Source organism: Nyctereutes procyonoides, unplaced genomic scaffold (genome assembly GCF_905146905.1).
Source record: "Nyctereutes procyonoides isolate TBG_1078 unplaced genomic scaffold, NYPRO_anot_genome, whole genome shotgun sequence".
Classification (NCBI taxonomy): domain Eukaryota; kingdom Metazoa; phylum Chordata; class Mammalia; order Carnivora; family Canidae; genus Nyctereutes; species Nyctereutes procyonoides.
The window spans coordinates 92,456,974-92,529,062 of record NW_026575125.1 but is presented as its reverse complement, the minus strand read 5'-3'; the positions used below and the strand labels follow the sequence as shown (position 1 = coordinate 92,529,062).

Sequence of the window (72,089 nt, the reverse complement as noted above, 5' to 3'; positions counted from 1 at the left end):
CACTGAGGGGGGCACTTGATAGGATGAGCACTGGGTGTTATGCTATATGTTGTCAAATTGAACTCCAATAAAAACATTTAAAAATAATAGTATATAGAAAAAAAAAGAAACTCAGATTCTCCATCTGTAAAGTTGGGATTTTGAAATAGTACCTCCCACAGGGCATTTGGGAGATTTAAATAAGTCAATACACATGTAGTGTTTGGAACAGTTTGGCAAATAGTAAGCCCACTAGAACTTACTGTTTTAAGATAGAATATAATAAGGTACTAATAAGACCTACTATGGTAATTTTTCATATACAATATTCCCCATTCACTGTGTTTAATAAAGGCCTCATAGGTATGAGAGCTCATAGTTCAAGTGTCTTGGCAAACGGTAACTATAAATGAATGAATCTGACTATTCTGATCCATGCCATCCCTCTGTAAAAGCCATTCTCATAAACCTAAGCAGTGTTCAGGCCGGAATTTAGGGAAGCTCATGAATCACTTGATAAACCTAGCCCCTGCCAACACTCTCAGCAAGAAGCACTCAACAATAACCCGCTGTGTTGAGTTAGAAAGGCCCCATCAGATTGAAAAGAAGAAACACAAGAAAACATTATTTGAATTTACCCCACAAACAAGTGCCCTCTGGCCTTTGGGACAAATATATACATTAGTCCTTAATCCTCCTTTGCAACTGCCATCATCAAAGTTCTGGAATCAGAAACAAAAGCTGAGGGTAAAAGGGTGAATGCAAATAAGGCGGAGATAGGAACAAAACCAGTAATTCATAGAAATGAGGGAGAGAGAGTTCACTTGGTTTATAGATGTAAAAAATTATAGCAGATCATTTAAGGGTAAAAAGGACATAAAATGTTCAATCAATGAAGATGGTTATTAGGTTAATGTGTCCTTCTATATAAAAATGGAGAAACATATCAGGTGGCATATGAATGACAAGAAGGAAGAAAAAAGCTCCAGGCGGCAGAGTAGTGTTTAATGCTTTAATGCTGTGAGGGACTCCGTGCTTCTGTTGCATTTTGGCACTGACTGAGAGACAGATTGGTAGCAGTCTAGCAGGTATTTTATATCTCTAATTTCCTTATGGTGCGCCCATTGGATTACTAAACTTGGAGAAAACTCCAACATCTTTGAAATAAACAATTGTTCATTAGGACCTGGCAGGTAGATTTCTGTGAATATACTTTTAAATGCTCTTTATCATGAGTGAAGATAAAATTGTGGCATTGGTAAAAATGTTGGATGTTTTTGTTTGCCTTTGCAATTGGGTGGCATTGGTTAGAGCAGCACTTTGCTAACAATATAAGCCAGAGTGCTGGGCCAATCATTCCGTCAAGTTAAGCCCTTGGCTCTACTTTGACATTACTGATTCAGATATTTCAGACTGACACTTTCCGGGGCATGAATTATGCAGGTAAATATCCTGTGCTCCGTGTCACTTTGCATGTTTAGACTTGACTGAAATGTTTATTAGATTGTATTTTGTATAGCGACTTTTCCCAAACTAGACTGCGGGCATCACGAGAACAGGAACTGATCTGTCCTTTTTACTATTACATTCCTAGTGTTGAGATAGTGCCTAGTAAATGCTAGGCCCTCCAGGATTATTTGTTGGATGAATGAATGAATGTTTCTAGTGACTTGTAGACATTTCTGCATGTGCTACTGAAAAACAACATGAAAAATCTGCCAGACATTTTCAAGGATATCGTTTGTCTCAAGAAGTTGGCAAATATTATATTACTAGTAGGAGGCTGACTTTAGAGAGCCCTGATTTTTTAGATCATATTTGTTGTATGACAAATGTCCAACTAGTACTTCTTGGCCAGTGTCACTATGTCAATGGCTATTTCCTCAAGTTTTCTTGAATGAAACTTCTCGCTTCATCATTCTTAATAGACAAATTGAATCAAGAGTTAGGCAATAGGATCTACCACTTAGCACTTTACCACATATGCACTTTGAAATTGTCAGTTAACAAATTGGGAGTTGTGGTTCATGCCTTTTGGAGGCTGATGAAATTCTATCTTGGTATAGTGTAGTTTTCCAAAGTGTGTCACAAAGAGCACTAGTTCCACAACATATTTTGTAAAAGGAAGAGAAATGTTCAATAGTCAAATAATTGCATGACGCTGTATGGTATAGTTCCATTTTGTAAATTTATGATATACATTAACATAGTAAAAGCTCTGAGAAGTTATACAGTTAAAGAAACCTATTTCTTCCTAACTCTGAAATTCCTCAAATTGAGTTAATTTGAGAAATTTTGTAAAGCTTTTCCCCCCATTAACATTCCTACAAGATTATTATTCCATTGAACAGACATTAGAAAAGTTTAGTAGAATAAAAAGAAGACTGACCTCTCTATTAAAAGAATCAACTTCCTCTCTGGATCTCCTACTTAATAGCTATGTGACATGGTGTTAATCTTCCAGGCCCCATTTTTCCCAATTTCAAAAAGGGGGATCATACTACATATCCTAAGGTCTAAGATGAAAGTTTTGTTTTCAGGACTGCCTGGCTGTCTTAGTTGTAGAGCACGTAACCCTTGATCTCCTGGTCATGAGTTTGAGCCCCATGTTGGGTATGAGCCTATTTTGTAAAAAAAGTTTTTTCATAGTTTAACTTTTTTGAAATCAGAATAAGTCTTATGATCCACTGAATAAGACATTTATTTTTTTCTGAGAAAAAACTAAATTGATAGTTTGTCTTATCATTTATGGCATCTTGGAGACAAAGAAATATAGTAGAACCTCCCTGCTAACTTCTCAGGGTTATTGTAAAAATTGAATGACTCAATGGATGAGAAAGCAGCATGTACAAATTCATAATAATGGATTATTTTTATTATGTCTTGTTTGTCTGGCTTAAATGGGAAGGATAAGCTACCAGGCTTCTTTTTAATACCATTTCCTCAGGTGGACAGGAACACACCAAAGTCCAGATACCAGAACTGATTTATTTCCATTTTCATTTGGTTTCTTGACTTGACTTGATAGTTTTGGTTTGTGTACATAGTCATGACCTCAATTGCAAAAACAAATATAAAACAATTTTTAATATTTGGTAATGATTTCTGGCAAAAGAAATAATTTGAAAATGTGTGATGACTTTATTTGTTGTTAAAAGGAATTTGGAATGAAGTGGGTGCTCCTGGACCCATCAGGGAATATTGTTCATAGCATTACTGAATCTGTGCCTACTTCTGCATTAACAGCTGTGAAAAATACAGTTAGTAGGCACTAAGTGGATTTTTTGGTAGAATGACTTTTGGTTTGGCTCTTGATAGGTACTGGCTATAATATGGATGAATGAAGGAAGATCACTACCTGGTGCAATTCATAGACTAATGAGGAATACGAACTGGTAACCCATCAAGTGCCATGATATAAGTATTTACAAAGCATGGTGGAAGGGCCAAATAAAGGGTTACTATGAACTAACTCAGTTTTGTGGGGTTTGAATGGGACCTGAATGGGCTTCACAATATAAGGGAATATGGATTGGGCATTGAAGGATCAGTAAGAGCTGAAGAGAAAGCATGGGAAAGCAGTGAAGCCATAAAAACATCACACGTGTAGAAACTCAGATGAAATTGCATGTATGCCGCCATGATATTTGCAAAATGCTAAGTTTATTAGTGTGAACATTTCATGGGGTCATAGTGAAAGATGAGCCTGGAAATGATCTTGGTGACTATGAAGGACCATTGCATGCCATGGTGACAGTTTTGGTCTATATGATGGAAGTGACTCCAGCCATTCGAGAGTTTTGAGGTGGCGAGTAATACAATCAGTTTTGCATTAAAAAAAAAAACTCTGGTAGCAGCCTGGAGCACAGATTAAAAAGTAGAAAGACTGTTTAGGAGACTGTTTCATAATTTGATCAAGAGATGATGATAGTGGGGATGGGAAGTTAACAATAGATTTTGAGAGATGATAATTCTAAGGTAGAAGCTGCAGAATTTAGAGATTAGCAGACATGGGTGAGGTGGAAGGAGAGGGAAGAATCAGAGAGTAAAGTCTGTGCTTTTGAGTTTGAGATATTGAGTAAATTGTGATGTCATCGTTTATAATAGGGAATTTGGAAGGAGGAATCTGCTTAGAGAAAAGATAATCACTTTAGTGGCAGTGTTATTTTCAACAGCCAATAGGATGTATGGAAAAAAGATAATATTTCTGCCTTTCTAGAACCTGTTGTTTGTTTAGCATGACAGAATTACACATATCCTTCTAGTGGCTTCTGTATTCATGAAGTCTGCTCTGAGCCCAAGGACAGAATTCCAGCAAGACTCTCCAGCATTTGTGTGTGTGTGTGTGTGTGTGTGTGTGTATGTGTGTGTGTGTCAGAGAAGGTTGAATAAAAGAGGTGACATTTAAGGTGGATCTGGAAGAATGAATAAGAATTCATAAGATTCATAAAAAAGACTCATAAGTAAGCCATTCTATGCAGGGGAAACAGCATGAACAAAAAGCAGGGAGCTCTGAAAGATCATAGAATGTCTGGAAATTGTAAGGAGCTCAAAATAGCTAAAACATGTGTGGTAAAATTGGTGGGAGAGGAGATCTAAAATTAAATTTTCACCAGTACCAAAGTCAAGGACTTTACACTTTACTCTGTATGAACCAATGGGAATTTAAAGCAGAAGAGTAGCATCTACAGATCTGTATATATAATTGGTGATGAAGCATTGAGTTCAAAAGAGATCAGAAAAGAAGTCTACAATTCCCTTTGTAGTACCAGGTTGAGCCATGAACCTTAATGACTCTCTTTAGGGGCTGCCATTAATCCTGCAACCCAAGAGCTTTGGCTCCATTTGGGATCTTCCTGCTATTATTTGAGGTTGCCAGCCATTTCTCTTTTATACAGAAACAACTTCTGCCACTGAAATATGGCATCTAGCAGCCTTAAATTGATTCTGCTTAGCTCAGCATGCCACACATTGAGATTTCCCTTGGAAAAATTATCACTAAGAGTCCCAGATTATGTCTGATAGTGCTTTAATTTTATTAAAGGAAATGGTTCTAATAAACACCAGTGAGTACCTGGTAGATATTAAATATTTGGTTAAAAAGCCAATTGGGAATCTATCCAGCCTATCTGGTAATTTCAAGGTAGAAAAATTCTGTTTGGGGTGTGTGTGTGTGTGTGTGTGTGTGTGTGTGTGTACAGAGTAATAGACTATTTTTTTCTATATAGAGTTGTATTTTGAAGACTATTTCTCCTAATTCAGCATGTCTTCAGCTATGATCCTTGTTCAAAATGTGGATGCATGATCTCCATCCCAAGCTTACTGAATCAGAATGTGTAGGTTTAGAGCCTGATGATATGAATTTTAAAAAGGTCTCCACCTAATTCTGATGCCATTTAAAGTTTGAGAATCACCAAAACATGGATTCTACAGATTAATAATATCACAAGGATATATTTAATTTATAGGTATCCCTGACTCCACACTGAATGATGTTGCCTTTTAAATACAACAGATAGGCTTCCTTCAAAATAACCCCTGGCATTCTCAGGCAGGAGAACAGGGCAGTGGTTTAGAAAGAGAACTCCAGCTGCCAGATGTCAGGGTGGTCAATTAGGACAAACTGAAAGTAATAATCAAGCCTTTATTTACTTACTGTGATACTGAAAACAAGAGGCAAAATTGGCATCAACTCTCTAGTGTTCCGTTTCCCCCCTTGGAATGGCACTGGACAAGGGTCAGATGGATGCAGTGCACAAGCAGATAAATCATGTTGCTACTGAGGAGCCCCTAACTAAAAGCTCCTTCCTCTTTATGGGCACATGGGCTGGAGATAAGGAGAGAGGGAAGGGATAGTAGTGGAAAGCAACTGAGACAAAGCAGAGAAAAGCACTTCTGCCAAGATCCCTTATAAGGAGATCACAGTGGAGAAGTGGGGAAAATGCCTCAGCTGAAGCTCCTGATAAGAAGGTCTCCAAATGGGGGTGCTTAGGCCAGGAATGTAAATATGTGTCTGAGAATGGTTAGCCTGGAGTGGGCAGCCTGAGCCGTGACAGTAACTCCCTTCAGAAAGTTTCAATGCAACAGCCATGCACCAAGTCTAGTATGAGGAGGGCAACCTCCACTCATGAGGCTTGCCAACCAAAGCCTTGTAATTGCCTGTGGCCAGGCCTGAAAGACCAACATAGGATTTTAGTCCGGAGCTGGACTCCTCAAGAACTTGACTGGGAACCAGGAGATCAGAGTTCTAGGCCCAATTTTGCAAGTGATTCACTGGGTGAAGTCAACTTTTTTCTTCGGGCTTCTGTTTCTTCGTTTATCAAAATGAAGAAGCCCTAGTTTAATATCTTCATGTTCAGCCTATAAGGGTTCTTTCATCTCTTATATTTTGTAGTTTCATTTCTGAAAGAAGGTGTTTTGTGTCCAAAGGTGACAGCGCCTGAACCACACCTTCTGCCACAAGAGCAGCTCTCACGTCAACTGGAAAATAGTTGATGACCACTAGGCAGCTCCTTTGTGCTCAGCCTGAGTACAGTAGCATCTTCCCCAGCTTAGGAAACTGAAGAGGCTTTTGAGCAGCTTTTTGCTTTCTGAGGATTCTCTTTAGCAAATACTAGGTAAAGGTCAAAGATAGTAGCAGCTCTATTAAAGGTGACTCTTGGCAAGAGGCTTCTCTCTCCCATCTGGCATACTGAGTGCTGCCATTCATGATCTGAAGGCATAAGGCCAATTTTTCATGGTGGAAGGGACCAGTAGAACACAACCACACCATCTATAGATGAAGGCTTATATTCAACATGTCTCAGCAGGAAGTTTCAGATGGTTTTAGCAATATGAAGTGTGAGCATATAGAAGATTAACTGCTCCAGAGGAGGTCTGTGGCTTATATTACCTTAAAGCTCCAGCCTAGAGAATGTAGAGTGTAAGAAAATATCTTGTTATAATTGATATCATCATTATTGATAGCCAGTGATTATTGAGGGCTTATTCCATTTTGGGCCCTTTAAATATATGCTTTTGTTTAAATGAATCCTTACAAGCCACCCTATGAGGTGACCACTAGTATGGTTATCCCCATTTTACAAGGGAGAAAATTGACCTCAGAGAGACTACATAGCCTACTTAGGGTTTTATAGCTAGGAAGTAGCTGAGCCAGGATTTGAATCTAAGTGTACCTGATTTTGGAAACTATATTCCTAGCCACTATCTTATGCTACCTCTTTTTTTGTTAGGTTAATTCAACCAGGGTTAGCCACATCCTTGGGCAAAGCAGATAATTACCTACTTGGTATGATTTGAGGACTGCTAAAATATTCAGAAGTCAGCCATTAGTGTTCCTTTCTAAGTTGGACTTGACAGGTGAATTCATATATACTTTGACAAAAACATGTAATTTTCCAGAGAAATGAATCACCAAGGCCAATATGCCTTTTTACTTCCTATACTTTTGCTTTAATGTACCTTTTCCCCAGCAAAGATCTATGCTACCAGATGCTCCAGACTCAATGAGACAACCTTTATATGTCTAGAATGTAAGATTCAAGGAGGAAGTTGAAATCTGACCTTGAAATACCTTAATAAAACAATACTCTAGTACAATACTAGAGGAGCTGATGGTAATTTGTCATACAAATGAATGGGATTGTCAGGATCAGGAATCTATATTCCTGGCTATTGAGTGTTATTGAGGCAGAACAGCCATCTGTGGGTATGTGTGCACATGGTACAGGAGAAGGCCAGATGAACTTGTACTTCTTCCAATCTGTGTCTTTGTTGGTATCTGTTCTCAATCACAAGAGGGGAAGCTATGTCAGCTTAGAAAATTCTCCATCTTTAGGCCAAGATATGATATCTTTGGAAATGTATTATTAAAATATAAGTATCATTTGGGAGAAGCATTAGATGCCACCATCAGTTCCTTAGCTGTAATTTATCCACTAATGTGAAGTCTGAAGAAGCCCTGGGTAACTTAATTTTATTCAAGGGTTGGATCTGAAACATGAGCCAGGAGAGTGAAAGACTCTTTGAAATATCTGCTTTGGACAGTGATGAGATGGCAGAGATGGTAGGCGAAGTTAAGACTTGGGCTCTGGGCAACTGGGGCAGATGGCACCTCCAGTTCCTGGGAGAAAGGCAGAGGCAGGCTAGAGGGTCAAAGACTGGCATCACTTGCTTTTACCTCCCTTTGATCCCTGGCTATGCTCTGAGTACCTCCACCTTAACAAGGGCAGAATTTCTGAGCATGTAACTGGTGTTGTTTCTTTAGCATTGATTATTTGTATCCTGAACTCACTGATGCTTGCACCCTAAACAGTGAGACAGGGGGCCACAACTGAAAAATGCTCAGCAGCCTGAAAGAAATCCAAAGAAAGTTCATTGAACAAATCGAAGACATTGTGAAAAGAGAAAATACTCTGGAGTGTCTTTCTCACATCAGAAACCCAGAATAGCATTTTGCTCACACTGGAATTAATTGGTTGATGCATTCAGTTTACAAAATATTCCATCCAGGTGTTCTTAAATAAGAACTCTGGCGATGCAAAAAGATGAATTCTTCCAGAAAATTGAAAGACACTGTGGTTGCCGTGGAAAGAGCATGGGCTTTGGAAGCAGGCAGACTTGGGCAAGATCCTTAATCTCTCTGTGCCTCCATTTCAGTTTTCTCATCTGTAAAATGGAGAGGAATTCAGTACTCAGAGTTATTGTGGGGCTTCAGTGTGATGCCATACATAAGTACCTAATAAGTTCCTGGTGTATAGTAGATACTGGAAAAGGCTAGCTCTACCCCTTCCCTTCAGTGGAAGAGCTCTGTTGAGGTAGAAAAGAAAGACTAAAATGAAGAAGGACAGGAGCCACAGCTCATGAAAATCAATCCTAATGAAGATATAAAGCAGCATTGAAAGCATGATGCAAGTCTATAGACGAAGATAATACAATCCCTAAAAATGGTTTGTGCATGGTGTCTCAGGGAGCAAGCTTACCGCCGTGCCTGGACGAAAGAGATGGTCACCAAAAGATGATGGCAGCATGGGACACCTAATTCAGTTGGTACTGATACCCTTGTCACTAGCAAATATGGCAAGAGGTCCCTCAGCACATGTCTACTGTACCAGAGCCATCCCTGTGTACCAAGAAAAGGAATTGCTTACTTGGGCAAGATTTTCACTGTGGGTTGTCATGCAATCAGGGAAAAATTCCCATTCAAATACCACCATCTCATCGTAGCTATTCAAACAGACAAAAATAAACAGTCTTTAGTGTGGGGAGGATGTGGGGGAAATGCACTCATATATGCTGCTGGTGGGAACAAAAATAGGCACAACCCTTTGGAAGATGGTTTGGTAGTTTCTATAAAATATTAAAACGGGCCTTTACATCAGCCCAGCAATTCCACTTCTATGTATATATCCCAGAGAATTACCCCCATGTGCATTTGCAGACATATACAAAGGACAGTTATTGTAGCTTTAGTTGTAATAGCCTGACTGCTCATTAGTTGGAGTGGTTAAACATTAGAGCACATTCATGTGATGAAATATTATGCAGCCATTTAAAAATGATATATATTAGATGCAGGGACATGGAAGTATTCCTACGATTCATTGTTGGGATTTAAAAGTGAGTCTCACACCTAACTCTGGGAAACGAACAAGGGGTAGTGGAAAGGGAGGTGGGCAGGGGGTTGAGGTGACTGAGTGATGGGCACTGAGGGGGCACTTGGTGGGATGAGCACTGGGTGTTATGCTACATGTGGGCAAATCGAACTCCAATAAAAATAAATAAATAAAAGTGAGTTTCAGCACAGTGTTTGTAGCATGATATCCAATTTATTTTGTAACATTTTCAAGAAACAGCATACACTTATGTTTGCATAGAAAACAGTCTAAAAGGATAAAAGTTACCCCTCAGGAACAAGGATGGGAGTGCTGCTGGTGTGGGGGGCAGTCCTGAAAAGACACTTTCCCTGTTTACTTTTTAGATATCTGCATTATTTGTAATTCTTCAGATGAACATGTTCTACTGTTCCAATCTGTAAATAAATCATAAAGTAATGAAAGAAATGTATGTGATAGATTGGCTCAGTCACTGAGGCTCATGCTTGGTCTGCATTTTCTCTGTTTTCGGGTAATCATCATCATCATCATCATCAGCGTCATCATCATCATGACAGTAGCCAACATTTATTAAGTGTTTACTATGTGACGGGTGATGTTCCAAATGCTTTATATATATTAGCTCATATAATCTTTGCAAGATCCTTATAAGGTTGTCTTAGTCCATTCAGCCTGCTATAACAAAAATACCATATATGGGGTGGCTTATAAATGACAGAAATTTATTTCTCACAGTTCTGGAGACTAAGAAGTCCAAGAGGCACCAGCAGATCTGGTGTCTAGCAAGGGCCTGCTTCCTGGCTCACAGGCTACTGTTTTCTCTCTGTCCTTTCACAGTGCAAAGGGTGAGGAAGTTCTCTAGGGTCTCTTTTATAAGGACACTAATCTTATTCATGCAAGTTTCACTCTCATGGCCTAATCTCCTCCCAAAGGTCCCTACTTCCAAATATCATCAAATTGGAGATTAATATTTTAACATATGAATTTCAGAGGGAAGGGCACAAACATTCAGTCTATAGCAGAGGTTGAAACTATTATCATCCCCATTTTACAGATCAGAATACTGAGGCTCAGAGAGTTTAGAATACTTGTTAAATTTCATACATCTGTAAGTGATGAAGCTGGGATTTGAAGCCAGAGAACTGTGCTCTCAAAGAGTTTAGAAACTGGGAGGATGAGTGCTCACTGTAGGCTCAAAGACTCAGAGACCAATGCTTAGAATTGGACACACAGCCCACCTTCTCACCTGATTCTTCTGTGGCCAAGAATATGCTTATTGGGGTATCTGGTAGAGAATATGCTTATTAGCTTGTATCTAAAGAATAAAACAAAGCCTAGAAACCCAGCCAGACCTCTGCATATGCATTAGTCTGAGTTGTCCCTGGGCATCGCAGCATTGCTGAAGCCAGCTGTGGTAATGAACATAGTTCTATGCCTTGGCTTCATGTCAGGAATATGTACTAACTCCAATCTGAGGTCATATGAAACCACAGCTGGAAGGGCCTTTTGATGCTCACTCTTCACTCTTTTTATGGATGAAGAAACTGGAACCCAGAAAATGGAATTAACTTGATCAAGGGCACACTGCTATTTTGGTGGCCAAAATACTGCATATATCGCAGAATGTCAGGATGTCACTTTCCTTAGAAGTAAAATACATCACCTGGCTAAAGGAGTCCCTCTGCCTTGTGATTTAGGTAAAAGATTTAGGGGTTTTCATATAGGGTTTGCTTTTTCCCTCCCACTCTCTCTCCTTCTCTCTCCACACACACACACACACACACACACACACACACACACACATTTGACAATTTCATTTCCTGATGCTTTTGTTCATGTCTTTCTCCATTGATTATCACTTACCCTCCATATAAAGTATTGGTGGAATTTGGTCAGCTTTTTTCCTCCCTGAACATCGGTGGAGAGGGAAAAATGTTTGATCTGTCCAGACATGATTTTTCATAGGGCATCATTATCATGGCCAGAGGATGTATGATGGGCCTCCTAAGAGAATCTTGTGAACAGGCCTCAGTTTTCAGGGATGGCATTTCATGTGCTTGCTTGGAGGACAATGAGTTAGTACCTCTGTGACATGATCAATTATATAGGGCCAGGGTTAGAGTTACATAACAGGCCTGCCTGCAGGAAAATCTTATAAAACAGAGGGGTGGAAAAAATGTGCTGTGCAATTGCATAATAATCTTGTGAAAAACAAAATGCCTTACTCATTTTAATAAAAACACTGGGAAAAAATGATGAGTCCTCACTCTGTCTAATCAATTGCAGGGCTTCATAAAAGAAGCGAGGCTGATTTTTCCCCACAAATAAGCACAAAATCAATCTTCAAAAGCAATATATTTTATTGTACCTATTCTTGGCTCTTCAACTCCTCAATTTATAAATGGTTATTTTCCCCTTAAGTTGGGTGGAGATGGGTGGGGAAGGACAGAGCAGGACTCAAAGATGTCTCTAGTTTTCTGAACTATGTGTCATGGGGCCGTTTTCCAAGTCCTTGGCAGTGAAATACCAGCAATCAGTTAACTTGAGGGTTAATTTAGGGGTTGGTCATGTAAGAATAGAAGCACCCAAAAAGGTGTGTCAGAGAAGAGCCTTGATTCAACTCTGCTCTAGATAAGGTCTGGCACTAGACAAGACATCTAGATCCATAGCTGTTTCTAGGCCCAACCAGACCCATTAATCCTTAATCCTCTTCTAGGTTATTTCGTAATAAACTCTGGTGCTTCAACTCTCTTTCTCATCCATATCCAAACATCCAAACAATACCTTGTCTCTTCTTTTCCTTTTAGACTGAAATGGGCTCCTGCCTCTAGCCTAGTTCGTCTGATTCAAAAGATTTTATTTTTTTAAGATTTATTTATTTATCAGAGAGAGAGAGAGAGAGAGAGAGAGAGAGAGAGAGAGGCAGAGACACAGGAGGAGGGAGAAGCAAGCTCCATGCCAGGAGCCTGACGTGGGACTCGATCCCGGGACTCCAGGATCGCACCCTGGACCAAAGGCAGGCGCTAAACCGCTGAGCCACCCAGGGATCCCCTGATTCAAAAGATTTTAAAAGGTGATTACTCCCAGGAAGCATTTTTTAGCTCTCTCCCATACTCTCTACCTTCCAGTGTAGAGTTAGATACTTCTCTTCAGTGTTACCTTAATACACCTTGCTTTATCTATCATTGTCTATGTGGCTTTCTTGCCCCATTCATAGAATGCTCAAGGAGAGGAATCAGGTATGTTTTAGGTCTGTGTCTGTATCGGGCAGCACTGTGCTTGGCTCAGCCTGTATTTCTGGAATCGAACTAAATGCTGGGGTTAACTTGATATCAGGAGATGAGAGGGGGGACTAACGGGTTTATCATATATATGTTCCCCATTAGAGTGGATTTTGTAGACTAACAGTATTTAAAGAGCCTAAAAGCAGGAAATATGGAGGCTGAGAGCTGTTAGCAGCACTGCAAATGGGGACACAGAGCTTGAATTTGTGGCCTGGACACGTTTGCCTTCAATTTGTGTCCTTGGAGCTACCAACTGCCAGGATGAGTTCCTTGGAGAGGTTTCTTTATTGAATCGTATTTATAATCTATTTCCCGAAGTTGAATTGGATTTCATGGTGGTTTACCTAGTCCAGGGACTCTCAGTACCATTCAGGGAACACTCTGTGCCCATGATGAGCACTAGGGTGCACCTGTCTCGATTGATACAGCTGCTCATTTGCGAGCAGGGAGGCAGGTGGTTTCGGGCCAGCACATGCTGGTGTTATTATGGTGAAATAAATAGTTTTGTTTTGGTAGAAACTCCACTAGTCAAAGCAATGTTAAAAAATGAGGGCATTTCCAAGATAAAGAATGCCAGTGCAAATGGAGAAGAGGGATAGGAATGTGTACGTGTGTGTGAGAGAGATAGGCACACACACAGAAGAGAGGAACTACTTGATTTCTTTAATTTAGACTCATGTCTGAAAATGAGAGCAAACATTTACAGTGTTTACTCTATGCCAAGCATTGGCCTCAATACCTTACAATGGGCATCTTACTGCATTCTTACAATCTTCCTAATGAACCCTATTTTATATATGAAAATAATAAGGCTTGGACAAGTGAGATAACTTGCCAAATGTCACAGAATTGATAAATGGCAGAACTGGGAATTTAAACTTCATTTGTTTGATTCTTTCCTCTAAATAAAGGGGTATTTTACATGCTGTAAATGATACAAACCTGAAAGATACAACTGAATATTTTTCACATGTAATACCTACATGATCACCACCCAGGTCAAGATGTAGAACATGTCCATCATCCTAGAAAGTGCTTTTGTGTCCATTTCCAGTCAACACCAACCCCCAAACCCAAGGCAATCACACTTCTGACTTTTAGCACCATGTATCAGTTGTTCTCAAAGTGTGGACCTGGAACCAACAGCTTCAGCATCACCTGGGAACTTGTTAGAGATGCAAATTCTCAGCCCCCACCCCAAACCAACTGAATTAGAAACCCTGAGAATGAGGCCTAGAAAACTGTTTTAACAAGCTCTCCAGGTGATTCTGTTGTACAACCAAGTTAACTGCTACACAGAGCAGTTTTGTGTGCTTTAGAAATTCATACACATATATATAGAGAAAGAAAGAATCATATAGTATATATTCTTTTGTTTCTGGCCCTGTTTTTCTCAGCAAAATATCTGTGAAATTTATTCATATTGTTGCATGTATCAGTAATTCCTTCATTTTAAATTGCTGATTAGTATTCCATTGTATAAATATACAATGTTATCTCTTTAATAGGTTGTTAGTAGAGCTTTTATTAAGGAATATTTATTAAGGGAAATCTTACATTTGTCTACGGCAAATAAATTTGTGGAATGACAAAATCTAAGGAGCAATTTAAGCAAGAGTGAAGCCGGTTGTTGTATCATACGACACAATTTCCAGAAAGGCAGTGCTGTCCTCCCAACTAGTCTCCCTATCATGTGCTTGCCAATGCTGGAAGTTTATTTCATAGGAAGCTAAGACTTTTATTCTACAATACATACTAAAACTTAAAAGACATAAGTGTACTCCAAAAATTAAAAAAAGGAAAGAAAATAGAGTGAAAGTCATACTGATGTGTTAATGATCTCTCCTTTCTTGCCGTAAAGGGCATGGATGCCAAATATACAGCATGTATGCTATCACTTACTAATCCAAACCCTTAACAGGCATTACTAAGCAATTGTACTACTTTTATTTTTTTTTTCAATTGTACTACTTTTAAATGTTGATTCCCAATGCAATCTTAGGGTCTTTCTCAACAAATTCAGGTCATGACAACCCTGGCCTAATTGTGTGTGTGTGTGTGTGTGTGTGTGTGTGTGTGTGTGTGTGTGTGTGTGTAATAGTGCTTAGAACTGAAGAGAGGAAGAAGATACCATGGAGGGGATGTATGGCTCAAGAAGAGAACCAATGTCATATTTTGTTTTCTGTGACCCGTTTTCTCTTGTGTTTACACTGAAAAGCCCATTAAGTATGGGTGGCCAGGATACAGTAAATTCTTAGTTAACTGAATTTGTGGGAAATCAGCATAACAGCACCAAGAACAATAATAACAACAACAACCAGCAGTTTCACTGACATACATGTATTGGGCCTTGTGGTAAGCAATTTACGTACACTGTCTCATTTAATTCTCAGAACACTGCTAGGCTAGTATTATTACCTCCATTTTAAACATAAAGGCCTAGAAAGGTGCCCAAATGCATGTGACAGAAATGAGATTCAAATCCAGGCTATTTCACTCCATATACCATGTTCTTTGGAAACCACTATACCATGCTGTATCTGAAATAATTAGATTTATTTAAGACAAGTTAGAAGCCTTTTTCCTCCCAACTCTTGTTAAACGTGTCTGAGTCTACTTCCTTGCCTTAATAAAAATATAGTGATTATCACTGAAGATCTCGGAGTTATCCTTATTTTTTTTGATAGAAAAATCCTTTAATTCAAACAAGTTTACAATGTTTATTATTACCTTTAGTGGTTACATTCATGACTGGTGTGACCAGTGGCACAGGTGTAGATTAGATGAAGTATATGAAATTCACTCCCATCGTGTCTGTTCCCTCTTTTTAGTTCTTTTTTTTAATAAGATTTTATTTATTTATTCATGAAAGACAGAGAGAGGCATAGACATAGACAGATGGAGAAGCAGACAACCTGCAGGGAGCCTGATGCAGGACTCGATCCTAGGATCCAGGGATCACGCCCTGATCCAAAGACAGATGCTCAATCACTGAGCCACCCAGGTGCGCCCCTCTCTTTAGTTCTAAGCACCATTATGATTATACAGACGCACACACAGAAATTAGGGAATTGCTTAGGAATTAACTTGGGAAGTATTAACTATATTAATTATTAATATAATTATTAAAATAATAATTATTAACTATAATAAACTTATTTATTGAGGAGGGGCAAGATGGCGGAAGAGCAGGGTCCCCAAATCACCTGTCCCCACCAAATTACCTAGATAACCTTCAAACCATCCTGAAAATCTACAAATTCGGCCTGAGATGTAAAGAGAGACCAGCTGGAACGCTACAGTGAGAAGAGTTCGCGCTTCTATCAAGGTAGGAAGACGGGGAAAAAGAAATAAAGAAACAAAAGGCCTCCGAGGGGGAGGGGCCCCGCGAGGAGCCGGGCTGAGGCCGGGGCGAGTGTCCCCAGGACAGGAGAGCCCCGTCCCGGAGGAGCAGGAGCTGCACCAACCTTCCCGGGCGGAAAGGGGCTCGCAGGGAGTTGGAGCAGGACCCAGGAGGGCGGGGATGCCCTCGGGCTCCCGGGGACACTAACAGACACCTGCGCCCGGGAGAGTGCGCCGAGCTCCCTAAGGGCTGCAGCGCGCACGGCGGGGCCGGAGCAGCTCGGAGGGGCTCGGGCGGCGGCTCCGTGGAGGGGGCTGCGGGGCGGGAGCGCGAATCCAACAGCGCAGGCCCCAGAGCACAGGGCGCCGGGACACAGCCCAGGATCCGGCCTCCCCCGGGACAGGCAAGGCCAGGAGGGCCCAGGACAGCAAGGACGCTCCTGCCCCGAGCTGAGCAGATCAGCGGCCCCGCCCCGGAGCCTCCAGGCCCTGCGACGGAGAGCCCCGTAGTTCCTGCGGAGGCTGAATCCAGGCTTCCAGAGTTGCCATAGCAACTGCGGCTGTTCCTCCTGGGGCCTCACGGGGTAAACAACCCCCGCTGAGCCCTGCAGCAGGCAGGGGCAGAGCAGCTCCCCCAAGTGCTAACACCTGAAAATCAGCACAGCAGGCCCCTCCCCCAGAAGACCAGCTGGACGGACCAGTTCCAGGGGAAGTCAAGGGACTTAAAGTCTACAGATTCAGAAGATACTCCCCCGTGTTTGTTTTTGTTTTTGTTGTTGTTTGTTTTTTCTTTTTTCTTTTCTTTTTGATTTCTGATTGCTTCCCCCACCCCCTTTTTTTACCTTTCTTTTTCTTCTCCTTTTTCTTCTTTTTTTCCTTTTTTTTCTTCTTTTTCTTTTTTCTTTTTCTCTTTCTTTCCTCTCTCTCTTTCTCTCCTTTTCCCAATTACAACTTGTTTTTGGCCACTCTGCACTGAGCAAAATGACTAGAAGGAAAACCTCACCTCAAAAGAAAGAATCAGAAACAGCCCTCTCTCCCACAGAGTTACAAAACCTGGATTACAATTCAATGTCAGAAAGCCAATTCAGAAGCACTATTATACAGCTACTGGTGGCTCTAGAAAAAAGCATTAAGGACTCACGAGACTTCATGACTGCAGAATTTAGATCCAATCAGGCAGAAATTAAAAATCAATTGAATGAGATGCAATCCAAACTAGAAGTCCTAACGACGAGGGTTAACGAGGTGGAAGAACGAGTGAGTGACATAGAAGACAAGTTAATGGCAAAGAGGGAAACTGAGGAAAAAAGAGACAGACAATTAAAAGACCATGAAGACAGATTAAGGGAAATAAATGACAGCCTAAGGAAGAAAAACCTACATTTAATTGGGGTTCCCGAGGGCGCCGAAAGGGACAGAGGGCCAGAATATGTATTTGAACAAATCCTAGCTGAAAACTTTCCCAATCTGGGAAGGGAAACAGGCATTCAGATCCAGGAAATAGAGAGATCCCCCCCTAAAATCAATAAAAACCGTTCAACACCTCGACATCTAATAGTGAAGCTTGCAAATTCCAAAGATAAAGAGAAGATCCTTAAAGCAGCAAGAGACAAGAAGTCCCTGACTTTCATGGGGAGGAATATTAGGGTAACAGCAGACCTCTCCACAGAGACCTGGCAGGCCAGAAAGGGCTGGCAGGATATATTCAGGGTCCTAAATGAGAAGAACATGCAACCAAGAATACTTTATCCAGCAAGGCTCTCATTCAAAATGGAAGGAGAGATAAAGAGCTTCCAAGACAGGCAGGAACTGAAAGAATATGTGACCTCCAAACCAGCTCTGCAAGAAATTTTAAGGGGGACTCTTAAAATTCCCCTTTAAGAAGAAGTTCAGTGGAACAATCCACAAAAACAAGGACTAAATAGATATCATGATGACACTAAACTCATATCTGTCAATAGTAACTCTGAACGTGAACGGGCTCAATGACCCCATCAAAAGGCGCAGGGTTTCAGACTGGATAAAAAAGCAGGACCCATCTATTTGCTGTCTACAAGAGACTCATTTTAGACAGAAGGACACCTACAACCTGAAAATAAAAGGTTGGAGAACCATTTACCATTCAAATGGTTCTCAAAAGAAAGCAGGGGTAGCCATCCTTATATCAGATAAACTAAAATTTACCCCGAAGACTGTAGTGAGAGACGAAGAGGGACACTATCTCATACTTAAAGGATCTATCCAGCAAGAGGACTTAACAATCCTCAATATATATGCCCCGAATGTGGGAGCTGCCAAATACTTAAACGAATTATTAACCAAAGTGAAGAAATACTTAGATAATAATACACTTATACTTGGTGACTTCAATCTAGCTCTTTCTACCCTCGATAGGTCTTCTAAGCACAACATCTCCAAAGAAACGAGAGCTTTAAATGATACACTGGACCAGATGGATTTCACAGATATCTACAGAACTTTACATCCAAACTCAACTGAATACACATTCTTCTCAAGTGCACATGGAACTTTCTCCAGAATAGACCACATACTGGGTCACAAATCGGGTCTGAACCGATACCAAAAGATTGGGATCGTCCCCTGCATATTCTCAGACCATAACGCCTTGAAATTAGAACTCAATCACAAGAAGAAGTTTGGAAGGACCTCAAACACGTGGAGGTTAAGGACCATCCTGCTAAAAGATAAAAGGGTCAACCAGGAAATTAAGGAAGAATTAAAAAGATTCATGGAAACTAATGAGAATGAAGATACAACTGTTCAAAATCTTTGGGATGCAGCAAAAGCAGTCCTGAGGGGGAAATACATCGCAATACAAGCATCCATTCAAAAACTGGAAAGAACTCAAATACAAAAGCTAACCTTACACATAAAGGAGCTAGAGAAGAAGCAGCAAATCGACCCTACACCCAGCAGAAGAAGAGAGTTAATTAAAATTCGAGCAGAACTCAACGAAATTGAGACCAGAAGAACTGTGGAACAGATCAATAGAACCAGGAGTTGGTTCTTTGAAAGAATTAATAAGATAGATAAACCATTAGCCAACCTTATTAAAAAGAAGAGAGAGAAGACTCAAATTAATAAAATCATGAATGAGAAAGGAGAGATCACTACCAACACCAAGGAAATACAAACGATTTTAAAAACATATTATGAACAGCTCTACGCCAATAAATTAGGCAATCTAGAAGAAATGGACGCATTCCTGGAAAGCCACAAACTACCAAAACTGGAACAGGAAGAAATAGAAAACCTGAACAGGCCAATAACCAGGGAGGAAATTGAAGAAGTCATCAAAAACCTCCCAAGACACAAGAGTCCAGGGCCAGATGGCTTCCCAGGGGAATTCTATCAAACGTTTAAAGAAGAAATCATACCTATTCTACTAAAGCTGTTTGGAAAGATAGAAAGAGATGGAGTACTTCCAAATTCATTCTATGAGGCCAGCATCACCTTAATTCCAAAACCAGACAAAGACCCCACCAAAAAGGAGAATTACAGACCAATATCCCTGATGAACATGGATGCAAAAATTCTCAACAAGATACTAGCCAATAGGATCCAACAACACATTAAGAAAATTATTCACCATGACCAAGTAGGATTTATCCCCGGGACACAAGGCTGGTTCAACACTCGTAAAACAATCAATGTGATTCATCATATCAGCAAGAGAAAAACCAAGAACCATATGATCCTCTCATTAGATGCAGAGAAAGCATTTGACAAAATACAGCATCCATTCCTGATCAAAACTCTTCAGAGTGTAGGGATAGAGGGAACTTTCCTCGACATCTTAAAAGCCATCTACGAAAAGCCCACAGCAAATATCATTCTCAATGGGGAAGCACTGGGAGCCTTTCCCCTAAGATCAGGAACAAGACAGGGATGTCCACTCTCACCACTGCTATTCAACATAGTATTGGAAGTCCTAGCCTCAGCAATCAGACAACAAAAAGACATTAAAGGCATTCAAATTGGCAAAGAAGAAGTCAAACTCTCCCTCTTCGCCGATGACATGATACTCTACATAGAAAACCCAAAAGCCTCCACCCCAAGATTGCTAGAACTCATACAGCAATTTGGTAGCGTGGCAGGATACAAAATCAATGCCCAGAAATCAATGGCATTTCTATACACTAACAATGAGACTGAAGAAAGAGAAATTAAGGAGTCAATCCCATTTACAATTGCACCCAAAAGCATAAGATACCTAGGAATAAACCTAACCAAAGAGGTAAAGGATCTATACCCTAAAAACTATAGAACACTTCTGAAAGAAATTGAGGAAGACACAAAGAGATGGAAAAATATTCCATGCTCATGGATTGGCAGAATTAATATTGTGAAAATGTCAATGTTACCCAGGGCAATTTACACATTTAATGCAATCCCTATCAAAATACCATGGACTTTCTTCAGAGAGTTAGAACAAATTATTTTAAGATTTGTGTGGAATCAGAAAAGACCCCGAATAGCCAGGGGAATTTTAAAAAAGAAAACCATATCTGGGGGCATCACAATGCCAGATTTCAGGTTGTACTACAAAGCTGTGGTCATCAAGACAGTGTGGTACTGGCACAAAAACAGACACATAGATCAATGGAACAGAATAGAGAACCCAGAAGTGGACCCTGAACTTTATGGTCAACTAATATTCGATAAAGGAGGAAAGACTATCCACTGGAAGAAAGACAGTCTCTTCAATAAATGGTGCTGGGAAAATTGGACATCCACATGCAGAAGAATGAAACTAGACCACTCTCTTGCACCATACACAAAGATAAACTCAAAATGGATGAAAGATCTAAATGTGAGACAAGATTCCATCAAAATCCTAGAGGAGAACACAGGCAACACCCTTTTTGAACTTGGCCACAGTAACTTCTTGCAAGATACATCCACGAAAGCAAAAGAAACAAAAGCAAAATGAACTATTGGGACTTCATCAAGATAAGAAGCTTTTGCACAGCAAAGGATACAGTCAACAAACTCAAAGACAACCTACAGAATGGGAGAAGATATTTGCAAATAACATATCAGATAAAGGGCTAGTTTCCAAAATCTATAAAGAACTTATTAAACTCAACACCAAAGAAACAAACAATCCAATCATGAAATGGGCAAAAGACATGAAGAGAAATCTCACAGAGGAAGACATAGACATGGCCAACATGCACATGAGAAAATGCTCTGCATCACTTGCCATCAGGGAAATACAAATCAAAACCACAATGAGATACCACCTCACACCAGTGAGAATGGGGAAAATTAACAAGGCAGGAAACAACAAATGTTGGAGAGGATGCGGAGAAAAGGGAACCCTCTTACACTGTTGGTGGGAATGTGAACTGGTGCAGCCACTCTGGAAAACTGTGTGGAGGTTCCTCAAAGAGTTAAAAATAGACCTGCCCTACGACCCAGCAATTGCACTGTTAGGGATTTACCCCAAAGATTCAGATGCAATGAAACGCCGGGACACCTGCACCCCGATGTTTCTAGCAGCCATGTCCACAATAGCCAAACTGTGGAAGGAGCCTCGGTGTCCATCGAAAGATGAATGGATAAAGAAGATGTGGTTTATGTATACAATGGAATATTACTCAGCCATTAGAAACGACAAATACCCACCATTTGCTTCAACGTGGATGGAACTGGAGGGTATTATGCTGAGTGAAGTAAGTCAATCGGAGAAGGACAAACAGTGTATGTTCTCATTCATTTGGGGAATATAAATAATAGTGAAAGGGAATATAAGGGAAGGGAGAAGAAATGTGTGGGAAATATCAGAAAGGGAGACAGAACATAAAGACTCCTAACTCTGGGAAACGAACTAGGGGTGGTGGAAGGGGAGAAGGGCGGGGCGTGGGGATGAATGGGTGACGGGCACTGAGGGGGGCTCTTGACGGGATGAGCACTTGGTGTTATTCTGTAAGTTGGGAAATTGAACACCAATAAAATAAATTTATTTAAAAAAACTTATTTATGTATCAAACATGTAACGTGTTTACTATGTACCATTCACTAGACTTTAAGCTCCATGAATAGAAACTGTCTCACTCACTCTTATATTCTATTACCATGTGCCTAGTAAATATTTGTTGAATGAATTAATAATGTGTGTATGAATATGAACTTGATTTCTAATTTTGGTCATTGGTTTCAAAACGGAGGAGTTAGTTCAGGGATCTTATTAGTTGGCTAAACGTTCTGTGCTTCTGACTATTAGATTTCTAGAATTTGTCCATATACAATGTGTATGGAAAATATGTTTGGAAAATACAAAGTTTGGTCTTCTCAGATTATATCTGTGATTTTTCCCCAATAACTTAATGGTCAAGATTTTATTTCTATAAAAAAGGATGAGATCTTGTCATTTGTAACAACATGGATGGACCTAGAGAGTATAATATAAATGAAATAAGTCAGAATGAGAAAGACAAATATGATATAATTTCATTCATATGTGGAATCTAAAAAAACAAAACACATAAATGAACAAACAGAATCATACTTACAAATACAGAGAACAAAATGGTTGCCAGAGGGAAGAGGGGAATGGGCAAAATGGGTAAAGGGGAGAGTGAGATACAGGCCTCCATATGGAATGACTAAGTCATAGAAATACAAGGTACCACATAGGGAATATAGTTGATGATACTGTATGGTGACAGATGGTTCCTATACTTGCAGTGAGCATAGCATAATGTATAAAGATGTTAAATCACTATGTTGTACACCTGGAATTAATGTAACATTGTACGTCAACTCAAATAATAAAAAAAGTTAACTTGAAAAAAATTTTATTTACAGGAGACAGAAGCTTGCCTTTTTAAAAAACAAAACTGAATTTATTGATACTGGCACAAAAATGTAAACATTGTGTTCATAGTGATTTGTACATTGGATGCTACATTTTAAAAAATAATGAAATAATGGAAGGAGGGAGAGAATTCCTCACCATCCTTTTCACAGTTAAAATGCATTACATGGTAAGGTAGTCTTTTTCAAAAATAAGTCAGTGTTGGTTCAGTATTGAGCAAAATGCTTCAGTGGTTTTTGTAAAATTTAAAGTAGCACATTCCTAATCTAGTGGAAGTGAGCATTCCAAAAGGTCTCATTTAAAAAAAAAATATTTACAGGACCTGGAACAATGGCAAGTAACTTAGCCAGGCATATTTCCATGGAAGCTCGGATATCTTGCCTCTCTGTCTCACACCAAAGCAGTACAAATGGCACACTTGCAGAGTTGGAGTGCTGCTCATGTCACCTCAGCATCAAATACAAATGGATTCTGATGAGCAGGAACCGGAAGGCTTGCATTATCCATAAGAACAGTGCCAGTCAGTAACTCAGTTAGTACCATCTCTTAGGCACAGGGAGGTAAAGCAGACCACTTTTCCTTAAAGGGCAAAAAAAAATGAGACCATCTTTCTTGCTACTTTTGCAGCCCCAGAGTAAGAATCATCCATGAGGAGGGTCAAAAATATCAATACAAACTTCTCTTTTGGGCCTATATAGCCATTCTAGGTCCATGTTCAAAGAAATGTTACCAGTGACAACAATCAAGGACTTGTATTCCAGAGTGATACTGTGTGATTTAGAAGAGGAATTCGGGAGACACCTGGGTGGCTCAGCAGTTGAGCGTCTGCCTTTGACTCAGGGCATGATCCTGGAGTCCCAGGATGGAGTCCTGCATCAGGCTCCCTGTGTGGCACCTGCTTCTCCCTCTGCCTATGTCTCTGCCTCTCTCTGTGTCTCTCATGAATAAATAAATAAAAAGTCTTCTTAAAAAAAGAAGAATTAGGGTTTTATTTTTGTTTTTGCCTTTATATGGGCAACAGCTGCTGTAGTGCCAAACTATAGAGATATTTGGTGATACTAGCCCCAAAGCTGATTTTTTGGAGGATAGTGATAATACACTCAATTGTTTTCACCAAATCCAGATTAGTTTCTTATGGCTGCTGTAAAAAATTACCACAAACTCAGTACATTAAAACAACCAGAATGTATTCTGTTATGTTCTGGAGGTAAGAAGTCTTTCTCTCTTTTTTAAGGGTTTGTTTATTTATTAGAGAGGGGGCCGGGCAGAGGGAGAGAATCCCCAAGCAGACTCCCTGCTGAGCACGGAGACCTACTCAGGGCTTGATCTCATGATCCGTAAGATCATGACCTGAGCTGAAACCAAGTGTGGGTAGCTCAACCCACTGAGCCACCCAAGCACCTCTAGAGGTCAAGAAGCCTTAAACTCAAGGCATCTATAGCGCTATGTTCCTTTGGCAGGCTCTAGAGAAAAATCCATTTCTTTGCCTTTTCTAGCTACTAGAGGCCCCTTGCACTCTTTGACCTATGCCACCTTCCCTATCTTCAAAGCACATCACTTCGACCTCAGTTTCCATCATCGCTTCTCCTTTATCTTTGACCTTCTTGTGTCCCTCTTATAGGGACCCCTGTATTTACATTGAGCCCACCACAAAAATGCAGTATAATCTCTCCATCTCAAGACCTTTAATTTAATGACACCTGAAAAACTCTTTTTGCCATGTAAGGTGACATTTTCAACAGTTCTAGGGATGAGGACATGGACGTCCTTGCAGGGGCATTACTCTGTTTACCACATCAGTCCAGCTATAATGATAACAATGCTTTGTTTACATGGTTAGAGTACCTAAGTTCATGAAGCTAATATTGCTTGTCTGATGTTCTTAAGTATCGTATTGATGATTATGGATTACACAATATAATCCCAATAACAACTGTTATGAGGTGAGTGTTATAATCTCATTTTGAAGATGCAGTAGTGGAGCTCATTGAAGTTAATAAACTTGCCTAAGTTCACATAGCTAGGAAACAGTAAAGCCAGAACTGAAGTCCTGATATATCTTACTGTAAAGCCCATGAAATTTCTAGTTCTCCACTGTCCCTCATTAGTTTTGCCAGTTTTATTTACTTCATTTTCTGACTACTGTATGTACCTAAACCGTGACCAGAAATATCACGGCTGGATGCCTTTGCCACATGTATCTAGATAAGGGCAAATTCATCACCACTACTCCAGTGCAATTTGGGTTAACTCCAGAAATATTTATTAAGCATCCGTAAGTGAAGTCCATGCCTCACTGATGGTGATAACTCATTGGGGTTTATATTGATCTTGTCAGAGAATTAGACTGCAGCTATATCGTTTCATACTTCTCTCTCAGGATAAAAAGGAACAGATACCTCTTGAGGAGCTCAGCAAAAAGGCTGAGCCACTGGGAAATTGCCAAGTTTCCTAAGCTCCTTTAACTTGGAAACCCAACCATCTCCAGAAGATAACAGATAAGAGATAGTTTCCTGAAGTTTTTAATTGTTCAAAGATAGTCCCTGAGATAAGCAGTGTCCCTGGGTGAATGTACCTCCATAGAAGGACAATTGTGGACCCGGGAAGGCTTAATGTAGAAGTAGCATGACTATATTTGAAATGTTCCTTTCTACATTTTAATAGTATGTGACTTCATCTTTTCAAGGACAGTGGTAGATCAAACCCAAAGCTGATAGTCACGGTGACATTAATTTGATTGTTTTATTGGCCAATAAATATTTCACTCTTTTAGAGGCCTCTGCATTTTTCAGGTTCCCTGACCCCCCTTTCATACAGATCACCAGATGCTCTGTTTCTATCTATATTCTAATCTCAGACTGTTTGTTCTTGTGTCCCATTCCCCAATGGGGCTCTATTCCTTAACTGTGTACCACGTTATTAAAATATATAGCTTTTTTATTCCTCCTGAGTAGTAAATTTAACTATTGAGGGAGGAAAGGATAGAGGGAAGGAGAGGGAGAGGAAAAGGATGGAGAAGAGGATGGTGGGGGAAGGAGAGAGAGTTTTTCAAAGAAATCCCCCCCCATGTCATCCTCTTCCAAACTCTTTTTATCATATTCTCTTAGACTTCCAAGTGCCAAGCAGCCTCAAGAGCTACTTCTTTCCCCACTCATCAAAAGCTACCTAGTCCTATTGATTCTTTGGTTCAGTTTTACCCTTTTTAAAACTTAAATATGTGCCGGGCACTGTGTTAGGTTCTAGAGAAACAAATTGCATAAACCTCATAACCTGGGGCGCTTGGGTGGCTCAGTCAGATAAGCATCCAACTTTTGGTTTTGGCTCAGCTCATGACCTCAGGGTCATGAGATCAAGCCCTGCATAAAGGCTCCATGCTCAGTGAGGAGCCTGCTTAAGAATTTTTCCCCTCCTCCTCTGCTCCTCCCCCACACTCTCTCTCCCCCGCTCAAATAAATGGCTAAATAAAATCTTTAAATAAAAACTTCATAACCTGGAGGAGTTTTTAGGTTAAGAAGAAACATACATGATAACAGAACATTTTAGTGTATGGATAAATGCATTGGGAAAACAGAATTCTTGAAGAGCAAACTCTTCATTTTGATTGGATGAATACAAAGAACTAAATTAGGCAAAATAATTGAGAGTGTTCATTTCTTTAATAATGTTTTAGGCTTACATCCTTTCCTTTCCAGGTTCATGGCCCCACTTTGATCCAGACCTAGGCAAGCTCAATCTCAGACTGTTTACCAAAATAATCTCCCAGCAAGTCTTTAAGTTTCCTCTCTGGTGTCTTAACTTCCCCACTACCCTCTGGCCCCCATCCATCCTCCACCTTGTAACAGATTAATCCTCATAAAATATTTCTTTGAAGAAATCATCACTTTTTCCTTACCATTGCTCTCAATTCTGAAATCTTCTTTGACTTCCTATTGCTTTCAAGATAAAATCTTGAGCCCTTCCTCTGGCATTCAGTGCTCTCCACAATCCCGTCCTCATCTATGGTGATCTATATATAGCCTCATCACCTATAATTTCTGGCACATAACCTGCTCCCTATTCAAAGTAAATGTGTGGTAATTTCTCAAGCTTTCATTTATGTTCTTGTTCAGAATGACTTCTTCTATCTAATCTCCAGCCAGATCTAAGTCCTACTCTTCTTTCAAGAACTAACTCAAGCTCCATACCCTCTATAAAGCTTACGAGGCCCAGCCCAACCAGCCCATCCCTCTGTGGTCACTGCTTTCTCCAGTAGACTCTGGTCATTTAGCATTTAGGATATGCAATCTTCTATTGCACTACACAATCCCTGTCTCTCTCATTGGACAGTCGTCCCCTTAAGACAGAAACTGTATCTGGTGTCCCTTAGTGTCTCCAGTGCTTAAGGAGTTCAGGAGACTTTTATGATAATGGTAATGAGTTAGTCATGTGTTACACATAGGGGAGATATGTGAAAAAGAACTCTTGGGATCCCTCATTTCACACCCTTAGGGAGGGACACCCAAATTGCTTACATGAAGGGCCAGACTGAGAACTTTCTTGGGGATAAACTTAAGCCAGAGGCACAAGCCCAAATGTTTACAGGGGCTGGGGAGGGAACATAATTAAGCTAGAGGTAAGCAAATACTCTATTTAACAAATCTTTACATAGTACTTACTGTGTGCTGGGCATTATTCTAAATGCTTTATAGATATCAATTCACCTAATTCTCACTACAACCCTATGACTATCCGCATTTTATAGACGAGACAACCAAGGCATAGAGAGGTTAAATCATTTTCCAAAGGTCATTGATTAATAAGTGATAGATCCTGAATTTCGATTCAAGTACTCTATTAGTGTCTCTATTCTTAACCATTAAGAAGTGTTGATTTTTCAAAAGGGACTGGTGGGGGAGGGGCAAGATGGCGGAAGAGCAGGGTCCCCAAATCACCTGTCCCCACCAAAATACCTAGATAACCTTCAAATCATCCTGAAAATCTACGAATTCGGCCTGAGATGTAAAGAGAGACCAGCTGGAATGCTACAGTGAGAAGAGTCCGCGCTTCTATCAAGGTAGGAAGACGGGGAAAAAGAAATAAAGGAACAAAAGGCCTCCGAGGGGGAGGGGCCCCGCGAGGAGCCGGGCTGAGGCCGGGGCGAGTGTCCCCAGGAACAGGAGAGCCCCGTCCCGGAGGAGCAGGAGCTGCACCAACCTTCCCGGGCGGGCGGAAAGGGGCTCGCAGGGAGTTGGAGCAGGACCCAGGAGAGCACGGATGCCCTCGGGCTCCCGGGGACACTAACAGACACCTGCGAGCGCAGGGGAGTGCTCCGAGCTCCCTAAGGGCTGCAGCACGCACGGCGGGACCGACCGGAGCAGCTCGGAGGGGCTCGGGCGGCGGCTCCGCGGAGGGGGCTGCGGGGCGGGAGCGCAAATCCAACAACACAGGCCCCGGAGCACAGGGCGCCGGGACACAGCCCAGGATCCGGCCTCCCCCTGGGACAGGCAGAGGCCGGGAGGGCCCAGGACAGCGAGGACGCTCCTGCCCGGAGCTGAGCAGATCAGCGGCCCCGCCCCGGAGCCTCCAGGCCCTGCAGACGGAGAACCGAGAGCCCCGAGCCCCGTAGTTCCTGCGGAGGCTGAATCCAGGCTTCCAGAGCTGCCATAGCAACTGCTGCTGTTCCTCCTGGGGCCCCACGGGGTAAACAACCCCCGCTGAGCCCTGCAGCAGGCAGGGGCAGAGCAGCTCCCCCAAGTGCTAACACCTGAAAATCAGCACAGCAGGCCCCTCCCCCAGAAGACCAGCTGGACGGACCAGTGATACTCCCCCGTGTTCCAATACAACTTGTTTTTGGCCACTCTGCACTGAGCAAAATGACTAGAAGGAAAACCTCACCTCAAAAGAAAGAAACAGGCCTCTCTCCCACAGAGTTACAAAATCTGGATTACACTTCAATGTCAGAAAGCCAATTCAGAAGCACTATTCTACAGCTACTGGTGGCTCTAGAAAAAAGCATTAAGGCCTCACGAGACTTCATGACTGCAGAATTTAGATCCAATCAGGCAGAAATTAAAAATCAATTGAATGAGATGCAATCCAAACTAGAAGTCCTAACGACGAGGGTTAACGAGGTGGAAGAACGAGTGAGTGACATAGAAGACAAGTTAATGGCAAAGAGGGAAACTGAGGAAAAAAGAGACAATCAATTAAGGGACCATGAAGACAGATTAAGGCAAATAAATGACAGTCTGAGGAAGAAAAACCTACGTTTAATTGGGGTTCCCGAGGGCGCCGAAAGGGACAGAGGGCCAGAATATGTATTTGAACAAATCCTAGCTGAAAACTTTCCCAATCTGGGAAGGGAAACAGGCATTCAGATCCAGGAAATAGAGAGATCCCCCCCTAAAATCAATAAAAACCGTTCAACACCTCGACATCTAATAGTGAAGCTTGCAAATTCCAAAGATAAAGAGAAGATCCTTAAAGCAGCAAGAGACAAGAAGTCCCTGACTTTCATGGGGAGGAATATTAGGGTAACAGCAGACCTCTCCACAGAGACCTGGCAGGCCAGAAAGGGCTGGCAGGATATATTCAGGGTCCTAAATGAGAAGAACATGCAACCAAGAATACTTTATCCAGCAAGGCTCTCATTCAAAATGGAAGGAGAGATAAAGAGCTTCCAAGACAGGCAGGAACTGAAAGAATATGTGACCTCCAAACCAGCTCTGCAAGAAATTTTAAGGGGGACTCTTAAAACTCCCCTTTAAGAAGAAGTTCAAGTAACTCTGAATGTGAATGGGCTTAATGACCCCATCAAAAGGCGCAGAGTTTCAGACTGGATAAAAAAACAGGACACATCTATTTGCTGTCTACAAGAGACTCATTTTAGACAGAAGGACACCTACAACCTGAAAATAAAAGGTTGGAGAACCATTTACCATTCAAATGGTTCTCAAAATATACCCTAAAAACTACAGAACACTTCTGAAAGAAATTGAGGAAGACACAAAGAGATGGAAAAATATTCCATGCTCATGGATTGGCAGAATTAATATTGTGAAAATGTCAATGTTACCCAAGACAATTTACACGTTTAATGCAATCCCTATCAAAATACCATGGACTTTCTTCAGAGAGTTAGAACAAATTATTTTAAGATTTGTGTGGAATCAGAAAAGACCCCGAATAGCCAGGGGAATTTTAAAAAAGAAAACCATATCTGGGGGCATCACAATGCCAGATTTCAGGTTGTACTACAAAGCTGTGGTCATCAAGACAGTGTGGTACTGGCACAAAAACAGACATATAGATCAATGGAACAGAATAGAGAACCCAGAAATGGGCCCTCAACTCTATTGTCAACTAATATTCAACAAAGTAGGAAAGACTATCCACTGGAAAAAGGACAGTCTCTTCAATAAATGGTGCTGGGAAAATTGGACAGCCACGTGCAGAAGAATGAAACTGGACCACTCTCTTGCACCATACACAAAGATAAACTCAAAATAGATGAAAGATCTAAATGTGAGACAAGATTCCATCAAAATCCCAGAGGAGAACTCAGGCAACACCCTTTTTGAACTTGGCCACAGTAACCGGAGAAGGACAAACAGTGTATGTTCTCATTCATTTGGGGAATATGAATAATAGTGAAAGGGAATATAAGGGAAGGGAGGAGAAATGTGTGAGAAATACCAGAAAGGGAGACAGAACATAAAGACTTCTAACTCTGGGAAATGAACTAGGGGTGGTGGAGGGGGAGGAGGGTGGGGGGTGGGGGTGAATGGGTGACGGGCACTGAGGGGTACACTTGACGGGATGAGCACTGGGTGTTATTCTGTATGTTGGTAAATTGAACACCAATAAAAATTAATTTATAAAAAAAAAAACAAAAAAAAAACAAAAAAAAAAAAACAAAAGGGACTGGTGTGTCAGTGGTGACCTGGATAAACCTAAGGACTCTTAAATTTATTTTAAAGAAAATTGTGAGCCAGAATAAACATGTCTGTGGCCCGGGTCAGCCAGGGTGCTAACCCTGGATTGAATCCAAAAAATGACAGGGAAAGTTTATTCTTTGTTACACTACATGTATTCCAGGACAGCAAGAAGCATACTCCATGTCCTCTCTCCCATGATGTCAGTTCACATGACTGTTATGGGGATTTGTCAAAGAAAAGGAAATATCAGTGTTCACTGTCATCACTTTATATGTTTAGGTTTGCAGATTCAGCTTGCAAGAGATTTATGAACCTCTCCAAAGAACTAATGATTCCCTTTCATTTGTTCCCATAGCACTGTGTTTATATCTTTACCAAGTTGTTTATCAAATGTCACTCTTTTCCCTATTTGAAACAAGAACTTTTCACTTTCTCTTAGAACAAAAGATACTCTCTACAGACACTTACCTACAGATTTTAACAACTTCTAATGGTCTTAATGTGTGTTGATTTAAAATATGTTCGTGAGTCCCTATCAGCTTCTAACTTTTGCACTTTGCATGCTGACAATAGGACCCCCTCTTTTACAGTGCTTTTAGATGTGAACTCAGAATTCTAGCAGCCCAGAACTTTTAAAACTAACGTAAGGTAGTCTGCATCTTTGAATAAAAACATTTTCGAATAGCTTTATTTTAATGTTTGTTTTGTTCAGGTTTGAAAGAATCAGTGTAACATTCAGTGCATTTGGAAAGTGCCAGAAAGTTTAAAGAAATATGGAAGTAGAAAATTTCCCAATCACAACTCAACTGTACAAGACTGCAATGTTCTTTATGTCCCTACAACTGAAATTTGCTCAGCTTTTGAGTTGCTTTTCATTTTTCTGCAGTAAACTTAGTTCTACAATTTATCTTAAGTATTTCGGATTTTAAACTCAGTCCTTTATGAAGGACTGAACTATTTCTTCCTTTCTTCTGGGTGTTCTAATTTCCTTTGAGTGTGAGCATCGACAGTCTATCCTGACTGACCTCTGCTGGGGTGTGCAGAGCTTGTTTAGCCGGGGTTTGTGTAGCAGCACCTCTGCGTTCCATGCTCACGTGCTTACTTGTGTACTTCTCTCGGCATGGGCAAAGCACAGTAATGTGTTGGGGGTAGGGAAAGCAGGGGAACTGGAGGCCTGGCAGTAATCTCAGGCTAACTGGACCTCCTTTTCAGCTCATATAGAGAAACTGAATTGCTGAGGCTCAGTCAAGTTCATTAGCTTCAGACTTGGGCTGTCCAGTTGCATCTTCTGCTACTCGGTTGCTTGTCCGTGGGCCACGACATAACTGGCAGACATACTGTTTCTCAATTCTTGGTGATTTTCCTTGCAACTTTCAGACACATGGGAACTTTTCAGATTACGTTCACACACCTTGGAAGCCAAGGGAGATTCTGGAAAAAGTGGCAATGTATCAAGCCCTCTTGTGCCTAGACATGCCACGCTGCCATTTCTACTCCAATACAGCCTGTCACCAGGGGCATTCGTAGAGGCTACTTCCTCCAAAAGATGTAGTTGAGAAATGGGGCACATTTAGAATTCTCTAATAGATCTGATTTTTTTTTTTTTTTTTTTACTTTTCATCCTTATTTCACTGGCTTTTGAACTAAGGAGAGGGTATCTTTAGTCTTTCAAACTTCTCCAAACATTTACCAATACAGAAGGGATTTTTTCTCTTTTTATGATTGGAAAACCCCTCCTATACCATTACAAATTCTTCCCTGCTGAATGGTTTATGATATAAACCCTGGGTCCAACAGTCTTTGTGAACGGCAGGTTTTATAGAATTCCAAAATGTTATTTTTCTCTCTTGGCTGCCTCATTCTAGCAAATCAAAATTTCTTTGGCTTTCAGACTCTCCTCCTAGCTAAGGACTTAACAGTTTTATTTTGAAACTCAAATGTAAAAATTTTGACTCATTGTTTTCCTGAGTTATTTTTTGTCCTCCCTTCCCTGGGGCAATAAGTTTCAATGCTAGTGTCTAATTTTAATTGTGGGAGGTACTGCAAGGCAGAAAGGATTATCAAGAAGGAAAACAAAAATCAATTAATATTTGAAAACCCCGTGCTACATAAGAAAATAAAAATCAATTGTAATTTCAAACCCTGGGAAAACACTAGTATTTTAGTGTCTTGCCTTTAGATCTTTTTCTATGCATATATGTGTGTGTGTGTATACACATATATCTGTATAAAATATATACATACATATGATATGTTTTATATGTATATGGGCTGTATGGTAGGCTTCTTCTTTTTTGGCCCATATGATTTAGCTTTAGATATTCTTAGGGGATTTGGAGATCAAGGGCAAATGTCCTGGCTCAGTTATTGCCTTTTTGGCATATCTCCCCAAAGTCCTGTAGATCATTCTTCGCCCTCCTGTGGAAGTGGGAATGAATACTTCCCTCCCAATAGCAGTGATTATCTTATGACACTCACAAGTGAAGATCACAGAAATTTGCAAAAACAAAGTTCAAGCTACTCTTTCCTCACAGCCTCTGGAGATTAATCCAGAATGTCAGGGTGATCCTCTGCTCTGGCTTGTAGACTGCTATTTGATATTTTTATATTCTTGGGAAGAGCAAAATAAAAAATAATTATAATATTTTTAAAAGATTTTATTTATTTATTTATTTATTTATGAGAGAGAGAGAGAGAGAGAGAGAGAGGGGCAGAGACACAGGCAGAGGGAGAAGCAGGCTCCATGCAGGGAGCCTGACCTGGGACTCGATCCCAGGTCTCTAGGACCAGGCCCTGGGCTAAAGGCGGTGCTAAACCGTTGAGCCACCTGGGCTGCCCATAAAAAATAATTTTAAAAAGTACATCTCACAGAGGGAATTTCTTTCCTGCCCAGATCCTTCATTGGGTCTACCCAGGAGATGAATCACTCCCTTGTCAGCATAAGCATGGTCTTATTATAACAAAAACCGTTTTGTCTCCTTCTCAACTTGGATTACATTTCAAAGCTTTTTTCATTAATTTGACACTGAATGGTATCACTGAGCTATCCTTTCTTTTTTCTTAGTCATATAGTATGCATTTTGCTGTGTGGTAATTTTTAAAAACGTATTTTTAAATGCCAGCATACTACTCCTTTATGTTTCTGCTCCATACTGTATTTAATTATTCCTCTAATGTTTAATATTTAAACTGTGCCTATGTTTTGGTATTATAAAATTTATAAGGATCACTTGGCATATTAAGATTTGTGCACACATCTAATTATTTCCCTAGGATGGCATCTTTAGCAGCAGAATTAGAGGCTAAAAGGTACAATTTGTTTTTTATTGAGATGTTTTAAATTAAAAAGGAATTGTGAGTTTAAATTATAAAAGCAAAATAAACCAGGTACTAAAAAAAAAGAAGTATAGGACATAGCAAATGTAGATCATTTCTGCCATCTCACCTCTCAGAAATCGTAATTTTTATGAAGCTAATGTCTATTTTTAGTATGAACAATTTCAATGCTGTCGTTAGTATTGTCTAGTGCTCTCCCCAAGGATCAGCCATTTTATATATATATATATATTTTTTAAGATTTTATTTGTTTATTCATGAGAGACACAGAGACAGAGGCAGAGACATAGAGGGAGAAACAGGCTCCATGCAGGGAGCCTGATGTGGGATTCGATCCCAGGTCTCCAGGATCAGGCCCTGAGCCAAAGGCAGGTGCTAAACCACTGAGCAACCCAAGCGTCCCATTTTAAATTCCCACAAGCAGTTGATAAAAGTGCTGATCTCACTGCATACTCATCAACGTTAAGTATTCTTATTTATTAAAATTGCTCACATTTGATGAACAAATTGATATTGAGAGTGCTTTTTTACATTAACATTACTGATTTTATATGTGTGTTTATGATTCATATATGCACATATTTTCTTCACTTTTGTAATTAAAATTTTTGAAGTTTTTTTTAAGATTTATTTATTTATTTGAGAGATAGAGTGCAAGTGGGGGGGGCAGGGGCAGAGGTAGAGAATCTCAAGCAGACTTCACGCTAAGTGAGGAGCCCAACATTGGGCTCAATCTCACCACCCCGAGATCATGACCTGAGCTGAAATCAAGACCCAGATGCTTAACTGACAGAGCAACCCAGGCTCCCCTGATTTTTTTTTTTTACTTAGAATTTTTAACTTTTTATGTAGTCACATTTATCAGTCTTTTCCTTTATGATTCATTTTTTCTTTCATATTTAAGTATTTCCCTTCTCCCATGAGCAGATAAATATTTACCCATATTTTCTTATAGTCATTTAATGTTTAAACATTTTTAAATGTTATTTATTTATTTGGTTTTATTTGTTTATTGGAGGAGGGTAGAAAGAGAGGGAGAGAGAATCTCAAGTAGACTCATCACTGAACTTGAAGCCTGTTGAGGGGTTTGATCCCACAACCCTGAGATCATGACCCCAGCCGAAACCAAGAGTCAGATTCTCAACCGACTGAACCACCTAGGTGTTCATTTAATTTAATTTAAGTCATGATATAGTTCAAACATAAGTAAAGTATATGAATTTAATATAACAAATACCCATCAATCAAACACACAGATTTAACAGATGCTAACATTTTACCACATTTACCTAAGGTCTTGTTCATAAATAAATAGTTACGGCTATAGCCAAAGACTAACCTCCATCCCTTTTCCTTCCCTGCCTCTGCTGAAATTTGTATATGTAATTTACTCGCACTTTGTATATTTTCTACATATGTTTACAACCATACACATTATGAAGTGTTTATTTGTGAATTTTAGAATTTTTACCTAAATAGAATCCTTTTTCAACTGACTTTTGTCATTCAAAATTATACTTTCAGGATTTACCCAGATAGATGCCTGTGTCTCTAGGTCACATATAATTATATAAATTTGGAGTTCTCTTTGTGAATTGCCTATTCATATCACTTGTCCACTCTTTATTGCATTGTTGGATTTTTTTGCGTTATGAATTGTTGAGATCTTTTATTCTTGACCCAAATCCTTTGAGTATTATATATGTAGTAAACATCTGTTCCAAATCTGTGACTATCCTTTCAAGTTTATGACACTTTATGATACACACAAGTTTTTAATTTTAATGTAGTATATTTATCAAATATTGCCTTTATGGCTTGTATTATTTTATGTTTTGTTAAAAAATCATATCCTAATTCAATGATGTGAAAATATTTTCCATGCTCTAAAAATTTTTAAGTTTGTATTGTCAAATTTAAGCATTTGAATCACATGGAATTACTTTTCTATGTGATGTGGGCTAGGGTTTTCATGGTCTTTTTCCAAATAAATAGCAAATTATCACATTACTATTTATTGAATAGTACATTTTGTGCACACAGGGTAGTCATGCTATCTCTATCTTATATCAAGTTGCCATGTAAATATCAGTCTTTTTCTAGGTGCTCTATTCTGTTCAATTGTTTTATTTGTTTTTCTCCAATTCAAAAACCACTGTGTTAATTACTTATAGCTTTTTTTAAAAAGATTTTTTACTTATTTATTAGAGAGAGAGAGACAGAGACAGAGGGAGAAGCAGGCTCCATGCAGGGAGCCTGATGTGGGACTCAATTCCGGGTCTCCAGGATCACACCCCGGGCTGAAGGCAGCGCTAAACCGCTAAGCCACCGGGGCTGCCCAATTACTTATAGCTTTATGATGAATCATGATACCTGGTAGGGAAAATTCTCCTTTTTTAAAACCATTCTTTGACACTTTCTTGATTCTTTTTAGGTCTTTGTTGTCTCCAAATGAATTTCAGGGTCAGTTTGTCCATTTCTATGAAATCCCCTTTTAGAATTTAAATTGGAATTCCCTTGAAGTTATTGATTAACTTGGAAACAACTGTGACCTTTAAAATATTTTCTCCCTATTGACAACCATGGTACAACTCTCTGTATTGGTCATCTCTTACAACATTGTCATCTATGAATGATCGCAGTTGTGATTACTCATATTCAATTGTGATTTATTTTCCTTGTCTCTTTGCCCCAGCTAAGATCTCCAGTATATGCTTAATAAAAGCAACAGTATGTCATTCTTGTCACTTTCTCAACTTTAAAAGGAATATTGCATCTTGAATATTTTCCCAGTAAGTAACATGTCTGCTGTTTGAGGGTTGATAGCTCTTATCAGGTTAAGGAAGATCCCATATACTTCTAGTTTGCTAAAAGTTATTTCACTTGAGTGGATTTTCTATTTTCTCTAAAAAATCTGTATCCATATTATGATAAGACTTCCCCCCTTAATCAGTTAAAATTATGATTTTTAGTAATATTATAATGTTAAAAGATCTTTGCATCACTTCTTGTCCTTTTGGCTAAGATCGAGTCTAGTGTCTGTTATCAGTTTAAAAGATCTTTGCACTCCTAGGTTAAGCCACACATTGTCATCATGTGTATTTTTTAAAGATTTATTTACTTATTTTAGAGAGAGAGCACACATGGGGTGAAGAGGGGCAAAGGGAAACAGAGAGAGAGAATCTCAAGCAGACTCCTTGCTGAGCTCAGAGCCCATCGTGGGCCTTGGTCTCATGACCCTGAGACCATGACTTGAGCTGAAATCAAGTCAGATGCTTAACCAACTGAGCTACCCAGGCACCCCCATCATGTGTTTTTAATGCATGTTTGATTTAGTTTTATACTATTTTCTTTAGAATTTTTGCTTCTCTGTATAAATGAGATTGGTCTATGATTTTTTTCTTGTATTGTCCAAGTTGGGATTTTGTATCAAGTTTGTATTTGCCTCAAAAGGTGATTTGGCTAGCTTTACCTATTTATTATTTTGTTCACTAGTTCAGCTATTCCCAGATGCACATTTAGATTGCTTGGGGAGTTTTTGGTTTTTGGTTTTTGTTTGTTTATAAAATTATGTTCAGGATTTTTTTTGGGCCTATACCAAATAAATCAGAATCTCTGGAGATGGATCCAGGCATCATTATTTTAAAATGCTTCCCAGGTGACTATAATGTGAAACCAGGTTTGAGAACCACTGCTCAGGAACAATTTCTATATGATAGAACTCATCTATTCTTCAAGGACGTAAGAAAGAAGATATTTGTTCTGTGAAATTTAGGTAGAATTTGTGAAATTGTCTGGCCTGCTGATTTTGTATGTAGATTATAAAATGTTTATTCAGTTTCTTTATTGGTTATATAGATATATTCAAGTTTTTCCTGTTATTTAAGTCAATTTTAGTAATTATTTCTTAGAAAATTCATTTTTATTTTTGCACATTTATTGGCATAAAGTTGGTCATGATATTTCCATGTGAATTTTTAGTCTCCACTGTATCTCTAATTATATCCCTGCTTTCCATTCCTTATATTTTTAACATGTTTTTTCTTTCTTTTTTTTTATAAGCCTTCACTATGTAGTTTCCATATTTTACTAGTCTTTCCAAAAGACCAGCTTTTGGTTTATTGGTTTATTTTCTATCTGATTTATTTCCTCTGTATTCTGATTTTAGTTTTTCTATTTTCCTTAGGTTTACTCTTCGTTTTCTAACTTTTTGAAATTTTAAATAATATTTTCTAAAGCTTACTTATCAGGCTATAAATTTATTAGTTATGTACTGCTATATCTGTATCCCTTGAGTTATGATTCACAGTGCTTTCATTGTTTTTCAATTTTAATCTTTTTCAAATTTCCATTATATTTTTTTGAACTATTCATATATATGTATAGTTATATACATATAGTATATGTATGCAGTGCATAGGTTGCTTACTATTCATATATGTGTGAATTCATGAATCTCTATCTCTATGCATATAGGCATTCAAATTATAGATGTTAGTAGTCCCGCTCTCCTTTTTTTTAATGCTTTCTATGGGTATTGCATTATGATCATACAAACTATTCTGAGTGATATCTGCTTTTTTGTTTGAGTTTTTCATTTTGTCTTTTGGCATTTATAGAGATGAGATTCAATTTAGTCATATTCACTGTTCATACATTACCAATAAACTTGAAAAGACTATTTTCTGATTGCTTTGTGTGAGGTATTATATATGTCAGTTAGACCAAATTCTTGTTAATTGTGTAGTTCAATTTTTGGTAGCCTAATTATTTTTGTCTCCTTGATCTATCAGTTATTGAGAGAAGAATATTAAAATTTCCAATTATAATTGTGGATTTCTCACTTTTTCTTTCTAATTCCATCATTTTTTTTCATATTTGTTTGAGACTATGTTTTTAGGTTCATGTAATTTAAAGATTATTATATCTTCTAGTGAATTGCTCACTTTATTATTATATAACTAATCCTTTTTATACTGTATAATGCTGTTTACTATTTTGTAAGTTTTTATTTTAATTCCAGTTAGTTAACATACAATGTTATATTAGTTTCAGATGTACAGTTTAGTGATTCAACAATTCCATGCATCACCCAGTGTTCATCACAAGTGTACTCCTTAATCCCCATTACCTATTTAATCCAACTCCCCACTCCCTTCCCCTCTGGTAACCATCAGTTCTCTATAATTAAGAGTCTGTTTCTTAATTTGTCTCTCTCTTTTTCACTTTGCTCATTTTTTAGCTTCTTAAATTCTACACATGAGTGAAATCATATGGTATTTGTCTGTCTGGCTTATTTTGCCTAGTATTGTACTCCCTAGCTCCTGCATATAATTGTAAATGGCAAGACATCATTCTTTATTGTCGCTGAATTATATATATATATATAATATATTATATATAATATAGAGAATATATAAGAAATATAGAGAATATAAAGAATAATTTTTATTCTTTATAAATATATAAAATATATGTATATGTTTATATATATTTATATAAAATATAGAAAATATAAAGAATAAATATATATAAATATATATATGTAAATTTCTTCTTTATCCTTTCATCAGTTAATGGAGACATGGGCTGCTCCCATATCTTGGCTATTGTAAATAATGCTGCTATAAACATAGGGGTGCATGTATCCCTTTGAATTAGTGTTTTTGTATTATTTGAGTAAATACCCAGTAGTGTGATTGCTGGATCAGGGGTAGTCTTATTTTTAACTTTTTGAGGAACCTCCATACTATTTTCCAGCATGGCTGCACCAATTTGCAACCCTGAACAACAATGCACAACTGTTCCTTTTTCTCAACATCCTTGCCAATACTTGTTGTTTCTTGTATTGTTGATTTTAGTCATTCTAACAGGTGTGAGGCACGTTTTTATTTACATGTCCCTAATGGTAAGTATAATGAACGTTTTTTCATGTATCTGTCGGCCAACTAGATGTCTTCTTTGGAAAAACGTCTATGTCTTCTGACCATTTTTAATTGGATTATATGTTATTTGGGTGTTGAGTTTTATAAATTCTTTATATATTTTGTATACTAGCCCTTTATCAGATATGACATTTGCAAAGATCTTCACCCAATCCATAGGTTGCTAACTAGCTTTGTTGATTGTTTACTTCACTGTGCAGAAGACTTTCAATTTGATGTAATCCCAATAGTTTATTTTTGCTTTTGTTTCCCCTGCCTCAGGAGACATATCTAGAAAGATGTTGCTATGGCCAATGTCAGAGAAATTACTGCCTGTCCTCTCTTCTAGGATTTTTTATGGTTTCAGGTCTCATATTTAGGTCTTAAATCCATGTTCAATTTATTTTTGTGTAAGGTATAAGAAACTGGTCCAGTTTCATTCTTTTGCATGCTGCTGTCCAGTTTTCCCAACACCATTTGTTGAAGAGACTTTTTTCCATTGGTTATTCTTTCCTGCTTTGTCAAAGCTTAATTTAGCACATAATTGAGTGTTTATTTCTTGATTTTCTATTCTGTTCTATTGATCTGTATCTATTTTTGTGCCAGTACCAAGCTGTTTTGATTACTATAGCTTTGTAATATAACTTAAAGTCCACAATTGTGATGTCTCCAACTTAGCTTTTTCTTTTTTCAAGATTGTTTTGGCTATTTGGGGTCTTTTGTAGCTCCATACAAATTATGGGATAATTTTTTCTAGTTCTGTGAAAAATTCTGTTGGTATTTTGATAGAGATTGCATTATATGTGCAGATTGCCTTGAGTAGTATAAACATTTGAACAGTATTTTTTCTTCCAGTCCACGAGCATGGAATGTCTTTCCATTTCTTTGTTTCATCTTAAATTTCTTTCAACAGTGCTTTATAACTTTCAGAATATAGGTCTTTTACCTCTTTGGTTAGGTTTATTTCTAGATATCTTATTATTTTTGGTGCAATTGTAAATGGGATTGTTTTCTTAATTTCTCTTTCTGCTGCTTCATTATTGGTGTACAGAGATGCAATAGATTTCTGTACATCAATTTTCTACACTGTGACTTTCTAGAACTGAATTAATCATTTATAGAAGTTTTTTGGTGGAGTTTTCAGATTTTCTATATAGAGTACCATGTCATCCACAAATAGTGAAAGTTTGACTTCTTCCTTACCAATTCGGAAGCCTTCTATTTCTTTCTGTCGTCTGATTGCTATGGCTAGCATTTCCAGCACTACGTTGAATAGAAGTGGTGAGAGTGGACATCTTTGTCTTATTCCAAACCTTAGAAGAAAAGCTTTCATTTTCCCCCCATTGAGGATGATGTTAACTGTGGGTTTTTCATATATGCCCTTTATCATGTTGAGGTATGCTCCCTCCAAACCTACTTTGTTGAAGGTTTTTATCATGAATGTATGTTTTACTTTGTCAAATGCTTTTTCAATGTTTATTGAAATGATCATATGTTCTTATCCTTTCTCTTATTGATGTGATGTATCACGTCGATTGATTTGGGAGTATAGAACCACCCTTGCAGCCCAGAAATAAATCCCACTTAATCATGGTGGCTGATTTTTTAAAAATATATTGTTGAATTAGGTGTGCTAGTATTTCGTTGAGGATTTTTGCATCCTTGTTCGTCAGGAATATTGGCTTGTAGCTCTCTTTTTTAGTGTTGTCTTTTTCCAGTTTTGGTATCTGAATGATGTGGGACTCAAAGAATGAATTTGGAAGTTTTCCTTCCTTTTCTATTTTTTGAAATAGTTTGAGGAGAATAGGCATTAATTCTTCTTTAAATGTTTGGTAGAACTTGCCTGTGAGGCCATATGGTTCTGGACTTTGATTTCTTGGGAGCTTTTCAATTACTGATACAGTTTCTTTGCTAGTTAACAGTCTGTTCAAATTTTCTATTTCTTCCTCTTTCACTTTTGCTAATATATATTTTTTTCTGGGAATTTATCCATTTATTCTAGGCTTTCCAATTTGTTGGCATATAGTTTTTCATAATATTTTCTCATAATCCTTTGTATTTCTGTGGTGTTGGTTGTTATTTTTACTCTCTTATTTGTGACTTTATTTAATTCTTTCTCTTTTTCTTGATAAATCTGGCTAAAAGTTTATCAATTTTATTGATTTTTTTTTCAAAGAACCAGCTCCTGGTTTCATTGTTCTATTCTATTGCTTTTTAGTTTCTATATTGTTTATTTCTGCTCTGATCTTTAATATTTCTTTCTTTCAGATTATTTTAGGCTTTATTTGTTGTTCTTTTACTAGTGCCTTTAGGTGTAAGGTTACACCTTACTGCTTACTTGCTTCTTGAAGTAGAGTTGTATTGCTATTCATTTTCCTTTCATGACCACTTTTGCTGCTTCCCAAAGGTTTTGGGTGATTATGTTTTCACTTACACTTGTTTCCATGTACTTTTTTATTTCTTTTATTTCCTGGTTGACTCATTCATTGTTTAGTAGCATGTTATTTAACCTCCATGTATTTGTGCTCTTTCCAGGTTTTATCTTGTGGCTAACTTGTAGTTTCATAGTGTTGTAGTTAGAAAAGATACATGATATGACTTTGATATTCCTGAATTTGTTGAGGATGGTTTTGTGGGCTAATATGTGACCCATTCTGGAGAGAGTTCTCCATGCATAGGAAAACAATATGTATTCTGCTGTCTTACGATGGAATCTTCTGGATATATTTGTTAAATCCATTTATCTCAGTGTGTCACTCAACGCCACTGTTTTCTTGTTGATTTTCAGTTTGAATGATGTGTCCATTGATGTAAGTGGGGTGCTAAAGTCCCCTACTACAGGACTATTATTGTATTATTATAAATTAGTTCCTTTATGTTTGTTATTAACTGTTTTATATATTTGGGTGCTCCCATCTTGGGTGTATAAGCATTTACAATTGTTTTATCTTCTTGTTGGATTGTCCCCTTTATTTATTTATTTTTCACAAGGCAAAAATGTTTATTAACTTTTGTGTTGCACAAGTGTAAAAACTACATAATCTGGATTGACTTTAAGTAACAATAATTTAAAAGATAGCCTCTATTAGAGAAATTTTTAAATTGACTATTTGACAATTTATACAATAAATGAAGAAAACTGAAATAGAACAGGTCAGTGATCAGCCAACACAGCACAACATGTTAACAAATGTGGCCAAAGGATCAGTGCATATTATCCACCACCATCCATGTAACATCCTGGTTGGATTTTGGAGGTTCGGGGGGAAGGAGAAGGCAGTGGTAACACAAAAGCAAGTTGATTGAAACTAGTCCTATTAAGTATATTATGTTATACTTCATTCTAAAACTACTATGTGAATAGGACATGTATTTATATAGCTCATGAAACTAGTTTTCAACTGAAGGTCAGGAATCCAAAAAAGTAATTCTCAGATTAAGGCAAACGCCGGAAGTCACTGCTCTGAAAGCTATCTGCTTCGGTCATGAACTGCACTACTGGGCAATTATTTCAAAATATGAACCACACATATAAAAGGACAGGTACAGTAAAAAAGTTTTCTAATTTTAAAAAAATGTAGTAAATATAAGAGGATTAGGTCAAGAGTACCTACTTACAAATTAAACCAAACTGGAATAAATGCTCAACTTTTTGGGGAGCCAACTTCAGTTCTGGTTGTGCCTCTTAATTGGAGCAAGATCCTAAGTAGGTCATTTCGTGCAAGGATGATTTAAAAATCAATTTACAATATTATCTCAGATCCCATGGCTAAGGATCTAAGGATCTTTTGTAAGAACTCAAAGTTGGGGAAAATAGGATCTGAAAAATAAAAAGATGTTGCTTCTCACACACCCCCAGGTGACAGCAGACAGCCTGCATCACACTTCAAGATCCAATGATTTAAATTAGAAGCTCCTTTCCCCTCTCTCTTATTCCACAATACTCAACCTGACCTACAAAATATAAAACACAACTTCTTTGTCTTCTTTGTGGCACCAACTGGCTAATACGTAGGTATGTGCTGGACTGACTCTAAAGTTGATTAAGGAGCACATCAATTCATTATAGAAAATTAAAAAATGGAAATAACATGCTTGATTTGCAAAGGTTTGACTGACTTTGGTCACCTAGTAAATTCTGTACTGGCTCCCATTATTGGTCAAAAGAATGCTTTGAGAAAAAAAAAAGAATGCTTTGCATTTGGGCTAGAAACCAAATTAGGTTAAATCAGGCCTTTATTTCAACAGTACAAACTATGTTTATTTGTGTCTAAAGTGCCAGTTGTATATACAAAGCAGTAAGCAAACTTTAAAATCTGTTTTGAAGCACTGAGACTGACACCTTCCAAGGGCCTTATAGTAACTGACTGGATCAGACTCATTCCAGAGTCCCCACACTTTGAGACCAAACTGCCTCTAAGAGCCATGGTGAAGTCATGGACAGCCAGCCTGTCTGAAAAAGCCAAACATGGCCAAGATCTTTCCTGCAAATTTGAGTAGCTTTAGTCTATGCTTTTTTCTAGGTGAGATGACTAGCATCACCAATCAATAGGCTTGCTTATGAGGTAGCTACACAGTTTTAACAATACTATTCATGAACATTATTGATAATTCATGGTGTAACTGGTTTGATACACTTCAAGTAGCTGATTTTTTTATGGAAAAGGAAAAAAAATCAGCAAAATAAGAGCACATTCATTCACTTAGAAGTCAGCATCCAAGGTAAAAGAATTCTCTGTTGGACTTGACATCACTCTCATCCTGATACTTGCCTATTCTCTTCTCAAAGAAGTCTTCCCTTCCAGTGAAATATTCTCCATAAAGTCAAATGGATTTTCTGCTCTGAAAACCTTGCTAAAACCAAGCTCCAGCATAAGTTGGTCTGCCACAAATTCAATATACTGCTTCCTTAAAGTGCAATTCATCCCAATGAGCTTCACTGGCAAGGCCTCCATGAGGAATTCCTGTTCAATCATAATGGCATTAATTATTTCCTTCATTCTCTGCTCTGAAGGTTTGTGGACCAGGTCTTTGAACATCAGGCAGTCAAAGTCACAGTGTAAACCCTTAGCTCTGCTAATAAGTTCATTGGAAAATTGCTTCCATGGCAGCAAAGGCTATAATCCATTCTCCATAGGTGGCCTCTTTGTTCCCAATCCAATGCAAGGTCCGATCTGCCTTCTTCTTTGTACAAAACATTGTCTCAATGGCATTGAAGAGAAATTCCCTTTCTTTAGAATCTTTAATATAAGTGACAATGAGGAGGCTATACATCTCAGAATTGATGTTTTCCATGACAGTTTGGAAGCCATAGAAACAGAGGGCTTCTATAATCTGAACTTCTTGGATAAACCACTCCACCAAGTTATCTTTTTACCATGCCATCACTTGCCACAAAGAAAACCAAAATATGGGGTATAAAATATCTCTCCTCAGGCTTCGGGGATTCCCAATGCTGAATGTCCTTGGAAAGATCCACCTCTTCAGCTGTCCAAAAGGAAGCCTCAGCTTTCTTATACATCTGCCAAATACCATGGAACTCGATAAAGAGGATGACAACATGACGAGGGTTTTCTCTGAGTAGTGACTCATTCTCCATGCTAGGGGCAAATACCTCAGTTTTTGCTTGGCGGGCTGCTGGAAGATCCTCCTAGCAGTCCTACTGGCCAGCAGGCTGTCCTTCTGAGGGCAAGGGACATGTTCTCCTCGTCTGCCAGGCTGAGCCTCTTGAGGGGTGAGAGCTGGAGCTGCTGCTGCTGCGGGGCCACAATTGTGGGAAGCAGTAGGCAGATGGAGACGGTGGTCGCATAGAGGAGGCAGGGCAGGTTGAGACATCATACAGGTCCTAGATTGTCCCTTTTATTATTACAGAGTGTCCTTCTTTGTGTCTTGTTACAGTCTTTGTTTTAAGGTCTATTTCGTCCAATATAAATACTGCTACTCCAGCTTTCTTTTGACATCCATCCCCTCACTTTCAATTTGCAGGCATCTTTAGGTCTAAGATGAATCTCTTGTAGGAAGCATACAGATAGGTTTTTTTTTTAATCCATTCTGTTGCCCTGTGTTTTTAGATCAAAGCATTTAGCCCCTTTACATTCAAAATAATTATTGATAGATATGTATTTATTGTCATTTTGTTTTTTTGTGATTGTTTCTGAAGATTATCTCTGCTCTTTTCTTGCATTTCTCTCTTTCATGGTTTGCTCCTTTTCTTTAATGATATATTTGGAGTTTTTTCTCTTCATTCTTTGTATATATATTAGTGGTTTTTAATATATGATTATCATTAAGTTTGTGTATAGCTTTTTCTGTATATAGCAGTCTATGTTAAGTTGATGGTCATTTTTGTTTGAACCCATTCTTCTCTCCTTCCCACATTTTAGGTCTACATTGTCATATTTGACATCCTTTTATGTTGTGAGTTCCTTAACTGATTTTTTACAGATATTCCTTTTTCCTGATTTTATGTTTCCTACCTTCATACTGTCACTTTTGGTCTCTTCTTTCAATTCAAAGAGTCTCCTCTAACATTTCTTGCAGGGCTGATTTAGTGGTCATGAACTCCTTTAGTTTTTGTTTGTATGGTAAACTCTTTATCCCTTCTTCTATTCTGAATGACAGCCTTGCTGGATAGAATATTCTTGGCTTCAGATTTTTCCCATTCAGCACTTTGAATATATCAAGCCACTCTCTTCTGGCTTCCCAAGTTTCTGTTGAAAATTCTGCTAGCCTTATGGGTTTTCTCTTGTAAGTTACAGACTTCTTTTATCTTACTGCTTTTAAGATTTTTTCTTTATCATTATATTTTGCAAATTTAATTATAATACATCTTGGTGTTATCTACTTTTGATTTTGATGAGAGTTCTCTGTGCAGCTTGGATCTAGGTGTTTGTTTCCTTCCCCAGATCAAAGGCATTTTCAGCTTTTACTTCTTCAAATAAATATCCTGCTCCTTCTTGTCTCTCTCTTCTTCTTCTGGGACTCCTATTATATGAATGTTATTACATTTGATGGAGTCACTGAGCTCCCTAAGTATTATTATTCTGTGAAATTAGTTTTTCTCTCTTTTCTCAGCTTGATTACTTTCCATTACTCTGTCTTCTAGGCCACTGATTTGTTCTTCTGCTTCTTCCAGCTTTCTATTCATTCCATCAAACTTTTTCTTACTTTGTTTATTGAGCCCTTTATCTCTGCTATGTTATTCTTTATCTCTGTGTTAAGAGCATCACTCATGTCTTCCACTCTTTTCTCAAGTCTAGTGAGTACCCTTATGATCATTGCTTTAAATTCTCTATCAGGTATGTTACTTATATCCATTTTGCTTAACTCTCTGGCTATGGCCCTGTCCTTTTCTGTCATTTAGGATCCATTTTTTTTCTCCCCATTTTGTCGGCCTTTCTGTGTATTTAGAAAGTTAGCTATGTCTTCTGCTCTTGAAAGTAATGACTTTATGAAGAGGAGGTCCTGGAGTGACCTAGTACGCAATGTCCCCTGTTCACCAGAACCTGGCACTTCAGGAGAATGTCCTATGTGTGTTCCATAGGCCCTACTATTGTATCTGAGTCACTTTTGCTTTCAGTATAGTCGTCTTCACTGACTCTCTGCCTGTTGTGGGCTGTGCTTTTTCTCTGTGGTGTTCATGGAACCCAGGTAGGCCATCTATGAGTTTGCATGCCCACCAGGGAACTTGGGAGTAGAGCAACAGTGTTAGCACAATTTGTGCTGGGCCACTAGTTCCTATACCAGATCCTTGAAAGTGCTACAGTATCTGGGGGTCTGCACAGGGGTCGCTGGGGGCATGAGGCTGGGCCTGGTGTGTGGTGGCGGCTGGGTAGGATATGAGTAAGGCTTTAACAGGATTTGTCCTGAGCCCAGGGTTGAGCCTAACAGACTTTGAGTGGTGAATTCTCAGAAATTTGGCCTGGTGCACTGCTGGTGGGTTAGGTAGCAAGTGTCTGTGCAGAGCTGCCTCCTGCAGGCGGCTCTGTGTTTATGCTGGGGAGTGGGGGGGGGGGTTGAAATGGCAACTGACAGCTCCCTTATTTTCAAAGTGCTTCAGTATGCTCCGAAATCAGTATAAACAGCTCTCTTTCCCGTTTGCCCCAGTGTTGTGTAAATTGCCCTTTTAATGTTGCTTCTGTGTGCAGACTGCATCTTTAGGGTAGTGATCCAGCTATCACTCATCCCCCTGCCTCACTCAGTGCTGAGTCAATTGATTTTTAAAAGCTCTAGGCTCCAAGTACCACTGGTGTTACAAACTCATGGAATTCAGGCATTCTGGTTTTTAAAGCCAAACTTTGTAGGAATAAGTCTTCCCTGTGTGAGGATCCTGATATGAAGGCTTATTTCTCTGCCTTCTGTGCATGCAGCTCTCTGCCTCCTGTGGGCAACCTTCCTCTACCTTTCTGACCTTTTGGATATAGCTTTTGGATATAGCTTTTTGGATATAGCTTCTTCTCTATATTTAGTTGTGGAATTTGTTTTGCTAGTCTTTGGATTGCTCTCCAGTTTGTTGACTTGGATGTGGATGATATCTAGTTGTAAATGTGAATGGAGTGAGCTCATGGTCCTCTTATTCCATCATCTTCCCAAGCCCCTCCAATGCTGTTTGCTTTAAAGTTAACTTTTCTGATATATACATAGGTGACCCACCTTCGATTTTGTGAATCATCCATTTTTATCCATCCTTGACATTTAGTCATCATATTGCTAAAGGTGTTAGGCAGGTCTCTTGTAAATAGCATCTAGCTGGCTTTAAATAATTCCTTTTTATGAGTATCCATCTTTCAACCTGAAGTTTAGTCAATTTATATTTATTGTGATTACTGGTATGCTTGAATTTATGTTTGCTATCTTATTTTATTTTTTATATTTACCATGCTTTTTAAATTTGCTCTTTTCACCTTCATGCACTCTATTGGATTGCTTAAATGTTTCTTATTCTCAACGATTTCGGATAGTTAGCTTGTGAACCTATTGCATTCTTCTTGCTTCTGTCACCCATTTCTTTCTCTTTCTCTGAGAGTAGAACCATGAACTTTTAAAAATTCCTGTTTCATTTTATCATTGAAATTAGCAAACCATTTTGCTAGAAGTAGAAGTTTGTAATTAATATTTTGATCCCATCTGTAATTATTCTTGGTGGATGATACAAACTAAGAAACCTATTTTTAAAAAATTTTCCAAATTGCCAACCAATTTTTTTAACATCACCATTAAAGAATTCCTTCCTTTCTCATTGATTTGAGATGGTGTTTTTCAGATACTCCATTCTCTAGATTAAGATCTGAGACCTTTAAAATGTCATATAGATATGTATGTTTATTCTGTTTATTCTTGTATTTTTATCTTATTATTCTAATGATTAGAGTTTTGGAACATACATTAATAGCAGGTAATTTAACAGTCTCTTCATTATCTATCCTTTGCAAAATTTTGTTGACTATTATTATGTTTATTTTTCCAGCTGGATTGACAATTTCAAAGAAAAATATGTTTCAAGTTTTGTTGTGGGATAATAATTTCATTTTAAGTTATCATGTGTGAATATATTCCCATATGTACTTCAGTAAGGTCACACATGTGTGTTATATATATTCTGAATTCTTGTTTATTGCTAAGCATTTTTATTATTATTTTCTAGATTAAAACTAACTTAAGCAAAATAATATTTATGCATTTATTTTTATTTTAAAATTTTATTTAAATTCAATTAACTAACATATAATGTATTATTGGTTTCAGAGGAAGAGGTCAGTGATTCATCAGTTGCATATAACACTCAGTGCTCATTACATCACATGCCTTCCTTAATGTTCATCACCCAGTTACCCCATCCCTCCACCCTTCTCCCCTCAGCAACCCTGTTTGTTTCCTATGATTAAGAGTCTCTTATGGTTTGTCTCCCTCTCTGATTTCATCTTGTTTTAGCCCTATGATCTTCTGTTTTGTTTCTTGAATTCAAATAAAATTTAAAAAGTGGAGTTTTGCTAGTAAGAAATAGAGAATAGATATTAATAGGCAACTAGCAGTGCTTGCTTCCTCCTATCATCTGTCACTGTTAACAGTTTCTGGGTTTTGTTTTGTCTTTCGTCTTTTTCTTTACTGATTTTTTTCTATATGTATATAAGTATATACCTTTGTGTGTTCTATAATTTTAAACATCGTTTAACACTTGTTCTATATTTAGCTGAATTAATGCTCACGATCAGTCTTCTTACATTGTTATTTTCCCCCCATGGTTTTCTAGTTTGCCTTGATTTTTTTAAATCTTTTTTTTCTTTATTTATGATAGTCACAGAGAAAGAGAGAGAGAGAGAGAGAGAGAGAGAGAGAGAGAGAGAGAGAAGCAGGCTCCATGCACCGGGAGCCTGACGTGGGATTCGATCCCGGGTCTCCAGGATCGCGCCCTGGGCCAAAGGCAGGCGCCAAACTGCTGCGCCACCCAGGGATCCCTAGTTTGCCTTGATTTTGACTTCAAGTGTTTTTCATAATTGCTCATGTCTACTCTATTTCTTGTGTTTCTACATGTTAGAAATGGTTCGCAGTTACCTTTATGTTTGAAAGATAGCTTGCATGGGCATAACGTTCTTAAGTCATTATCTTTCCCTGAAGATTTTTTAAAATATTATTCTACTATATTTTAGCAGGAAGCTTGAGACCTTATTTCCACTTATAAGCTCTTATTTCAATTTATAAGGAATTATTTTGTGTAAGTGTCAAAAGAATTCTTGGTTTGATTTTGAAGTTAGGTAATTTTACAAAGATTTGCCTTGTTAATAAATATTTCTATATCAGTCTTTCTTTGGAACACCATGGACCCATTCAATCTGTATACTCAGGTCTTGTTTTTATATCTAAATTATCAAGTGGGCTGGACTTAATGAATATAATAACCAATTTTATTTATCTTTCACCACTGTCTTCAAGCATACTTTATTGGACATTTCTTTCTTGCACCCTAGTGACATATTGAGCAGATAGTGTAGCTTTTTGGCCATTTTCAGGCATTAATAAAAACATATAATTTTTAATGTATCAAAAGATAATTAAGAGTCTCTTATGGTTTGTATCCTTCTCTGATTTTGAAAGGACTCAATCTAATCTAAATAAAAGTTCTATTTTACATCCAACTTAAAACTTACTCCCTTTCTTCAGCTCAGGCCCTGACCAAGCTTGGAAATTTGGATTAGGAAAGGGATCGTTCTACTGCTTCTGGATGGGGCAGAGAGAACGAATGAAAGGTTAAAATGTCTATATTCATACTCACTGAATGCCAGCAACACTCCCACCCCAGTCATTGTGACACTCTAAAACACCCCCACACATTTATAAATGTCCTCTGGCAGTGAGTATTTTCAATCCAAATGGTTTTGTTCTCTGAGTGACATTTGGCAATATCTAGAGACATTTTTGACTGTCCCAAATGGAGAGGCCAAGAATACTGCTATACATCCTCCGGTGCACAGGATAGCCCCCACAACAAGGAATTAATGTGGTACAAAAATATCAGTAGTGTTGAGATTGAGAATCTCTGCCGTAAGTGAGTAGAAGGTTATACTATACCCAGTTGAGAATCCCTAGAATACTGACTGGCTAGCAAGGAAGCCTGTGTGTTACAGGTCTCTGTGTAATTATATTGTAGAGCTAGCTGACTGCCAATGACCTTTTACCCCATCCCCCATTCCCTCATTCAGCCCTTATTCCTCTGCCATTCCACAGGCTTAACAGAGCTCAGGGACACAGTGTCTATATTTAAGAAACTATTGGTTTGGACTGTAAGGAGGTGCATCCCTTTTTACAGAACCTTTCAAGTTACCAAAGATGTGCTGAGACTTGTGTTCTACTCTTGGTTTTCTCATTCAACCAGTTCAAATTTTCTCTGCATTGGATAACTTTATTCATAGATTATGATTTGAAGTTTGCATGTATTTTACTTTTATTGAGAATGTAATTTTTTTCTACCTTTCACTTTTCTCATTGTTTTCAGCTGGTTTCAGAGAAAAGCATCTGAGCAAATTACCTTTGCCTTGACATCTGTAACCTCAAGTTATTTATATGTGATTAATAAATATTTTTCTTACTATTTGAAATAAATCTTTTCCATAGTCTACTTTATAACTGGTTATTTCTGGTAGAAAAATATTTATTCAGTGTGAAACTAGTTACCTTATTAAATCATTTAAGGGTTCTATTAATTTTCCACTGGAAACCCACTGTTTTTCTAGGTTGGCAGTGATCCAATACTGAGAATTTTATCAGCTCTTTTCCAATTATTAAAACCTTTGTATCTTTTATTGTGTCTTCTGGACTTGGCCAAAAATTTTAGAACTATATTATATTAAAATTTGTGGTAACAAAGAACAATCTTTCTTAACATTGAGAATTCCACTAATGTTAGATTATTATTCAGTCATGCATTCATTCCTTCATTAACTATTTTTAATTACCTACCATGTAATAGCACTGTACTAGATGCTGTGCATATAGTGAAAGTAGTAGTCCCTGCCCTCATGGGATAGATAGTCTCAAGGTGATATGAATGTTAAACAATCATGAAAATAAATTTATAGTAAATTCTGAAGTGATCTAATTTAAATTAGATATCAGGAAAATCTACTATAAATAAAAATTATTTAAAGTGAGTCCTAAAGAATATGCAGGGTGTTGGTCAGGGAAAGAGCATTCTAAGCAGATCAGTATGCACCAAAGCCTTGAGATCTATTGTTTGAGGAACTGAAAGGAAGCTAGTAGGGCTGGATCTTAGTGAATAGGAAAGAGTGCGGACCAGAGATGTAGCTTGAGAGGTTATCAGTGGTTGATAATTCAGGGCCTTGTTAAGCCTTTTGCATTTTCTTTTAAATTAATGAGGGACAGGTTGTACTATTTACAAAGACCAGGAACATTGGAAAAGGGACAGATCTCTTTCGGTGGGATAATAAGATTAAGTCCAATTCTAGACATGCTGAGTTCCATACACCTATAAGAAATTAAATGCCAAGTAAGCATATAAATATTCTGTACACATTTGTATCTCAAAGGAGAGGGAAGTGGAGGAAGAAACTGAGAAGGAGGAGTCACAAGGTTAGAAGGAAAACTAGGGAGTTTCAAATGTACAGAGTGGTCAACTCAGTCAAAATGTCAAAAAGTCAAGTAAGATGAGAACTGTAAAACATCTATTAGATTTAGCAACATGGAAGTCAATGGGGACTACTTAAGTATCAGATATTTCAGTGGAGTGATGAAGATTGAAGCCATGGAAAAATGAATGGGAAGTGAGAAAGTGGAGTTAGTGTATAAATAGCTCTTTGGGGAAACGACTTTGTTGAGAATAGACAGAGATCAATAACAGGAAAATAAGTGGGAACAAGAAAAAATTTTATCTTAGATGGGAGTTAATAAAGTATCTTTGAACACTGATTATAAAGATCCTGTAGAGATGTGGGAAGAGATGGGAAGCAGAGCATGTGCAAAGGATCTGGTCTTTGTTAGCATGAGGACTATTTTCAATTATAATTAAGGGAAAAAGGAAGAAGATAATCACAGTTGACAAGATGGGGTAATTTCCATCTGAGGACTATTTTCAATATGAAATATGAGACAAGATCATCCTCAAGAGAAGGAAGTTAAGCAGTGGTGGAAAGTGAGTTTAGTGACTTAAGAGAAAGTTTAAAAAAATAAAACTAGTTATTGCGGAAAAAGAGCAAACTTACTAGAGAAACATATTAAGACTTTTGCAGTGTTTAAAGCCAAGTTGATAACTTGTCATAAATTTGTAAGCAATGCCCAACTTTTATGGCTCTGGAATTTTCTCTATCAACCTTTCAATTGTAGGTACACATTATAGGAGTGGTAGGCTTCATTTTACTGGCGTTAAGAGAGAAGAGAAAGAAAGGAGCATTAACAGCATTTTCGAAAGGCCAGTAGTAATGATGAGCTATCACATATACTGAGTAGGGAGAAAGTGAGGTAGGAAGGAACTAAGAAGTAGAAAATGAAGAGGTCAGTGGAGATCTCAATGAAATAGAAGACCTGATTCAGCAAAACTAGGTGAGCTAGTGACCTGGAAGAAGAAGAAGTTGTGTTGGAGAGTGGGATGTCTGAATCCGTGATTTCAAAGAGGATACAGGTTCTTATGACAACAAGGTAATTCTAAAATGTGACTGGGATTAGGTGGCTGAAATAGAATGGAGAAGAGTATGTTTCTGTTCTCTAGCAAAGGGAAAATCAGAGGCCCAAAATTTTCCCTTTATGGGTGGTGAAAGTTGCCCTTGGCAATTTACATTTTGCCTGCCAGTCATTTTACATTTGCTTTAAGTGGGTGGCAGCAAGTATCTTTGTTTCTAAGTGCCTGGACCAGATACCTTCTGCAACATACTTCAGATTATGCAGAAAATTGTTCCAATTTATAATTTCCTACAAAAACCCTGACACAATGAGTCATCTGCCTGATTTCCTACTTTGGGTCCTTTGAAATCTGTGTTCTAAATCTTTCTGTTCCTTCATGACTGACTTCTTGCTCTTTCATTACATGAATTGGCCTGTTTTGCAAAAATTGAAAAACGGTGGCACAAATTCCTGTTATTTTAAAAAAATTTATCACAATGTGTAAAATTTCAGTATTAAAATGGTTCCTGCAGAATTTCCGGGAGTTCATTTTCTTCCTTTGCTTAGCATAAACCAAACCCACTGCAGACTGGTGGGCGTTCTGGCAATAAAGTATAGGATTCGGCATTCAGAGACATTTCTCTGAGCCAGCGGAGCAAGTCACAGAACTTGAACTCTTCCTGAAATCTTGCTTCACAAGACCACAAGTACCAATGCCCTGGCTTACCATTTCATTAATGGTTACCATTACCATTACCATTACCATTACTAATTTTCCTTTGAGGATAAAATTTGTTTCCCCATTTGAGGCCATAATAAAACTCTTTCCTCTTCCCTACTTCTTCTTAAAGGTAGCCTTAAAAATGTCAGTAGAATTCAGGGTGGATGATTCTGCATTCCATAAGCTTCAGTAAGCCCTAAGTCAGGTCTCTAGCTCAATCTACTTTCTTCTCTTATAATTCTGCCCACATACATGGTTTTTACTTTAATCCTCACTCTGCTGTTTCTGATACTTAACTCCACTACTACATTTATGTGTACGCTTGGTACATTTATGCAATTGCTCTCATATCATCCTTAAGTGGCTGTTTTAGTGGTTTCATGTCAAACCAATTTCTCTATTTCAGCTGGAATTCTCCCCAAGGACAGGGCCATGTCCACATTTTATATCCCCATACACAATACAAACTGGAGGCAAATTGAATAGAATCTTTGTTATTTCACTTTCTTATAAATATGCTCTCTGCTTTGAGGAAGAAGAATCATATTATTAGAAAACTAGTTCACATCAGGGATTTAAGCAAATTCACAAACATGAAACCCTCCATTAATGTTTTAGGCTCAAGTCCTATTTGACACCGTGTTCCTTTTCCTTTCCTGCATCTATAGTAGTTGATAGAGAATAGAGTCAATTTCCCACTTGGAAAACTAAGACTTACTTTGGCTTCATTGTTGAGCCTTTGTTTTACTCATTTGTGCTGCCCTGTCACGCTAGCCTGGGGCTTAAAAATGGAGAGGGAACCTTTGGGTTTCACAAAGCAAAAGCTAGAAAATTCTATAGCTGTATACAACAACCCTATCCTCTCTTACAATTATTCAAAGACTATTATAATGCATAGAGTAAATAATGCCATCATTTATAAGCTTGTCTAGATAGAGGACAGGGACTGCTGGCTTCATCTATCTATTCCCAACAGATCAGCTAATAGGGCCTCAGTAAATTCAAATTCATTTCATCCCATATTTATTGAGTATCTACTAGATGCTAGTTACAGTTTTAAGGCTTTAGACACAAGACTGAATAATAGAAGAGTCTTGCCCTCACTCAGCTCACAGTCTAATGAAGGAGACAGGTAAGCAACCAATTACAATGCAGTGTGGTAAGTACTCTGATAAGGAAAAACACAGAATGTCTTAGGAACACAGAAGACAGACATTTGACCTAGTGAGGGAGAGGTGATAGGTTACAGAAATCTTTAAGTGAGAAATTTTATAAAATCTATGAATCTGTGCCAACCTAATTCAGGCTCCACCAATAAAATCGTGTGACTTTAAGGAAATCATATAACCTCTGTGTGTGCCAGTTTTCCCATTGGTAAAAGTAGGCCAATAATATCTTCTCTGAATGAATCAAGTGAAGGGATATTAAAGTGCTTCAGAAAATTAATGTCAATTTATTTTCTGTTATTACTAAAGGTACTCACGTAGACTGGTAGGAACATAATGAATGCATTTTAGACTCAGTAGTCAGATATTGATGGATTCAAGGCCTGGTTCTGCCAATGGACAATTTTGAGCAAGTTATTTCATCTCTCCAAGGCTCATTTTCATTATTTATAAAATAGGAATTCATGAGATTGTTGTAAAGATTAAATGAAATAATGTGTGTAAGTTGCTGCATACTAATCATTCAATGACTGTTTGATAATATTGATGATGATGGGGATGATTATAATGATGTAAAGTAATAAGTGTAGTGCTTGGCACATAAAAGTTATTACAATTATTAGTGTTGGTGAAATGGGGTCCTGAATATTACTTTGATTATTTTATTCTGTCAGTGGCTAGAGGCTGCATCCTTAACCCTTGCTGTACATCATTTATTATTTTCTCATAGTCTGTGAGGGGACAGGAATCCTCCAAGATTCTGCCCTCTATTATTCTCTTACTATATCTGCTAAGCAATTACCAACACTCCTATAGCTTCCATCATGATCTTTCCGCATTAATCATAAATTGTCATCTTTAACTATTTCTCTGCCTATGTCAGTGGTTCCCAAAAGTTGGTGCTCATTCAAATCACCTAGAGATCTTCTAAAACTCCTAATGCCAAGGTTGTGTACAACCTTGTGTACAAGGCTGTGTATTAATAGTAATAATTAAACATCATTATTTTAAAAGATGCCCCAAATGATTCCAGTGTGGCAAGTTTGGGAACCACTGACCTAGGTCCAGGTACATACTTAGAATGTTCTGTTAGAAATCTGGATGGCTCTTTATTATTTTTTTTATTGGAGTTCAATTTGCCAACATATAGCATAACACCCAGTGCTCATCTCATCAAGTGCCCCCCTCAGTGCCTGTCACCCAGTCACTCCCACCCCCCGCCCACCTCCCTTTCTACCACCACTTGTTCGTTTCCCAGAGTTAGGAGTCTCTCATGTTCTGTCTCCCTTTCTGATATTTACCACTCATTTTTCTCCTTTCCCCTTTACTCCCTTTCACTATTTTTTATATTCCCCAAATGAATGGGACCCTATAATGTTTGTCCTTCTCCGATTGACTTATTTCACTCAGCATAATACCCTCCAGTTCCATCCACGTCGAAGCAAATGGTGGGTATTTGTCATTTCTAATGGCTGAGTAATATTCCATTGTATACATAAACCACATCTTCTTTATCCATTCATCTTTCGATAGACACCGAGGCTCCTTCCACAGTTTGGCTATTGTGGACATTGTTGCTAGAAACATCGGGGTGCAGGAGTCCCGGCATTTCATTGCATCTGAATCTTTGGGGTAAATCCCCAGCAGTGCAAGTGCTGGGTCGTAGGGCAGGTCTATTTTTAATTCTTTGAGGAACCTCCACACAGTTTTCCAGAGTGGCTGCACCAGTTCACATTCCCACCAACAGTGTAAGAGGGTTCCCCTTTCTCCGCATCCTCTCCAACATTTGTTGTTTCCTGCCTTGTTAATTTTCCCCATTCTCACTGGTGTGAGGTGGTATCTCATTGTGGTTTTGATTTGTATTTCCCTGATGGCAAGTGATGCGGAGCATTTTCTCATGTGCTTTTTGGCCAGGTCTATGTCTTCCTCTGTGAGATTTCTGTTCATGTCTTTTGCCCATTTCAGGATTGGATTGTTTGTTTCTTTGCTGTTGAGTTTAATAAGTTCTTTATAGATCTTGGAAACTAGCCCTTTATCTGATAGGTCATTTGCAAGTATCTTCTCCCATTCTGGAGGTTGTCTTTTAGTTTTGTTGACTGTATCCTTTGCTGTGCAAAAGCTTCTTATCTTGATGAAGTCCCAATAGTTCATTTTTGCTTTTGTTTCTCTGGCCTTCATGGATGTATCTTGCAAGAAGTTACTGTGGCCAAGTTCAAAAAGGGTGTTGCCTGTGTTCTCCTCTAGGATTTTGATAGAATCTTGTCTCACATTTAGATCTTTCTGCATGGCTCTTTAAATTACACTTTTCTGGCAGCCTGGGTAGCTCAGCGGTTTAGCGCTGCCTTCAGGCCAGGGCATGGTCCTGCAGACCTGGGATTGAGTCCCACGTAGGGCTCCCTGTGTGGAGCCTGCTTCTCCCTCTGCCTGTGTCTCTACCTCTCTGTCTCTCTGTTTCTCATGAATAAATAAAATCTTTTAAAAAATTACACTTTTCCAAGATTCATCTCATTATCTCTCCCCCTACAATCTGCTATTTCTCTCAAATTCCACATTCCTATATTTTACCCAGGCCTCAAATTTAGAGGATATCAGTCAGCTGAACAACTACTATAGATTATATTTCTGATATAGAAATAATTTTGACCTCTCCTTTTCTACTCCCATTACCACCAGCTTCACTCAGGGCCCTGTTTTTTTTTTTTTTAAATTTTATAAATTAATTTTTATTGGTGTTCAATTTACCAACATACAGAATAACACCCAGTGCTCATCCCGTCAAGTGTACCCCTCAGTGCCCGTCACCCATTCACCCCCACCCCCACCCTCCTCCCCCTCCACCACCCCTAGTTCATTTCCCAGAGTTAGAAGTCTTTATGTTCTGTCTCCCTTTCTGATATTTCTCACACATTTCTTCTCCCTTCCCTTATATTCCCTTTCACTATTATTCATATTCCCCAAATGAATGAGAACATACACTGTTTGTCCTTCTCCGGTTACTGTGGCCAAGTTCAAAAAGGGTGTTGCCTGAGTTCTCCTCTGGGATTTTGATGGAATCTTGTCTCACATTTAGATCTTTCATCTATTTTGAGTTTATCTTTGTGTATGGTGCAAGAGAGTGGTCCAGTTTCATTCTTCTGCATGTGGATGTCCAATTTTCCCAGCACCATTTATTGAAGAGACTGTCTTTCTTCCAGTGGATCGTCTTTCCTCCTTTATCGTATATTAGTTGAGCATAAAGTTCAGGGTCCACTTCTGGGTTCTCTGTTCTGTTCCATTGATCTATGTGTCTGTTTTTGTGCCAGTACCACACTGTCTTGATGAACACAGCTTTGTAGTACAACCTGAAATCTGGCATTGTGATGCCCCCAGATATGGTTTTCTTTTTTAAAATTCCCCTGGCTGTTTGGGGTCTTTTCTGATTCCACACAAATCTTAAAATAATTTGTTCTAAGTCTCTGAAGAAAGTCCATGGTATTTTGATAGGGATTGCATTATACGTGTAAATTGCCCTGGGTAACATTGACATTTTCACAATATTAATTCTGCCAATCCATGAGCATGGAATATTTTTCCATCTCTTTGTGTCTTCCTCAATTTCTTTCAGAAGTGTTCTGTAGTTTTTAGGGTATATTTTGAGAACCATTTGAATGGTAAATGGTTCTCCAACCTTTTATTTTCAGGTTGTAGGTGTCCTTCTGTCTAAAATGATCTCTTGTAGACAGCAAATAGATGGGTCCTGCTTTTTTATCCAGTCTGAAACCCTGCGCCTTTTGATGGGGTCATTAAGCCCATTCACGTTCAGAGTTACTATTGACAGATGAGTTTAGTGTCATCATGATATCTATTTAGTCCTTGTTTTTGTGGATTGTTCCACTGAACTTCTTCTTAAAGGGGAGTTTTAAGAGTCCCCCTTAAAATTTCTTGCAGAGCTGGTTTGGAGGTCACATATTCTTTCAGTTCCTGCCTGTCTTGGAAGCTCTTTATCTCTCCTTCCATTTTGAATGAGAGCCTTGCTGGATAGAGTATTCTTGGTTGCATGTTCTTCTCATTTAGGACCCTGAATATATCCTGCCAGCCCTTTCTGGCCTGCCAGGTCTCTGTGGAGAGGTCTGCTGTTACCCTAATACTCCTCCCCATGAAAGTCAGGGACTTCTTGTCTCTTGCTGCTTTAAGGATCTTCTCTTTATCTTTGGAATTTGCAAGCTTCACTATTAGATGTCGAGGTGTTGAACGGTTTTTATTGATTTTAGGGGGGGATCTCTCTATTTCCTGGATCTGAATGCCTGTTTCCCTTCCCAGATTGGGAAAGTTTTCAGCTAGGATTTGTTCAAATACATATTCTGGCCCTCTGGCCCTTTCGGCGCCCTCGGGAACCCCAATTAAACGTAGGTTTTTCTTCCTTAGACTGTCATTTATTTGCCTTAATCTGTCTTCATGGTCCCTTAATTGATTGTCTCTTTTTTCCTCAGTTTCCCTCTTTGCCATTAACTTGTCTTCTATGTCACTCACTCGTTCTTCCACCTCGTTAACCCTCGTCGTTAGGACTTCTAGTTTGGATTGCATCTCATTCAATTGATTTTTAATTTCTGCCTGATTGGATCTAAATTCTGCAGTCATGAAGTCTCGTGAGGCCTTAATGCTTTTTTCTAGAGCCACCAGTAGCTGTAGAATAGTGCTTCTGAATTGGCTTTCTGACATTGAAGTGTAATCCAGATTTTGTAACCCTGTGGGAGAGAGGGCTGTTTCTGATTCTTTCTTTTGAGTTGAGGTTTTCCTTCTAGTCATTTTGCTCAGTGCAGAGTGGCCAGAAACAAGTTGTATTGGAACACGGGGGAGTATCACTGGTCCGTCTAGCTGGTCTTCTGGGGGAGGAGCCTGTTGCGCTGATTTTCAGGTGTTAGCACTTGGGGGAGCTGCTCTGCCCCTGCCTGCTGCAGGGCTCTGTGGGGGTTGTTTACCCCGTTGGGCCCCAGGAGGATCAGCCGCAGTTGCTATGGCAACTCTGGAAGCCTGGATTCAGCCTCCGCAGGAACTACGGGGCTCGGGGCTCGGGCTCTCGGCTCTCCGTCCGCAGGGCCTGGAGGCTACGGGGCGGGGCCGCTGATCTGCTCAGCTCGGGGCAGGAGCGTCCTTGCTGTCCTGGGCCCTCCCGGCCTCTGCCTGTCCCGGGGGAGGCCGGATCCTGGGCTGTGTCCCGGCGCCCTGTGCTCCGGGGCCTGCGCTGTTGGATTCGCGCTCCCGCCCTGCAGCTCCCTCCCTGGAGCCGCTCCCGAGCCCCTCCGAGCTGCTCCGGTCGGTCCCCGCTGTGCGCGCTGCAGCCCTTAGGGAGCTCGTTGCACTCTTCCGGGGCGCAGGTGTCTGTTAGTGTCCCCGGGAGTCCGAGGGCATCCCCGCCCTCCTGGGTCCTGCTCCAACTCCCTGCGAGCCCCTTTCCGCCCGGGAAGGTTGGTGCAGCTCCTGCTCCTCCGGGACGGGGCTCTCCTGTCCTGGGGACACTCGCCCCGGCCTCAGCCCGGCTCCTCACGGTCAGGGCCCTGTTTTATATCATTTAAGTAATCACAAGATTCTGGAATCACAAATTTTAGACAGTTTAGGTTATAACAGTCAGTTCATAAGACAAACACTTGAAAACTCTCTTAGGATCACATCACTTTGGAAACTGACATCATGTTGCAAATGATCCAGTGCAGCCAATAGTTGCTCTAGGATTAGAATGGCTCACTCTTCTTTGAGCACTAGATAAAGCAATTGTCTTGAGTTTAGGAACAATGTTAAACCAAAACAAAATGCATATGTTTTAATTATAGAATCATGCTCAGTATGGTGAGATACTCATAATATGAGAGTCCCAGAAGAACTGAGAGACTTGCCAAGTAAACAGCTTACTCATGTTCCTATCTCATACTCACTCCAGGTTATAAATTTCTTGAGTCAAATGGTGTACAAAAAAATATCACAATGTTTTATATATGTTATTTTCCTTTTTCTATTGAGTGTATAATTAAATATGTATAGGTTAAAGGTAGGTGTGTGTGTGTGCATGTGCACATGCCTATGTATCTGTGTGTGTATGATGTGCCTCCACTTTAGTTAACAGTGACTTTCTCCCCCTCCCCCACATATTTCTTCTCAACTCTAATCCATTATATACACTGCTGCCAGTTAACCATCCTAAAGCACAGTCTCATCACATGACTTTACAGTTCAAAAATCATCAGTGGCACACCATCACTTACTGTAATAAGTTAAAATTCTTCAATCTGTCATTCAGAGAATCCTGTGATCTGGTTCTGAGTCTGCTTCTGTAGTCTTACCAACTACTAGTCTTCTTCATGGATCATATTCCCCAGCCAACCTGAAGTATTCCCTTTCATTTGCCACCTTGATACTTTTTTTCATGCTATTTATTCCCTTTGTCTGAAATATTTCACCACTGTCCTATCTAGACTGGATGAAATACTATGTTTCCTTCAAGACCTAGTTTGAATGGAAATTTGGAAACTTTTCTGGATTCTTTCTGTCATTTCAATATATATATTGAAGACTATATATATAGCTTTTCCTGGAGAACTATGACTGTATTTTCCTCATATGATTCTGTATCACTGACTATGCCTAGAACTGTGTCACTTGTAATAGACATCCAGTGAATAAATTAAAAAATTAAAGCATTTAAACCAAAAATAACTTCATGATTCCTCCTCCTCTCTCTCTCTGACCTCTGCCATTTATTCATTATACAGTGTCATTCAGTGTTATTTTAACAACCATGTTGGTAGTTCCTTTATGAGATGACTCAGATTTTTAGAAGAAATGGAAACTCAGGGATCCCTGGGTGGTGCAGCGGTTTAGCGCCTGCCTTTGGCCCAGGGTGCGATCCTGGAGACCCGGGATCGAATCCCACGTCGGGCTCCCGGTGCATGGAGCCTGCTTCTCCCTCTGCCTGTGTCTCTGCCTCTCTCTCTCTCTCTCTGTGACTATCATAAATAAATAAAAAAATTAAAAAAAAAAAAGAAATGGAAACTCAAAGCACAGCAATTATATGAAGCATTGAGGATGGGGGGCAGGGTACAAAAGAAACTAATTAAAGTTAATTTAATTACAGCATAAGAAATAACATGGCTTAAATACCACCATTAGGCCCAAATATGCTGAGTCCTTTTGAAGGAAATCTGAGCATTGAACACCCTTACTTTGCTTTGCCCAATGAGAATAGTTAACGCTCAAGTAGGTAAAGAGCTATAATAAATGGGCCAATTTGCCCCTAATAGTAAGTGGGAGAAAAAAGAAATACGTCCTGTCACATTCATTGTCCATTTTGGGACTCCAGGATACTTTTGCATGGCATTTTTAAATGTGCATTGGAATTTCTTTACCAAAACTGACTCAAGCATCAAAACAGTGGGGACAGAGTACAATATTAGGCCATCTGGGAAGCCTCCAGATGTTATGATGGAAGTAAAATGCTCAATGAGTATCTTATCATTATCTGTCTCATTAGTAGAATTTGCTGCATTAGTGTCGGTGTTGAGTAGCAGTATAAAAGCAAAAGTGAGTCTGATAGAAACAGGTAAACAAAACCTATCCTGTGAAGAAAAAGTAAATTCAGGATTTTGTTCAGAGTCATATACCACAATAGGAACAGAAATCATCATGTTTGAGTTGGCAACGTCCATAAGTAAATACACAGGCATTACAAGGAGGTAAACACAAACCAGAAGTTTGAGAGATGGACTTCTCTGCTATGAGTACCTCGCCAAAAAGCCTTGAAAGCATGACTCTCAATTCTTGGAAGTGTGTTTTGCTCAATAGAAGGAAAAAGGAGAATGGAGTAAAGAAACTCAGTGCAGTAATAACTATAGCATCTATGTAATCAAAGTGTCTTTGAACAGCTTGAATCTTGGTTAATAAAGACATGCTAAATATCTTTCTCATGAGAGAAGTTTCAAAAAAAAAGTCTATCATGATGTCAGAAAAGCAGAGACTTTTAAAGGATAGACAAATGAACCAGTTTTGGAATGGTTTTCTTTATCACTATATTTAAGTATTGGCATTGGATGCAAGTATTACAACCACAGTAGAGCAGTTTTATCAGTCAATCGATAGTTTGACTGAGGCCGATTGTCTTAATGGTTAGAGTATAATGATAATGAGGTCCAGAATACATATCTCCATATAAGCTTTACTTTTTATTGCCGGTCAGAGATTTCAGCCCTAATCTTGACCAGCCTCTGGACAAATATACCAATGATCATAATGGAGACTAGTTTAGATACCACGAGATGTTTCATAATGGTGCATTCTTACAACTTCAGAAATATCTTAAGATGTATGATATGAAGATGGAAGAGCCTATATTAGGATAGGCTAAGTATGTTGCAGTAACAAGCAAGATCACAAATATCAGTGGCTTAATACAACAAAACTTTATTTCTTATTTAGACAGAATCCACTATGAGTCCTAGATGACTCCTAAAAGTATTTTTCCCCCATATGATGATTCTGTAATTCAGGTGCTTTGGTCTTTTGGCCTTGCCTTCTCAAGGCCTCTTTCATGAGTGTCATGGCAGGGAAGAAGAGGTACTGGCGAATTACACATGATTTTTAATTGCTTGAGAGCAGAAGTAATACAGTATTACTGCTCATATTTTATTTTCAGATGGCTCTATCTTATTACATAAAAGCTGATAAATGCAGTCTTTCCCTTCTCTGTTCAGAAAGAGAAGCTAACTAGATAGTGGTGACCTGTAGTATAGCAGACACTTGCATTGTCCTACTTAACATCCTCACAGCCCACCTGATTTTAGCACAGCTATAATAGGCAGTTTATCTCATCCCAAGCACTCTGTACAGCTTCTCTACTTTTGCACCTTGGAGGTATCTCCAAAATGTTGGAAGGCTGCTCAACTCACACAAAGGTATAGCCTGGAAAGGTGATGAAGTTTAAATGCTTGAGGCTAACCCTTGTCAAATGGGGTATAGGAGGTCAGTGGACAGAAGTTTCAACCATCCAGTCCTTCGGAGGGAAAACTATGAGACGCTTTCTAAATGGTTTCTCACAAGGTCTCTAAAGGGATTGAGCCCCGCCTTGTTCATAGGGTAACCAACTCAATAACATAACACTTTATTGGCTTCTGAGGATCACTTCCCACATAAGGTATCTGTATCTGTTCTTACCTCAGGCTTCCCTATCAGGATAATACAAATTAAGACAACTAGTAATGTCTACCACAAAGCTAATGCTTCATGGAATGGATTGGGAGCCAGGAGGTCTGTGTTTAGAGCTCAGTCCACCATTCACTAACTTCATGACCTTGGGCATGTCAATTCTCATGACAGTCTCAGTGGTTTTTTTTTCATCTTTATAATGAAATCTTCAGATTAGCAAATCTGTAATACCATTTCCAAACCTGATACTCGTAATCCTGGGATTAAATTCTGACTCTGTTAAGGATTATTAAAACAATCATGGAGATCAGTGATTCTTCATCATCCACGAATAAAGAAGAGAAACTTATTTTAAATGTTATCCAGAGGGTGCTCAATTAGATCCAATAAAGGGCTGCTTGAATATAGAAATTTTACTAATGATTTTTAAGATTGAAATTACTGCATATATCTGAAAATTTCTAACTATGTGACTCTCCTACTTTGATTCTATGAAGCTATTGGGGCTGTGGCAAAAATCATTTACTGACATATTTAATGATTTTGTTGCTCTATAATGGCCTCTCTATCCCCCTTTTTCAAAGAAATCAAAGAGGCAAATATCAATAAATAAATTCATTTCAAGGATTTGGTTGAAATGGCATTCCAGGGGATATCCATGTTTAGCTCCTGCTCTTATATTAATAAGATTAGCTGATATTCAGTACTATATGCCAGATATTGAGTTAAGTGCTTAGTATCAATTATATTATTTAATGTTCACAAGGATAAATGAAATTAACACTAATATAAAATATATTTTACTGATGAGAAAACTAAAGCCCAGAGAAGTTAAGTTTATCTTTCCAGGATCACATAGCTAGTGAGTGTCATAGCAAGAACTCAAAACAAGGTGTGTCTAATTGTATTGCTTGAGCATCTAACTATATTGCCACATGGTCATGCCAACTGTAGAGTAATCATTGATGATTCCAGTATAAAACTTAAGGTCTTACGTGAACATTAACAACAAAGCAAACAAGCAGGCAATAACTTCTTAAAATCTCTACTTATTGAAGCAGACATGTGTGCCTATGAATTTAGAAAATTCCTTACCACAATTAGGAGAAATTAAGGTAATTTCTATTTCCTACCCATAGACTTCTGATTATTTGTAGTATCACTTTACTGATGTGAAAGTACTTGAAAATCTTAATGACTTGGAGTTGGGGTTAACCTTGGAAAAAATTTCCAAAGCTTTTAAGAAAATATTCTTCAAGTACATACAATTATTTAGTCTTTTGATAAATATATATTTATGTTCAAATTCTCAGACGTATTTATTATATTTCACAAATAAAAAGTGAAAAGATTATTCTTTGTTTACTTAAGAGATCTAAAAGTATAAATAAACAAAGAGAAATTCACCGAATACATTTGCTTTCAGGCTTTACATCATGCAACTATAGAAAGGGCTGATGCTATCACTTCTTTGGATCCTCTATTCTGGAAAGAAGGTAACATGTGCTGAACAAGTTGTTTGAGGAAAGATGGTTGGATGAGGCTAATTAGAAACCAGAGCCGGGGGCATCACAATGCCAGATCATCAAAGCTGTGATGATCAAGACAGTGTGGTACTGGCACAAAAACAGACAACAGACATATAGATCAATGGAACAGAATAGAGAACCCAGAAATGGGCCCTCAACTCTATGGTCAACTAATATTCGACAAAGCAGGAAAGACTATCCACTGGGAAAAGGACAGTCTCTTCAATAAATGGTGCTGGGAACATTGGACAGTGAAGTGCAGAAGGATGAAACTGGACCAGTCTCTTACACCATACACAAAGATAAACTCAAAATGGATGGAAGATCTAAATGTGAGACAAGATTCCATCAAAATCCTAAAGGGGAACACAGGCAACACCCTTTTTGAACTTGGCCACAGCAACTTCTTGCAAGATTCATCCACGAAAGCAAAAGAAACAAAAGCAAAAATGAACTATTGGGACTTCATCAAGATAAAAAGCTGCACAACAAAAGAAACAGTCCACAAAACTACAAGACAACCTACAGAATGGGAGAAGATATTTGCAAACGACGTATCAGATAAAGGACTAGTATCCAAGATCTATAAAGAACTTATTAAACTCAACAGCAAAGAAACAAACAATCCAATCATGAAATGGGCAAAAGACATGAAGAGAAACCTCACAGAGGAAAACATAGACATGGCCAACACGCACATGAGAAAATGCTCTGCATCAGTTGCCATCAGGGAAATACAAATCAAAAGCACAATGAGATACCACCTCACACCAGTGAGAATGGGGAAAATTAACAAGACAGGAAACCACAAATGTTGGAGAGGATGTGGAGAAAGGGGAACCCTCCTGCACTGTTGGTGGGAATGTGAACTGGTGCAGTCACTCTGGAAAACTGTGGAGGTTCCTCAAAGAGTTAAAAATAGACCTGCCCTACAACCCAGCAATTGCACTGTTGGGGATTTACCCCAAAGATACAGATGCAGTGAAACGCCGGGACACCTGCACCCCAACGTTTCTAGCAGCAATGTCCACAGTAGCCAAACTTGTGGAAGGAGCCTCGGTGTCCATCGAAAGATGAATGGATAAAGAAGATGTGGTCTCTGTATACAATGCAGTATTACTCAGCTACTAGAAGCGACAAATACCCACCATTTGCTTCGATGTGCATGGTACTGGAGGGTACTATGCCAGGTGAAGTAAGTCAGTTGGAGAAAGACAAACATTATATGGTCTCATTCATTTGGGAAATATAAAAAGTAGTGAAAGGGAATAAAGGGGAAAGGAGAGAAAATTAGTGGGAAATATCAGTGAGGGTGACAGAGCATGAGACTCCTAACTCTGGGAAACAGACAAGGGTGGTGGAAAGGGAGGTGAGTAGGAGGTTGGGGTGACTGGGTGACGGGCACTGAGGGGGGCACTTGAAGGGATGAGCACTGTGTGATATGCTATATGTTGGCAAATTGGACTCGAATAAAAAAATAACTAAAAAAAAGAAGCCTACCTTTTCTGGTATCACAGGGACCTATCTGCATAGAAAACTGCCTTTTTATGAATTCTCCAGAAGCGTGAATGTCTTATTTCTAAACTAGAAGCAGGCTGGTCATGTGTGTCCTTGTTTTGAACAACTTGTTGAGAAGGCATTGCATTTTGAGCCTGCCTAGCATCCACAAAAGAGAGTTGGTTGAGATGTTTGTGCAAATACTTTGAAAGTATGAATTTATGTGTATAAATGTTAGTCACGGTTATTCCTTCTTTTGGTAAGAACAATTTTCCCTCTCTTTTGACATATTATGTGCATATGAAGTCCCAGATTTTTGTAAAACGGTAATTGTCCCCTCAACTTTTAAAGAGCCTCTCCTTTAGGAAAGTATTGAATCAGTAGCACCATAGAAATATTTTTTTTAAAAAGGCACGGCAAAGACAGACACCTTTCAGGGCCAGTAAAATTGGAGTCTTTTATCTTTTTATGGTCAATTTACATTTAAATGGAGAGACCCTTTAGTGCTGATGTAGGTGATGGGGGAAATAGTGTCTGCATCCTGAATAATAAACATCAGGGGGAAATGTCAGTTTTTCAGCCCACTGGCACATTTTGTTGCTATGACAACAGAATGCAAAGTGTTCTCTTAAAGGGAAACATGACAATTTGTTGGGGATTAAAGCAAAATGCACTTAACATAATATATTTAAATATATTTTGAGATTCATAAGTACCAAGGATATACTGAAAAGAACTTAGAGTTCTCTGATTTTGAGGAGATGAAATTATGAGAAGAGCCATGCTGAGGGTAGTGAGGAGAAGCATTAAGAACTTCTCTGTCTCTAATTCCTCTTAGAACCCACAGAACCACAGCCATTAGTAGGTCCATCTGGTGTGGAACCAGAAATTGGCACCAAATGGAGGTAGACATTTAAGCAGGCTGTGTTTTAACGTTCTCACTGCATACATAATTTTTCTATATGAGCCCATGTTAATTATTTTTTAAACCATTAAACATGGCTTGAACTCAACTAAACTGAAAATTAAAATTTTCCATGTTACAAAGTGGCACCTGCCTACCTGTTAAAAGATGCAATGCTAAAAGATGGTTATGGAGATCCCCCATTTAAAATTCAGTAAATGTAGGGGATAAGAATTTCCCAGTGGTGGAGAATATATTCTACTGATTTATATTTTAGCTCAGGTGGGGTTCAGATGTTTGATCTTAACACTATCAGTTCAAAATAGTCCTTGGAGAGCTTTTGCTTCCATACCCAGATAAGATGTTTGTAGCCCATGGCAGATATCACTTAATTGATCATGGCACTCTTTTATGCCAAGCCTGGAAGCAGTTTCAGCATCCTTCTCAACACAGTGCTCTAGGCAGCCAGCAGCCACTATCTATTTTTTGGAATTAGCACAAGAGATGAAACCAATTTGCTAACTCTGCTTGATTCTATGAAACAACTATAACTCCTGTCTCTTATTATGGGTTTGGGGATTCAAAAAGTCAGCTCAAGTCTTCCCTCTTCCAGTAAGTTTTCCTGATTGTTCCAATCCATATTCATTTTTTTTCTTTCTTGGAAAACCTTATTAACTTTATAGTTAGTATCACATATTATAGCCCATAGTTACACCATGGATTTTAATTCTCTCCACAAATATGTATTTGGGAGGCTTTCCAAAATGACAATTATGGCAGAGCATTTATCAACAGTGCAATTTATGCCTCCTTCTACATTGGCCATGACACTAGAATGTCAAGATTGCTGATTTTCTATCCACAGCCATAGAGGTCGCTGGCTATTCAAGAAGGGGAAAAAGAAATGGTTGAGGGAGGCATTTCTTGTTTGGCTCAGGGACTGTGATCAAAATGAGAAGTAAAGTTTTTCTTTGGTGTCCTACAACAACCCATTATCCCATTTCCATACGTGGGACCCCATTCCTCCTATAGCAGAAGAACAGTATCTCATACATTGTTTTTTTTTAAGATTTTATTTACTTACTCATGAGAGACACACAGAGAGAGGCAGAGACATAGGCAGAGGGAGAAGCAGGTTCCATGCAGGGAGCCCAATGTGGGAGTCAATCCTGGAACTCCAGGATCACACCCTGAGCCGAAGGCAGATGCTCAACCGCTGAGCCACCCAGGTGTCCCTCTCATAAATAAATTGTGATGTGGAATTTCATGTTACTCTTCTGAAAGTATTTTCATTCCTAAATAGGAGCAATACTTAATCCAAATAATATATCTTCGGTGAAAGCATTCCAGACATTATGATTTTAGAGGGTATAGGGGAGAAAATATTTGGAGGCAGGATGGCCCAAATCATGACATTTGAATAACCACCTACTCTAACTATACATAAGGCTAATGTTGGTAAATGAATGGCAGCTTTACTCATTCAGTTTGATCTATATTGGCATAATGCCATAGCATGCTTTATGACTTGGACACCTGCATTTGGTTATTGAAAGCTATTATCATGTGATGAACCAATGGAAAAAGTTGCTATTGAATTGTCACTAGTCACACTGAAATGACCATGGAAACAAATTCATTAGCCCGATTTGCAACTAGTCATTGCATGTTAGTCTAGAAAAATAAAACTGTATGCTGGATGATCAGACCTCAAAAGTGCTACTTCCTTGGTATTTCTTTAAGCACAGTCAATCCTATGCAAAATTATAAAGCAGACAGTTTGTCAGAGGAGGCTCTAGACTCCCTAAACTCCTACAGTTTTGGAGACATCTCCCTCACTCTCAGGGGCTTGAGCCCTTGCCCTTCATTTCCTTAGCAAACCTGCTTTTCTTCCTTTACCCTTGGTGTCAGTCACTGAAACAACACAGATGACTATTTCTCAAGCTGGTGTACTGTTGGAACAAATTTGTTAAAGTTCCTGTGGAAAGATACATTTAGGAAACCTGTGTTTCCATAGTACCTCTTGGAACTTTGCCGTGCATTTTAACACATTAAAAGCTTGGAAAAGTTCAATAGCGAAGAAATCTGTTTAACTTTGCTTCACTCAGCATCTTGCCAAACTAATTTAACCCTTTTGTCAGAAACAATCCTTCAAAAGAAATCCCTCAGTATTAACATTCTATGGACCAAAATTTAGAGAATTCTGGCCCACATAATGTGATCTTTAAGGTTTCTTTTTTTTCTTTTTCACTTCTATAAAGCATGAAATGAAAAAATAAATTCATAAGGGTAGATTTTTAGCACTCCTCCGGGGGTTGAAAGCATCAAAACTTTCCCAAAGACCATTAACTTTTTATAATATAAGCTTACAATGTTTGAGGAATAGAATATAATAGAAGTTATACAGGCTTTGGAATTGGACAAACCTACCTTTAAATACAGTTAATTCATTAATTAGTTGTGTCATCTTTTGCAACTAAATTAGTGTTTTTATAACCTCATTTTCTTTACTTGTGAAATGGGGGTGATACCGATAACACAAATTTGTTTTGAGGATTAAATGCTATAATAGGAATAAAGTTTTTGGCACAGTGAATATTTAAATTATCCCCCCTTTATCTTTGCATCTTCATCACATGAGTAAGTTTAACCCTATCTAAGTATGCTCTACTAGGAAAAGAATATCTCAAAACCTTTGTGTATTTTCACCAACACATTGTTAATTTTTAAAATGCAGTGTTAAAAAATAATAAATAAAA

The 72,089-nt window shown here is 38.6% G+C and overlaps 1 pseudogene; it reads right to left on the bottom strand.

Annotated features, from left to right (window-relative positions):
* Window positions 1–44,942: 44,942 nt before the first annotated feature.
* On the bottom strand, window positions 44,943–48,039 carry LOC129518058 (ribonucleoside-diphosphate reductase subunit M2-like; annotated as a pseudogene).
* Window positions 48,040–72,089: the final 24,050 nt, after the last annotated feature.